This window comes from Homalodisca vitripennis, chromosome 3 (assembly GCF_021130785.1).
Source record: "Homalodisca vitripennis isolate AUS2020 chromosome 3, UT_GWSS_2.1, whole genome shotgun sequence".
Classification (NCBI taxonomy): Eukaryota; Metazoa; Arthropoda; class Insecta; order Hemiptera; family Cicadellidae; genus Homalodisca; species Homalodisca vitripennis.
Window position 1 is genome coordinate 42,046,399 of NC_060209.1, and position 72,089 is coordinate 42,118,487.

The following is a 72,089-nucleotide window of genomic DNA, read 5'->3' on the forward strand; positions in this document are numbered from 1 at the left end:
CTACTTATAGTCTAAGTTATTTTCAGTGATATATTTAGTTTAGCATTTTTCCTTCAATATTTACAAGCATGGGCTTTGTTTAAATGTATGTACTTCTGCTACTGCAATATGCATACAGTTTAAAGTATTTCCCGTACCATAATCGAGTTAGTGATTTCTTTATCAAAACAATATTTATGAACGTGGGATGAAGAAGGCCACTTAGCTTAAAACCCGTCTACTTTAGGCCTTTGGAGATACTGGCTGTATAATGGGAGTAGTAAGAATATATTACTTCCCTACTTACTTACTACTTCATATACAAACTGATTATTATAATTGCCGCGCGAGTAAAGTTACAAATCTAAGAGTGACCATATTTCTAGCCTATTAAGCAGATCCAAGGCAAAGTATAATATAGATACATTAAGTGAACTGGTCAACGTCCACAAGCTACTACAGGAAAAGCACCATTCAATGTTTGTTCAGATGGTGTTATTTGAAACAGACGAAGGTTGCCGTTAGCCCGATATTGTGTTTACACAGAGGCGACGATCCGTGGATCATTGGATCTCATTCTGTCTAAAAATATGATATCGGGGAACAAAGGAATAATACCTTCGATTGAGGTTAGAATATCTTCCTTTCTTTGTACTCAATCACGTTCTAGTTATGTTTATTCCAAACGTGGAGTTCTTTGTGGAACTGGGACTGATTTAGATTCTGAATATAGTTCTGAGAAATTGATTAGTAAATTATATTTTATGAAAATAAACACCATGCTTTTCCTATTATGTGTATTGTATTTCCAGCAGTACAAATATAATTTAATGTTATTTGTTATAACACGGGCATACTTTTTATGTTTTTTATATTATTACGTACATCACGTTTTTACCCCTCCATGCTTCATCCTTACTTAAACTATAATACTTGTTCTAATCTAAGAGCCGAGTGCCAAATTTCACTGTATATGCTCATAACCTAGTTTCTTTCAAATACAAAGAGGATTTTTTTCTGAGAAGAAAATTCACCCTCATATTAACTAGTAATGGTATATGCCAAAGTTTCAGTGTTATTAAAAGATTTAATAATATGAAGCATTAAGGGTTTCTCAAATTTTATTTTCCTCACTTCATATACTTCAAACAGACCAGCATACATATTATTAACAGTTATATAACCAAAAAACAACTTAAATAGATTAAAAGTAACTACTTAAAGCTCTTTATACGGTTAGCACACACTGAATAAACGTCTATAACGTCTCTGACAGATTTATTTATGTGCGTCAAGCTAGGGAAATATTTATTAAAAAAACACACACTGAAGTGTTGTATTGAAATGTTTTTCGTTTGCACATTTCAGTTAATTTTATACATTTTTATGCACACACATTATTCACTATATTATGGCGAGGTTACAAAAATTTAACATTCTTAAACATAGTGTGTGAACGTAATATCAATACCACAAAACAATAATCGATTTTAGGAACGGATCGTTTGAATACCAACCTCACCCTAGCTCCTTTGCTGACTATATTCCTAATTTACTATTATACATTTGTCTAAACGTGTATATTAAATGGGTTGAACAGTTTCTGATTCTAGTACAATAAACGCAGTTCCCCTGTTGAAATTGGCCCTTGTTTTTAAAGAATTGATCAAAGACCACACGGGTAAATAATACCAAATATTTTTCACAAGAATTTGTTTAACGGTAATAGTAAAATAGATATAAGTAGAGTAGTATGCGTCTACCCTAATCAAGAAATTTTGATGGGTACAGATGGACCGCCCGCTGTACAATACAGTTATTTCCACTTGTTCCGCTCCCTAAATGCGTTTTTTGGCGGGAAGAGCTTCGACACATATGGTGAAGTGAAAGAAGCAATTATAGACTGGCTATCTTCGCAGGCGGCCGATTTCTAAAACATAGGCATTCAAAAGTTTCCGTGAAATGTTAAAAAAATATTGAAATAATGTAAAAAAATAGATAAAGATGTAATGAATGTAAATAAAAAATTTTTTTAAGAATTTGGATTTTTTTCTTAACCAAGCTTTACTTTTGGAATAACCCTCGTATTTCACTAATTTGCTTGTCTGGATGATTATTATGGTTTTAGCATTCTTCTTATCCTTATCCCGTCATTAATTGCCATGAATATATAAAATTTAATTTTCATACTTTTTTAGAGTGTATTAAACACTAAACTTAATGTGTTTTCACATCGATTATATTTATTTTTTCGTATATTCATAACATTGTGGTCACAGTCGCCGAATACAAGACACCACTAATTATGCATAAAACATTAAAAGCGAACACTATCATAGTTACGCACCGCAGCCTATAAAACCATTGGTGATAAAACCTAAACACGGCTCAACCATTAGTTTTTGTAAAAGATGTGCTGTAAAAGCTTCTGACAGAATGGAAGTAAACATTGGACTACGTATGGAATGTTAAAAGTCGACGATAACACAGCTAATGTTTGGTTGAGTGACTACCAATGTACGGGCTGCAATATTGTAAAGCAACAGGTATGTCTTCTCTCTTTGACAACCATTGTGTATGTATTTCTTCTCGTGTGTGCCTGTATGCGAGCGTAGGAATAGTAAGTATTTTTATTCTGCAATAAAGATTCTGTTAGATATTGGATTACGTTAACTTATTTAACTTAGTTTATATTATAATAATGTATTGATATAAATAGTTGGGTTTACTTCCTTAGATAATTAAAATGCCCCTGCTTTCTTAAGATTTTATATGCCATTTCAACAATTACATGCCTATAAAACTACAAGACTTAACAGTTGTAATATAGTTAAATATTAAAACATATGGCCTACATTTTCCTTACATTTCTTATTTATTCAGATTGTTTAAAGTGAAAAATTAAGAAATTAAACTAATAAATTCTTGGTTGTATTTATTTATTTATAGGCTTATCGCGGTGCATTTACAAGAAAATCTATAATTATAGTATAATTGACGTATTTATAAACTATAAATATGACTGTTATATTCTACGCACCATTACACGAAACAAATATAAATTTAAATAGAAAATCATTACGTATATTTTTAATATTTAGTGAAAACTAATACAAAATAATACAGTATAATCAACATACAACTACACTTTAAAACATATTTCAGAATTTGACAATATTGTCTTATTGAAATCCAATGGAACTAACTATGGTAAAATTGCAAACGAATGGAATTAACTAAGTAATAATCTTATCATTGTTTTGTTTATCCCTATTTAAATACTATGATAAGTATTTAATTGACATACATTGTATTACAAATAATATACTCGTATTTATTTGACTGAAAATACTAATCTTATTTACTTTGTTTTACCAACCACAAAAATTCACCCTACAAACCTATAACACAGGTCATAGAATCAGATCACGCTAAACATGGCGGAAGTTGTATTATTTTTAACCAGTAATATTCTAAACTTACTTTGTGAAATGTCTTCATTGACAGTAGAATATAAAAAGTGAGATGAATATACAAACTCTTAAGTTATTGAAATTTCTGCTGAAATGCTCTCACAACAAAACATATAATCACGTGAAGAGAGATATTTCACTAATGATTTGTTGAACTTGCAGTTATTATCTTTTTGTACTCTTGCCCCTGCACTCTTCTTATTGCCACATTACTGAATAACTGAATTGCTTCCTCATTAGGGTAGTAACCATTCTGTCCGCTGCGTTCATAAGCACAGTACGCACGACAGAAGTATCGTTTTTCTTAAAGTATACAGCGCCCTTTTCTTTGTCCATTTTATTACAGAATCATTTGTATTGGTGTCTTTCCAGATTGAATACGAGTAATTAGTTCAAAATGATTTCCTATTCATAATAATACATGAAAACCAAAAGTAGTGCAATTTCAAAAATAAAAAAGTATACATAGTTGTGATATTAATATTAGTCACAGAAACAGCAGTACGAAATGATAGAATTATAATGCTAAAGTAAAACATCCATCTTATAATATACAATGATATAATATTTATTAATGAAGAACAAAATTATCACCATTAACGTTCGAATTAAACGTTTTTGACTTATCTTCCCAAATATAATATATTAAGTTAATAGATTGAAACTAAACTGCATATGGTCTTACTCTTTTTAAACCCCCTCCGATAATTGGAATGAATAAGTAGGTATTATTTTGTTAAAATAATACTGTACAGATGTATTGTTGTAATATAAGGAACGAATTCGTTTTTAGGAAAATTCAGTGAATGATATAACGGACGAACATACGGGCGGACAACGATAAGATTTAAAGTCGAGACCTTATTATATTAATAAATGAAGAGGGTGGATGTATAGTACATACTAGTTGTGTCATAATAGCTATAAAAGGTTCTTCCATCTAGATATTTGATAAATCGCGAGTTACGGAGTACTTTCATCTGTTTTAATGCTCCATGTTTAAATTATTCATTTTTTATATATAAGGTATCCATAATACACACTTTCTAACATCTTTTCAAATTCTGACACTCTGTTGGCCAGTAGATTCCATAATTAAATCCCAAAGTTCCAAGTGCATCTGTCATTCGGCTGTGTAACTGACTCTCCCCCCTCATCATTCTCATCACAGTCAACCCTATGTGACCTACAGTCTGTTTATATAAACATAGCTCCTTCTGTGTAACTTACTCGAGGACCATTTATTCTCATCTGTTCCGTACAAAATTAACGAGCGTCTATGCTGATACGTTAACAGCATCATTTTTTGCGATTAATAATTTTCAGTTCAACAATTTTATTTATTGAAAGTGTATGATATGTCAGTTCATTTGGGAAAAAAATACAGTCATGTGTTTTTAAACATCTAATACTATTGGATAGCTCACAATGTGTAGATTTAATAAGCAATAAATAAATATTTAAAAGCAGCTTCTTATTAAGACATTATCGTATTAGATATCATATCAGAGAAGAACGGTAATCTCAGATGCGCAGTTTTTCAATGAATTCGAAGAAAGATCTATATAAAACCTTCTTCAGTGTTAGAGAATATTTTGTATTTGAAATTTCGTTACATTAACAAGTAAAGTTGGAGAACATAAACAATTGTGGCAGAGATTTATGTGTTATATTTTATTTATAAAATGTATGTACAGTTTCATGGTAATCTTGAACAAATTATATAACTTACATAATCTAAAACAAATGATGTAAGGTTTGATTAAACATAAAAAATGGAAAATATCAAAATCCATATACAATTAGGAACTAATTAAAATATCTACATATATGTGAAATCAATACCCGAGTTAAGGACATGATTCAGTTAATCTGGCATTTTAGTTAAAGCCATGTTAAACACATAGACACGCTCTGTAATATACTTATAGGATTAAAGTGGAGTCAGTCATAACCCCAGTTCACAGAAGTAAAAGTTGAACAAAATGATAAATTTGGTCTCTAAAGGCTATATATTTTCAGTGTTATCAGGTAAACAAAAGTAGCACTGTAAACTAAGTTTTAATACTAAACTTATTTTTACAAAGGTTAAGTGTGTTCGTTTAGAATATTTGTTTACTCTAAATACTAGATTCAGGTAACTAGATTCAGGTAACATTACATAAAATATTTATATTACAAACATTCATTATCATTAAAAGCTCTATTGTCTTCTAAACGTTTCTTTCCGCCTCTTTATCTGCTGTGGCATAGAGAGTTTACCTCTGTCTAGGACAAGCCTAGTATTCTGAATAGCCCGCAAAAAGTAATAGCAAAATATATCGCAATTTGGCTTTGACTATTTAATGTTTAAGATTACCTGACAAAACTCTTATTTCGGCTTCAAGAAACTAAACAGAAATTATTCTTTGTTTAAGAAATATTTGTTTAGCATTCGATGCTATCGGAAAAGTGAAACTTAGGTTCTGGTGGAATATTTTCGGTGCTACAAGACAATTTAATTTCAGTGTACCTTTATTAAAATTACTTTCAGAACTGGTGGAGCAGAAGTCGATCCATTACTATACTATTTTAGGTGCAAGAGTTATTAATAAATTCATGAAGAGTAGGACCTTCGATGTTTAATCACATGTGGGATTACATAATAAAATAATGAATTGAGTACTTTTTTATCGAATGCAATAGGTCACTTAATTGTGTTACATATATTATACGAAAATTACAATGTTGAAGTGTAACTAAAAGATCCGTAACTATTTGCATAATATGTAAAGTGAATATACAATGTATCGGTTCAAATAGTTTTATTTAACTTAATAGGATTCATGTAAATATATATCCACAATTAATCAGGAATTCGAAAGGATATAATTTTTTTTTAATCATACGGTGGTTAATGTATTGCCTTAAAACAATCTTTTAACATATATCCTTGAAAATATAATATAATTTACCAATAATATTTTAATTACTTGTAAAACGTACAATTTGATATTCGTCATAAAATGATATTGTTAACAAGCACATATCACGCATGTTATGGCGATGTTAAGCCGACCATTACAGTATCTGACCGGGTAATCTGGGAGTAGTGGCCGGTAATGTAGGCTGATACTGACACTAGAGATACGGCCTCACACAAGGACCAATGTAATCACGTTCTTATTCTAGCCACATATCGGAAATGCGTCTGGCGATGTTATAAATCGTGTATTTACTTTTATTTCGTTTGACTCGTAAAAAATAAAAGGAATCTATAAAATCATTATATTATTGAAATAATAAATTTTTTACACAATCAGAGATTGTTCTTTAATTTAGAAGGATAAAGACGGTTCGTGAGGAGACTACGCGTCTGTAAAAAGATTAAAACTATAAGCAATATATGAGAATGATTTTTTATTTATTGTATTTGCATTTTATATTTTTTGTAATGTATTTTTCTTAACCATCGGCGTAACTATTAAATGTGTAAGTATATAGTAATATTATTTCAACTTGCCAGCTTCTACAATCAAAATATCGAAATTAAAACACGCAAGGAAATTTATTTCGAATGATTGTGTGGGGCTACGTTGGCACAAATTGGTCCTCTATTAAATTCCAGGGATTAAATGCCGTTGGCATTGCGATCGTTCCTTTTATGACTGTATTCCTTATTTGTATTTTACCGTGTTATTTAAATGAAATTTTTTGTTCATTTAATGTAATTTTTCCTTTAGAAATCATTATGGGTTTACGTTGTGTCTAATTACATTCCAGGGCACCAAGTTCTTCTTAAAATGAGTTTATTTATAAATGCTGTTTTGCTTCGAATATTGAGTTAATAATATTCTGCTTAGCACAGCGTCTGGGATAGACACTGGCACATATCTACATTTGGAAATAGCTGTAGTTTAAAACTACCTACGCCGAATTTTAATTTCTTCCCATTCTATACTCAGTGCATAAGAGCTTTTCTGGAGAAAAAAAATGTTTTGACTTCCTAAACATATATCCATATTGTAAAATTAAGTATATTAAAGAATAAAGGAAATAAAGTATATTTCATTTAAAGGACTCATCAGGGTTTATCTAAAACGGTCAAATATTAACTCTAAATATACCATTAAAACTAATTCTAAATATTCAAAAATTCACAAAGGAGAATTTCCCGATTTATTTAGGAACACGCCCTTCGCAAGAAACTTGTATCTGGCCAATGGCATAGTGTAGCAGTTACAGTGGTTATCGTAAAGTAACCGGACCAAGCAACGTCAAGCTTAGCTACATGCTTGGATACATGACCGTTGAGCGATCCTGTCCTTGCATGCAGCTGATCCCTGCCATTGGTGGTGGTTCAGAAGTCACCTTTAAGCCGTTGGTTCCCAGGTTAAGTGTTAGAGAGGGCTTCTTAGCCCTAACATCGCCTGGTAAAATCGATATATTTACTTTACTTATTTATATCTGTCACCATGGTAATCTGCTTAGGTAATTTCAAAGATGCCCAATAAGAAATTTTGTTATGTCTACTTCCAACCATTGCAATCCACTTCTGATCTATATTTTCAGTGAAATATTTGAATTCGCCTTTTTTGACTCAAAACAATATTTTTATGCGTGGGCCTAAGAAAACTACTTTCCTTAAAACGCGTCTACTTCGAGTCTTTATAATCTACTAGCTGCATAAAGGGAGGAATATAAATACCTTACTTCCCTACTTACTTACTACTTGATATACTAACTTTGATGCTAAATCTCTCCGCTTTACGTTAAATAGTTCTCAAGATAATGTAACAAAACATTTTGTGCGAATTCAAAAAGTCATGATGTAGAACGTTGTACTATGTAGTCTATATTGTATTTCTTCTGCAATAGTAAGTGATTGGAGAAGACTCATTGTATTGGGTTATTTTGTAACGTATTTAGTTTTACTGCATCCATCTAGGTTGAAACTGTTATTCCAGAATTTCAAAAGGAAATCAAACTTTCTAAATTGAAAGTAGCTTCCATGATTTTATGAAGTTTGGCATACTACTTTGGAGTGCAAACATTTAATACTGCACTTGAAAAATAGTCATACAATGTTAGCAAATTACCGTTAATTGTGCCGACGACCAGCATTGGCCTTAATTTATACATGTTTATACTCTTGGAATCGTACTTATTATATATTTAAAAGGCTAATTTTGATCGAAAAGGTATGTAACTTATGAGCTAATTAATTTAAAATTGCATCATTTAATTCTAAACAGGCATAAAAACCCAAAAATTTGTATATAGTAAATGAATACTGTTAATAAGGGCAAACACCAATAATAGAAGCAGACCCTTTTTTATAAGAGACGTATTGCATTCAATCTGTTGAACAGGAATTAAAATATATAGCCTTTATCCCAATTACAAACAATAAGACAATATCTAATATTAAGATTTGTTAAATATTGGTGTGAATATTTACCCAACCCACACAGTGACTAATATATCTCATGTTTCTGTGTTCCAGCATTGTCATTTAATGAGAGAGTACAGGAGTGATGATTGAGTTTTTATGCACAGATTTGAGTAAATAATTAATTTATACCCACATAAAATACTACTCCACTTCATCAGACGAGTTCTCATCGAGTCTTAAAATTACAATAACAGTCTGTCTCTTTTATGAAATCATTTAAAGGAAAATTACAATATCACTTAAGTTAATTCATTATTTCCATAATACTGGAAACATGTGAAAAGCCGGTTTTTTTCTTCCAAAAAAGTTCTTTAGTCGCACACTAGTAACAAACATTGTTTCACCAAAACACAATCCTGGGCTAAACATGAGGAAGTAGAAATAAATTCAATCCGTATCTTAGAGTATCACTACCAGATTAAGACAAAGCCAAATCTCTATATCCACCTTATTCACTCCCAACGAGGCATTCAGAGAACTACCTTGCTGTAAACATTCCCTTTTAAGTCTGTTCATAAAATTCAAGGTTAAGGCTTTATTCAGAGATGTGGGAGAAGCGCCCTTTTCTAAAAGTATGTCTCACGTTTAGTTCAAACCAGTAGGTATAGAATGGGGGTTTTCAATGAATCCCCTTATGAAAGAAAAGAGAAGAGCATTTAGAGTCGGATTGGAGTTATAGGTTAAACATTTTTCTAAATGGTTTTCACTATCTGACAGTTAGTTACGCGCCTCACGAATGTTTAGAGATATTTTAACAACAAACAAGCAATTCTACATTGGGGAACCCCATCTCTTAGAGAACTTAGGTCCAGCTATATGGGAGTGGATCATGATCATGCTAGTACGAGGATTTTACTTAACTACAGCAGCTGAATTTCTTCTAGAGGGTTTAAGACTATAGTTTTGAACAAATCAAATGAGGGATGGTGATTGAGATTTTCCCAAGAAACATTTCAATGACCTCAGAGAGACTTAGAAGTATCTAACCGTCCAGGAAAACATTGCCTATTTGAAACATTGACCCTGTAGGTTGATATGAACAAAATACGGAAAACATCCAGTGTTTTAAACACACTACAGGATTGGATGAAACAGGTCCAGCTTAGCTTGATCGCTTATTACGCTAACTACATTTTCTATCCCTGAATACATTTTTACGCCACTTCAACAAATTAAACATAACTAAACAAACAAAAATACAGTATTTTGAATGAAGATATTTAGAAATATTTATAGTTTCCGAACTGGCTAAAACTACTACTATTTAGCTTCGAGGGCAGTAGCACTAAATCAAACGTGCGATTGCGACAAAAACACCGTACCTTATTAACTATTACCTAACGGATATACATTTTTTTCTGATCACAAATGCCTAAGAAATGTTAACAAATAGCGTAAACTCGCCCTAACCTTATTATAAAAATTTAGCTGGGATAGTAGGAAGTTAATATTGGAGGAAAATATATAAATTGAATCACTATGATAAAGAATTATCAATAATCGACATTTGTATCTATGGTATTTAATATAACACGTTTGGGGAACCTGAATATAAAGTTTTCTTTATCTTCTCCGCCTAACTGGTAATGGTGTAGAATGTAATGTTAATTTAGCATTGAGTTAACCATCCGTCTTACGTAATACTTATAATATAGCAATAGTTATTTTTAAACTTATTTGTCAATTTCTATTAATTTTTTTTTTAATTCATCACAAAGCTGTTCAAGTAGTCATAACAAAACAGCTCTGTTATAATATATTTAGCCTGTTTATTACACTAATCGATTTCTTGTTAAATTTTCTATTATTTTAGCGTATTCTGTTAAAGATCTCTCTGTTCACATTTATTTTTTACGAAAAATTTACATCTTTAAATGGTTTAAGCATTTCCCTGTGGATAACAGTATATTTAAACATAAAATTATATGTATGGTTATAATTACGCTATGAAAATCTATAAGTTTTATTTCCGGTTGGGACTTCAGATACTTAAAATAAACCACATTTATAAACTTTTAGCTCTACCTGTAGCCTTAAAACTTATACAATTGTACACAGTGATTTATTTCGCTGTCAAATACTACCCTAAGATATTAATTCAAATTACATCGCTTATGGTTTAATTTTAACAAAATTGAGTTCTTGGTATTACATTTATGTGAACTGAATCAAAAGAACATCGGCTATCGAGGGACCGTTCATGGAGAATTCGAATCTCGTTCACCTTTTAAAGCAGTAAAAGCAGAAATCAAGTCAATTTGCTATTCGTGTATTCACTTGCAGAGTTTATGAATGCAGATGTAAGTAAAAGTTCTCTTGAAATGTATTTCCAAAATCAACTCTCGTAGTTTTTAGCAATCACAGGTAGAGAGAGAAAAGGAATTCTTTTCTTCATTAATGTGAAATATACCCAAGTGCTTTCTTTGTTTGACGCTGAATATATTTCTCGAGATTTTATAAAACCATCATGAGAAAAGAGAAAATTTTATATTTTACTCACGGTGAAGCATGCAAAGAAATAAATGATTATAGCTTTAGCAAATAAAGTAAATAGGTTTTTATTTGTCCTTAAAAATTAGGAATAATTCATTTTAAAATACAAAGAATCGAGCGTTTAACTTAGTATAGCAATGATGTATAAAAATTTTGCAATTGTACGTGTTATTCTGTTGAGGCAAAATGTTTTGAATACGCTTGTTACAGTTCTTGGTGCCTCGCTATAGAATTCAAGTGTTTGTAATGAACCATACAAACGCCAAACTTTGAATCAAGTTTCACAACTTCAACATTGTTTGTTAGTCGCTCTCAAACCATAACTTGCGCAAGCAAAATCAGTCTGCATTCAATAACTTGAGAGTTGTGCGATATGTATGGACGTAGTGAACCTTGATTGTGTACGGAATTTATATGAAAGCTATTGCCGTTGCCGTTAGTCTGATATTGTGTATCAAGAGGCGCCTACCTGTGGATCATTGAATCTACTTCTACCTAAAAATAAAGCATCTGGGCACAAAGGAATAATACTTGAGATTGATGTTGAGAATATCTTCTTTTCCTCGTACACAAACAAGTGACGTGGGTTCCAACCGCGGAGTACTTTATCGAATTGGGACTGACTTAGATCCTGACTATAGTTCTTCGAAGCGTATTAGTGTACTGTATAAAAGAAAAATAACCACCACGCTTTTATCTCGTTCATTTACCTATTATTTATATTTTGTTTCAGTAGTAATAAAAAACTTACATAATTTTTATATTGCTATTGATATAAGCTAAAATACTTGTACTATCTTGAAGCCAAAAAGTCTATTTAGACTAAATAAGCTCACAACCTTAGTTTTTTTAATATGTAGAGAAAGCCTTTCTAAAACGGAAGTCGATCGTCAACAATAAACTACTAGTTTTGGTTGAGGTCAACATAAGAGAGTATTGAAAGGGTCAAAAATATGAAACGATAATATTTCCTTTAATTATATTTCCTGATTTGATATACTTCAAAGAGACCGTATAAATACTAATAATATTATAAATACCTTTAAACCTTTGTTTGTTTGTTTTGCTTTCACGCTTAAACTATTCAACCGATTGTACCCAAAAGCTGCTGGCAGTCTAGTCCAGGTGTTGCCACAGCAGACAACGCGTCTGAGTTGCATGAGTTAACAATAGCGTCTTGTGTCCACTATGCATTGAGATCATGTTTGTTTAAGTTAAGTAACCGCTAAGACAAGTTTGAGTTTAGTCTAGAAAGGAACTCTAAGAAATTGTAAAGCTACATTAGTGCTATGCGGCAAGGCTAGTGGTAAGAAGCCAACCATTATCCGCCGCTCCACACAATCCCGCGAGAGCGGTACAAAAACCGTCGCGCTGCACCGCTTTCTTGTTCTTCCGTCCCCGGCACAAGGGTTCCTTTCATCCCTTTGTGCATCATTAGGAGGAAATAAATATTTTAGCTGTAAGCGAAAATAATCACTATGGATAACAAGTTTTAAATTTGTATGAATGCAATTCTTGGTTTTTTATAAATGTGTTCAAAGTGAAAGAAAACACAAAGTGGAGATAAAAAATGCATTTGTTGTTGTATACAATTTTATAAAAAATAAAATATTATGACGTACAATTTGTTTTATAACAGCTATAGGAATTTTTAATTATTCAATACGCATTTGAAATAATATGGAAATGTATAGTTTTAGTAGTAAGAATACATCGAACAAATGATGAGAATTTGTTTAAATCTACATGCTACTCGCCTTGGTTGCGCCCGATTTCCACAACTGAATTGAACCAATCACGAGCAGCTGACAAACAATGGAATCCAGTAAATTAAACGCTTCTGCAAATGTGAAACTTTCCAATGTTACTTCACCATTCATTCAATGTTATAGAAATCAATTCTGGTTTGTTTTGTTCGTCGGGTGTGTCGACCCGCAACACTGGAATCACAGGCTGATATTAGAAAGTCAATTTTATCATTTACTCCCTCTCATTTAAAATTTTGAAATCAAGCTCTCTTTGATCTTTGATCTACAGTCTTAAGGTTTCGAAAGGTTTTTGTCACTTAGTCCTTTTCAAATTTCAATAATGAAATCGAGCCGTCTTTGATCTGCCGTCTGTTTTTAGAAAAGTATTATTGAAGACGGAAGAAATGTCAATGAAATACTTGAAAATCCTGAATCTTTGTAACGTAATATCTGCAAAGAAGACGTAACAATAGACTTGTTTAATAAAAACAGCTTAAATTTTCTCTTCTTACCTCTCAAACGATCCGGCGCCTGTTTCTAAAAGAACGAAATATTCAAGAGATTATTCTGATAATATTTGTACCAATAATGTATTGATACTCTGGTATGATCCTCGTTTACTCCTCGCAAAAACATTTGACTAATTGTCTGGTTAAGCAAAGATGTGAAATACCACTGTCGGTTAATATTTATTTCATAATTTCTGTTTGCAAAATATTAAATGAAAAATTTATTTTTTAAATAGCTTGTGGAAATATCGACTCTGTGAAAACAAATGTAAATTTGAGTAGAAGGACAATTTGTACTTAAATCAGCACCTGCTCATTTCATTTAAAGAACTTATGCACGTGTTCAGAAAAATATAAAACAGTAAGTATGAAATACATTCTACATAGAAACTAGGGTGATGCTCATATTAAATTGATCTGACGATTTAACTGAATAAGTGTTTTTATGACAATAATACGAATTTTATGTACTATGTTTTAAAGTTTAAAATTTGGGAAGTACTTAGGGAAATAATATAATATATACATATATATATATATATATATATATATATATATATATATATATATATATATATATATATATATATATATATATATATATATATATATAATGTATTTATATGTGCACTCAACCGACATTTCAATAACTTACTAGGGCGTATTGTATTGAATTTAAAGGCAATATTTCAAAAATTTTAGATTTTATAACTAGTTGATTTAATTTCTTGATTTTGTTATATCATCATACTTATATAGTTTACGTACTATAATTAATACATTTATGTTCCTTTTAAGGACATTTAACTTTTCAAGGAGGTTATTAGAAACGCCGTAATTCATTTTGAACAACACCGTTACAATCTAGTGATATACTTAATTATTGGCACAAAACTGAGAGAGACTACAAACAGAATTATATTTGGCGAGTTTACTCCTCGATACACTATATTTAGTAGTAATAATATTAATACCTTTGATCTCAGTAACGCATTCAAGGATAGGGATGCCACTATTAAATCTATGATGAAAAGTAATACATTTCCGTGTTGAGGGGTCATTATTGTCTTTACCAAGAACCTATTAATAAGAATATATATAAAATCATTTGAACTCAAATATGTTAACTTAAATCTGTTGTGAAATCCTTCGCTTCATTTGTTTAGGCCTAAAATGAATATCGGAAGAAGAACTGAGGTGTTTCTTTCGGAAAGAACCACAGGTATGGAAGTTTTTTTTCTATGATATTATAAAAAGCAAATACATTCCGGGAAGCCTATGAAAACATATAAATAGAACAGAGTTACGGTAATCATTCGCAAGTACGTGTTGGAGAGTACAGTCCAGAAGCCCACAATCTATTTGTACTGTATACGCACAAAATATAGTTTTCATGAAGTCGAGGAAGTCCTTCTTATGTATGAAAGAAATAAATAGAATGTCAGATACACTAGTTAAAAATAAAGATTAATTTTATAGCAGTCTTTAAATTTATAATAAAATTTAGTTATTAACTTTGTCTTTTACATCTATTACTTCATACTTGGTTAAAGAATATTTGTATTATTACCTTTAACTTTATTATCTGAATATTATCTTACTCTGTGATCAGCAGCGGTTCAAGAAAAGATTAATATAAGAGGTGTTGTTGTTACCATCTAGCTTGCTCTATGCTCCCTCACTATAAATGTAAACAAATTGAAAATAGTTGTTAAATTCTTAAACTAATGGTTGTGCTGTCATAAAGGAAGTTTTACACAGAACATTTGGTACAATTTAAAAAGCTCTTTCAATTAATATTTCGCAACGTTGGAGACCATTTTTGAAAACAGAATAGGCGTAAATATTCATACCAAGTACCCTAAGAATGGATTTCCAAGAGTTTACTATGTCCTTTGTGTGAAAGACAGGGAAAAAGAATTCTGCAATTCATCGATGTGAAAGTTGGTCAAGCGCTAAGTTAGCCAAGGGCTTGACCAATATCGTGTGTCTGTTTGAAGTATGTCAAATCAGGAAAAACATAATCTAAGATTACATTTTTGTTTCATATTTTAACCCTTTCCATAATATTCAATGTGACCTTTACCTAAACGAGTTTGGGTGACGATCAATTTTCTTCTTAGGAAAAGTGTCTTAATACATTTAAACAAAAACTAGGTCCTGTTCTTATTCAGTGCACATTGGCTCTCGGCTCCCAGCACAAGTATTATAGCTAATTAGACGTGAAGCCGGAGTGAGCAATCAGTGTGATATATAAATATTATACAAGTGTTTTTATTTACAGCTGGAAATAAAATATAAATAATAGGTTAAGGAAGGACAGAAAAGCGTGGTGGTTATTTCCCTCTAATACAGTACACTAATCCGCTTCGCAGAACTGCAGTCAGGATCTAAGTCAGTCCCAATTCGATAAAGTACTCCGCGGTTAGGCAACCTACGTCACGTTATTGTGTACGGAGAAAAGAAGATATACACAACCTCTATCAAAGTTTTTATTTCTTTATGCCCAGATGTTCTATTTTTAGGTAGAATCAGATTTAATGATCCTCAGGTAGTCGCCTCTTTTATACATACAGGCTAACGGCAATCCTTCTCAGCTTTAAATAGCTAATTCTGTACAAAACATGAACTTACATGGAATAAGGGTTTTCTATAACAGCTTGTGAACTTTGAACGGTTCACTTGATGTATCTTAGTTATAATTCTTTTTAGATTTGCATAATAGGCTTGAAATATGGTCACTCTTAGATTTGCAATTCATTCCCACGACAATGTAAAAATAAGGCTACAGAATGGTTAATAACATGATATTTACCTATAAAGACACTTATAATTTTAAATTGTGCTATAATAGCTTTAATATAAATTCCGTTCCAATCAAGGCTCACTACCTCCATGTATCTCGCACAGCTCTCAAGTTATTGAATGCAGACTGATTGTGAATGCCCGAGTTAAAGGCTTTGAGAGCGACTAGAAAACATTGTTGAAGTTGTCGAACTAGGTTATAAATTTGGCGTTTGTATGGTTGGTTGGAAATACTTAAATTCTATAGCGGGGCATCAACAACATAAGAAGCGTATTGAAATCATTTAACCTCTACAGAATTACACCTAAAATTTCAAAACTGTCATACATGATTGGCATACTTATTTAAATGCTTAAATAATTGGATTATGAAATTAATTATTTCTTAAAAAAATTCAGAATACATTTTTTTCGTGTGAAATTTTTAACATTTATTTTACACGATGCAATGCACTATAGATAGAAATCAAAGTCTAACTTCACTCATGAATGGTTTTAATAATGTATCGAGAAATGTACTCAACGTCAAACACGGCGAGCGCCTGGCTAACTTTCACATCGATGAAGAGAAGAATCCTTTTTCTCTCTCTTTCACTGTTTGCTACAAAGGAGTTAGTAAACTCTGAAAATACATTTCAAGAGTACTTTTATGTACATCTGCTTTTATAAACTCTGCTAATGAATACACGAATAGCAAATTGACTTGATCTCCGTTTTTCCTGCTTTAAACTCTAAACGATCTGAGAGTTCCCATTAAAGATCCTTGGATATCACATGTTCTTTGGACTCAGTGTTATAACTATTAATGTCAAGAACTTTCTGAAATAAATTATATGTAGCGTAATATTAATTATACGCTTAGGGTTTTATTTTACAATTAGAAAAAGCACTGTAAAATTGTATCAGTTTTAATGTTAAAGCTAAAAGTTTACAAGTGTGGTTGTACGAAACCATGTCCCTAGCCATGAATAGAATTGAATAAATCTCCTCAGCGTACATATATCCAAATATAATCAATTTTATTATGTAATATATTGTTATATCCAAGGAAATATGAATCGCATTTATGGTTTTACATGTTACGTACAAAATAAATGTAAACAGTGATCTTCTACAGAATATACAGAAATTATATATTACTAGATCGTAGCCGATTACTTTATTAACGTAGATTAACTTTGTTATAAGAGAGCTGTGTTAATGGAAATTGGATAACTGTGTATTGTAGATTTATATAATATAAATAAAACTCAAAAAAATGAAAACATAACTATATCTTTGTTATAAATATAAAAATTTGTCGGATAGTAAAGTCAATGCTAAATGAAATTACCATTTAATTTTAACCCTTATTTACTACTTTATACAGTGGATCGGTATACGATGGTATAATCTGTTAACTCCACTTAGATGGAAGAGCCCAAAGTAAACTAATTATTTTGGTTTTCCCCGCGACGTGTTACATTAAATACCTCACATTCACATGACAATTATTAAAATATGGATACCATAATTATTGTACTCCGTTATTTGCCCCCACTATTAACTCCCTAGACTTACAGTTCACTTTTTATTTTATAGTTAGGAAGAATTATACTAATTGTTACCTTTCTTAGGAATTTGTGATCAGAAACTTTACATTTTTGATCCGCTGCATAATAGTTATTCAGGTAAGTTTTTATTTCTAAGTCGGTTTTTAGTTATTTTCATGGAATAATTTAGCTGTCCGCCTTTTTTAAACGGGTAAAAGGATTATGATAATATTTTATTTTCAAAAGTGTCTACCAAAGGTTAATACAATTCGCAAGGTTTGTTCAAAACATATCACTTTTTTGATAAAAAAAATACATACAGATGTACGGAAGGTTATACGACATATCTCCATATTAACTGTTTGCTCACTTTTATGAGTAGAAAAAAAAATCTAAAGAATTGGAACACTTTTACTGAACACCCTGTATGAATTAAGAGCCGAAATATCCGCATATTTGTTGTCACTGTTTACAACTAAATTACTCCCTTGACGGAAGTTCCACGAATATATGGGACACAATTAAATCCTTAGAATTTAATTGAACTTAAAACTTTTCATGTATATCATGGATAGTCAGCAATATATTCATGTTCATCGTGAAAATCAATACTGGGTCATTTGGAAAACTCTCTACTCAAATGACAAAATAAAAAATTATTTTGTAAAATTATGTAATAAGTTTGGTCTACAAGGGATTAAAACCGTATATTATCATAATATACAATCATCACATACTAAAATAAAGTATTCATGAACGTATTAAAGCTACACACGAGAGAACTTCATATTATATAACACAGATTATATACATGTAAGCAATTAATTAAAAGCGCATTTTAAAAGCTAAAATTTTTATTCATTTGAATGGTACCAAACGGTAAAAGCTCTGTGAGATGGGATTAATGTTCCTTTATCAAATTAGCATTAACGTTACAAAGACCCTGGTTAAGGGATTGCCGAGCCAGTTTCTTATTAAGTTGCTTGAATTTTATTTCAAGATTATCGTCTTTGATTATTCAGTTAGTTAGCTAAAGGAAATAAAGAACAGATATTGTTTTACTGAAATTGAGTTTTAATTTCATCTGAATTATATCTTAAAAATAAATCTATAATGCTAACTACCTTCATTTTCTTGTTTTTAATAATTAATTCAAGAGAAAACAATCAAAGAGCTCCTACATCAAGAAACACAATGTATCTACATACGATATCCATCGTCCTGTCGCTGCTGCACATTTAAAAATTAGAATAACAACTACAACAATTTGGTTAGAATAAACTTTTATAGATCTCTATCAAAATACTTACATGATATGTTATGGACTGTCACTTAGTTTGAAAAATTCCCTAGTGAATATTAACTTGAACCTGATGAGATACGTGAATTTGTCGTAATAATAATCGAAAACAATTGGAGAGTCAATATGTAGTTTTTAAACGTTTCCTTAGATTCAAATTAATAACCATTAATAAAAATTACATCAAATATATCATTAACACGTTATTTAATCTTAAAATTTAGCTACTATGATGCGTTCATTTGAAAAACGTAAAATAATTAATATAAATTAAAATTTATTTAATTATTGTTTCGTAGCGTTTACTCAAACGAGATCAATTATACAATACAATTCTATGTCATGATACTGAAAATAGTACAACTGAATATATTTTGTAGACATCAGATGTTCCTGCATTACTTGAAGAACCAATAAAAACATGGTAACTCAAAATCCGCTGAGACGTTCTCTACCAAATTTATTCACAGCAGTGTGTAATGTCTAAGCCAACAATAGACAGTCGGGTGCTCAGTAAGTCAAAGTGTTAATTAGAAGTAAAATTGAAATTAGGTTATTTTTTTCTTTATTTAAAACTAAACATTTTATAAAATCAATATATGTATATAAATATAGGTATTCGTGAGTATATACTTCCTTCTTAATATGTGTTTGGGAATAATATTTTAAATAGTTAAAACCCAGTATACTCAATGTTCAATACTTTCGTGCTTCTCCATTGTCATGAGAGCATTGTAAATGCAAATCGTTTTTAACTTCAATGTTAAATTTGTTGGTAAGATGTATGACTTTATGTATTCGTTTAAACTGTTTTCACCGTTAGGCCAAAGCACCCATGTACGTTGCAACTCATACTATCATATTGTGCTATCTTACTACTGAGGGAGAACATAAGGACATGTTCCAAACTGATGACGATGTCGTGAGGACGACAAGACAGTGGCTAAATACAGGATTCTGCCATTATGAGACCTCCCTTGATATTCTAATTCTATTCCGATGTAAACGTAAATAACATAATAGTCAGATTATATTTTATATCGATTGGATTTGCCGATGTCCGTTACGAACTAATAACGAAAGTGTATAGGATACAGTGTTGTCGTACTAAAAAGAATGGAAGTGGTCTGGTGTATAACAGTTTGTGGCAGCCAATACGTCATTTGCCAGCATTACTTATTGCAGTGATGTCGAGTGAGGTTAATTATTGATTGCACATATATGTTGTTCTCCCTGACTCGTTATGGTTATACATATGATGGGACCTCGGACTCGGAAAAATGTTTCCCTTCTCGAATTGCTAATTTCCTACCGTATATTCTACTCTAGCAGTTTATTTCACACCGTCAATTATTATTTTGTTCGAACGAGTTTTTCTTATCTCTATTCTTGTGGATGTAAATATAGGTTTATTACTTGTACTAAAAATATTTGTATAATTGTATAAACTCAAAGTAACAAAATTATTACTCTGTCATAAACTAAAAATTAGATAAAACTACTAGTAATATTACCACAAACGCTGAAAAACATTTATTTAAATAAATATTAATAAGGAGAAATATAGAAAATAGAACAGTTCCCACCTGTTGCAAAAAAGGAAATCTAGTTGAATAAAATATGTACTACTTGTTTTTTGGAAATTACATTTTTTAAACTATTATTTGTGGATTCACCTAAAGATTAAATCGTTGATTTTGAAAGGCCTCGAAAAAACAAATCAATATTGGAAAACTGTGTGATTATTACTCCAGAGGTGGGTTCATATTTTTAGGTAGATTCTGTTGATTTCTGTTGTTTTAATGTAAATAGTTTACTCATAATATCAGGGCTTCTGGTATTTCTAGGATATGTTATTTACTATATAAGCTTAACACCCATAATCGCAGCTACACTATGTTTTCAAGGATCATAAAAGTTATCATAAATGTCTGAGTTTTCCTATAAAGATATTATTATATAACACTGCAAGGAGAGAAGAATGTCTTTTCCAGTTTAGAAAATTACATAGTTCAATGGTTTAGTTCCTTCTTCTTAGTAAAGCTAATGAGTATAATTCTTAAGGTTTCTTATTATTATTCACAAGGTTATTTCCACATGCTTCTTTTTCAGCTTACCCAATTCTTTGCTCCAATTTGTAAATACTATTAAGGTTAAAACATTAATTACTTTCAATGTAATTCATAAGTAATAATTTCACGAACGTATCATAAGGTATATTATGTGCAATTTGGAGCGGTTACCTGACAAGTTAGGTCTTAGCTGGGATTAATATGCATGCTACAAACAGTTTATACTTATGATTAGTCACTTCTCTAAATATCCTACATTAATGGAAGCGAATATACGTGTTCCGTCACTCGGTAGATAGTATCGAAGTAGGGCTCATCATCTCCTCAGTGGTTTCAAATATGTATTTTTGATCTCTTTGTACACTAGTTTACTTTTTCACATTAATCATAAAGTCCGTAAATTTACAATTAATCCTTATACATAATTTTAAATTTAAATAAATACCAATTATTTGTACACAAAAAATAGCACTATTTGATATATCGATTAAGACAAATACAAACTAGAAAAATAACCTAATAACTTCGCTTAAAATAACATATTTTATCAGAAAAATTTGGATTACAACAGAAGCATCCTCCATCTGCATTATTTTATTAAGTATATTACATAAAAAAGTATTAGCTATATTTAATAAATAAACTAACAAATATTTTATTTTAAAGATATTTTTATTTACTATGATTAATTACAAAAAACTGCGAAAACATGTAAATTTCAGTTTTAACCATTAAGAGTTATCTTTGAAATATTACTCTTTATCTTAACTTGTAGTTACACCATAAAGCAAGGTTAAGATTGCAATGTCAAGCTTGTAATAAAACAAAGAATTGTTATTATTTTATACCAAATTTAAGTAAAATATGTTTTAGTACTGGAAAAATACCAAACGAAATGATAACGAAAATTTGTCTTTAGTTAACGTTTTTACCAATATACAAATATATAAACGATTTAATTCTATTGAGGAGATCAAATATTGAATTTGCAGAATAGCATTTGTGTCTACGTCTAATGAGAAAATTTAATTCAATTTCTTATTTGACAAACTAACTAAACAGTTTTCACAAATCTTAAAAACAATAAAAATATAGTACCTGAGATCCTATATTTGAAGATTTACTTAATTTCACTTGGTACAAGAAAAATGTTTTTAAACGTTGTCTCTAGCAAAAACAAATATAAACAAACGAAGACTTTAATATTTTGCTTTTCAATTTTGAACTTTGGTACACAGCATAAAATAAACGATCCTCTACATAAAATTACAAGACAAATGAAAAATACAATTTCAAAAGATTTATGATATTTAATTTCTGTAACAAGTGTGTTAATTGGTTAAATTTTAATTGTATTTAATGGTGTGCGATTACTAATATAACTTTCCAGTTCATTATCCCCATCCAGAACAACCGCGCGTATGGCGTTGGTTGTTCGTTTGTGTGATACAACCAATGTGTGATTTTCTTTTAGTAACCCTTTCAGACGAGTTTTTTATTCAACACACATTTTAAGGTTTTAGATATCCATGGATCCGGAGATACAATTTAAAGCCGACCGAAGAAAGATATACACTTATGTATATCCTTCTTCCTTCTATGAGGTTTGGAAGATGAGTAAACCTAATTACAAGAAAGAGAATATAAAGAAATTATTTGCCAACGCTAGCATTTAAACCGCAAGTCCGAAAAACTTAGTTCCTAACTGATAAGTAAACAGAAACTTGTTCTTAATATTCCATAATTGACCTTTGTATAATTACAAGACACCGCTGCAAGATGAGAAGTAAAATGTCCCCTATTCTCTATAATACACCGAAGTAGACTTTACGATAACTTAACAATACTTAGATATATTGTCTTCAATGGTTATAACTTGTCCTAAAAAAATCAAGCCGACACAATTTTCAACTTATAACATAACAAAATTATTATTTATATGTATTTAATGCTAAACATTAAAATCATATAAATAATAATTTCATCCCACATATGTAAACTTCAAGTTTCGTAAGATGACTCATTTAAAAATATTATTGATTTAAAGCATCAGTTTGTTTTCTAAAATGTATGTGGATTAATTAAGGAACCCCTTATACTATTAGGATGTTCAATTAATTGAAACCATACTTTCAGTAAAAAATGCAATTCCATGTTTATACGTCGAACTAAACAAAGAAAAAACATGTCCAACACTGTTCTTACGAAGAAAACTTCAGGTTCTTTATATCGAAAATAATTGTATGTATTTTCCTCAAACATAATATAAATCCAATAATAATTCAACCACATCGTTGTATTGTATCCTGTATCATGTCACATAGTATGTGAGGCGTAAGTGCTATGATACTGCTAACCTTATAAGCCTCTCTCACACCATAAAGTAATACTGCCATAACTATAAACAGCGTGCCTTATCTGTCAGCACAGACACTATAACTGTCATCTCCTGTGCAATAAATAAACACATATTGTGCCCTGCACCGTGAACTGTGTGAATAGTTTATCTTCCCTTCCCTTCCTATTATACTTCCTTGAAAAATTTGTCATTTTACAAATGAAAACTAGAATAGTCAAAACAATAATCAGAATATGAAAGTAATACAATCCATTGCATCTTTTAAAAATATATTCCTAATAATCTATGGACTAAGGTCCTTTCATAAATATTTTAACGTATACAATATTCATTTTATAATGACATATAATAGACTAAGACGGTATATAATAATAGACTAAATAATTAGTTTTACTATAGTAGATATTACAATCCAAAATAAATGCATTAAATATTAATCACTACAACATTCTTTTGTTAAAATTACAAGTTTTATCTACTCATATATCAATTTTAAATTTTAATGAAAACATTATAGAGGAAAATACCTTCAGGGTCCAACTGATTTCCTTTATAATCCATTTAAAAAGTTGATTTTAATTATTTTAACTATTGAAGATCATCAAGATTTTCAAGATGAAACCGCACTAAAATATTATTATCACAATTAAAATCTTGAAAAAAAACTCGGCTTCGGTATGAAGCACTATGGTGCTCAAAACTGGCAGGACCTAATGCACTTCCACAGGTGTGTGAGGGGAAGCTGTATCGTAATTGAATGAAGCTTAAACAATCATCAGTCTGGCCAATCAGCATTCAATATTCTTGTACAGGCTACCTATATTTTAATAAAGTGATGACATAATCTTTCTTGAAGCTATCTGTTTCATTAATTATTTATAAGTTTCCTCATACTACTTTAGGTTTTCATTTAATACTAAAAATGAATCACTATCTTGAAATAGAGAAATTCGTAAGATTACACATAAGTTATATACAGTTTGGTGATTCTGGGACTGATGAAGTTTATATTTACAAATCTTAAACATTCTAGTGGTTAAGTTGTCAAGTTAACACGCCTTCTTGGAAAGGTGTTGGCTAAACCTTTATTTTTAAGTGTAAGTAGCACTTACACGCAGTTTATTTATTTCTTCCAACGGTACATAACCATTTAGCCTATGACTAAAAAAAAGAAAAAATGACGTAAATCTAGGTATAAGAACAACTTAAAACTATGTTTACATACAACATGCAATCAAAATCTTCCAGTTTACCAAGACAATCTTAACAAAACTACATTGCAATTGTAACAATGCAAATGGTGTTAACAGAAACAATCGAATATCAAAATGCATAAAATCAACAAAACAGTGAGATAACAATACAATAACAACATAACAAAGACTATTAACAAAATAAATACATCACAGTTACATCACAACAAAGCTACTGAGTAGTAGGACCTATAATTAGTTAAAAATTTGCTTGATTTTTTTTAAATGCGAACCCCAGTAAGAAATCCACCTGCCCGGACCACACACCATCATGCCTCAAAATCCTTCCAACGCCACTGTTGCATGCGTAGTTCGTGGGCAGGAATTTGCGGCAGAAGACAGTCTGTGATCTCGTTCCGCTAAGGACGCTCAAGTCAACCATTTCCAGGAGGCAGGGCAGTCCGTTGATCAGCTTGAACAGGAAGAGAAGATCGAAGATGATGCGCCGATGGTACAGTGACTGCAGATGAAAACCTACCGTTTCACACGCAAATCCGTGGTTTTATTTTTGAAATCACTTAAGATGTAATAAATGTGATTGTGTCCTATGATGTTTTCAGTAAGCATAAATCCTATGATATATGATACGGAAGTAGGCATATATCAGGTACAAATTTTTAGTTAAATCCAATTCAATTAAAAAAACCTAAATTATAACAAACTAAGTATACACGCAATTCAAGATTATTTATTATTCTGATATCTATTACCAAATTAACTACCTGATGGACATTAGGTTATTTACATTTAAGTTATAAAACCTTTATTTTTTAATATTTTCGATTGATGGCAATATTTGTTTCTTTTATTGTATAAGTCCTTATGTAGTTATGGTTAATTACCTACTTCATGCAGAATTCACGAAAACGCTTCTGCGTTAAAATTAGGCTACTTGCTTCAGCCTACAGTTTAGAATGATCACATACACATGTGGCGTTTGCCACTTTATTTTGTTGGCTGTTGGACGGGCCGGGAGCTGTTTCCCTACAGCTGGTCGAGTCGTCTGTTTTTTCCAGATGGTTTATCTCTATTTCTAGATGTTTCTGTGGAATTCTGCCAGTTTGCTTGGTTCTAGTTTTTCAGGTTTCTAGATATCTGGAATTAGGTTTCTTGCTCTCTTCTCTTCTGGCTTCCGTAGGGCGAGGACATCTTAGAGTTTCTGTGGTCGGAGTTTTATGATCAAAGCTGGCTGCCCGCTCCCTCGACGAACCGGCACGGTGTTTTGGTGTTAAAATCGTGGGCCCTACCTTCCAATCAACGTTTCACGACCTCCTTTAATATTTAGGACCCAGTCGTTCCAAATTCAGTGTACAATTTCGTCGCAAATTGGTAGCAGAGCGTGGTTCATGCCATCTGTGACAGCTCTCTGGAGAGAGTTGTAAGGCAAGTAGTTTATTGAGTTTGTTGGTGACACCTTGATATTAGTGGCATTGGTTTTCAGAGATTTAGCTCGATGGAAGCTCCCACTACCACGTCTCACTGAGGACCAAACACTCCCAAACAAAGAGTGATTTCGTCTGTGCATGGGTTCTGGGTTGTCATCAATGAGCTCTTCCAAGTTGCCTGAAATCGCTCGTTTCAGTTCTGGGCCTGCATCGTGCAATGTCCGTAAACCAGCCTGTAAAGTAACTGTATTGTGTGACTCCTTGTCTCCATCTTTAAGTTCCTGTTCTTTTCTTTTCTTAAATCGCCTGAAATAATCTTGAATAAGGAATGTGGCATAAAACTTTCCAACAGTAACTTCATCGTCAACGCCAGGAGGAGGGACTACTTGATCCAGGAGCTTAGGACTGGTTCTTTTCCAAATCTTCTTTATCACTGCACGAAGTTCCTCATTCGCATCATCAATGTTGCCTTCTGTTTTATATGGAGAGATGTGCGTACCACAGCAAAGAGAGTAGCATTGAACAGCACTGTGCAATCGCTGTTTAGAGGCATATTCGTTGACACTAACCGCTTGCAAGCCACTCGATGAGGGCAAAGTTTTCTAAAACCAAGAGGTGGTGAAATCTTCCGCAACAGTGTAACAACATCTAGATGTTTGATTCTGCCTTTGGCATCTGGGTCATATTCACTCCACAACCGAATAAATTCATCCAAATGATGAGGACCCAAGACTGGCCAATCACGTGTTAAATAGTCAAAGTTGTCCATAATAACAGCAACAAACAAATTAATTATCAAAAAAGAACAGAGTACATAAAATGAAATGAAGTAAGGAAAGGCTATATCAGATCCACATCCTTCCTTGTTATCCCCTTCCCCTGTCTCCTCATCGCACAACACAATGTTGGGGCGGTGGGAGCAGTCCAGCATAATTTCTTGCCAAGCTTCACCTGTAGCTGACCGGAACAAGACCAAAACGGCTTGAGGGAATGTATAGAAGTGATTGTTCCTGTGGATGTGCGATTCCTCTGCTGAAGAACCTAGTCTAATCCTCCCAAAAACCTGCATTCCAATGACAGCATAGATGAAGAAACGCATGATGATAAGCAGAGCTACATAAGGCAGAGTTTGAAAACTCTTTTTGAATGTCCACAGCAACGTTTGGATACCCTCTCCTCGACTGAGAAGCTTCACCAGACGTATCACACGAAACAGCCGAAAGAAGTTTACTGATATTAGACTGGAACCTGGGTTTAGTCTGTCGTATACTATGTCAATGAAACTGCCCAGCACTATGATGAAATCAAACACATTCCAAGGATCACCAAAATAGTTCCTAAATCTAAATGCAGCTACTTTGAACATGAACTCTGCAGCAAAAACAACACTGAAGACAATGTTGAGTATGTCAAGAGTTTTGGTATAGAATTCTGGTTGTTCATTGAATTTCATGGCAAGAGTGATTGTATTGATCATGATCAAGACGAAGATTGTGTACTCAAATGGCTGTGATGTCACAAACCACCACACTTTGTACTGGAACCAGTGTTTAGGAATATATCTTCGCACAGGCTTTGCTTTGAGGGCGAACTCAATACAGTTCCTCTGATTCTTATCAAGTTCACAGTTTTTGTACTCCTGGTCACCTGCACTTTGAAATGTAACAATAACGAAACCAACGAAAATATTGACCATGAAGAAAGCAATTATAATGATGTAGATAATGTAGTAAGCTGCTACAATCTGTCGAAAGTTGTGAATGGGTCCTCTGTTCTCTGCATTTGAATCGATAGAAACATAAAAAAGCCCAGGCCAGCCTTCAAATGTAGAAACTGTGAATAAATTGAGCATTGCTTCCGCCACATCATCAAAGTGAAATCTGTTTCGTTCCCATTCTCTTTTTTCTATTGATGGTTTATTCATGTCTCCACCGGCAAAAGTGAGAAAATGGCCTCGGCATTCTTCTTTGGACATCTTTGATCCATCATTACATTTATAGAACTTCCCCTTCAATCCTTTTGCTCTATTTATGGCTCTCAGAGGCCTAAGAACTCTCAAAACCCTGAGAATCTTGACAACTGAGATAGCTCCTGACTTCCAATATATAGAGACCAAAGAGACGCACACAACTAGGAGATCGAGCAGGTTAAATGCAGATCGACAAAATGCTCCATCGTGAATCACGAAACCATAGGAGATCATTTTAAAAAATATTTCAATGGTAAAAACTGAAGTGAAGGAATAATCACAATAGTTCAGTATCTGATTGCGCTGAGAATCTTGATGTATTGGATCTTCTGCTGCTAGAAGGGCTGAGGAGACCATAATACAAACTAGGATTACATTTCCAAAGTGGCTGTGATTGCAAAACCAGTGGCAGAAAACTCTGAACCTGTTTGTATGGCTAAATACAAAAAAGGAGCTTGCTTCAGGGAGGGGTTTTTTCTCAGTTTTCTGGCTGGTGTCCGAAACACGCCTTGGCAAAGCAGACCTTTTCCTCTGGTTGTCCTCTCCATTTTTTGACTCACCGGGTTCGCGTGTTACCACTTGATTATCATTTTGTTCCTCGTAATAGTCCTCACTATCTCCCACCTCCAAACAGACTTTAGTGTGACTTCTTGTGTCTTCATCCTTGACAGACATTTCTTCATTTTCCTCATCAATATTCCCGTCATAATCTCTTTGATCATCATCCATGTGCTCTTCACCTTCTAGTTGAGAAGTATTTTCTCCACATTCTCCCATTTGATCCATTTCTGCTTGCTTTTCTGCCTCTTCATCAGCTTCTTTTTCGATTGCAGTAAGGGACTCTGCATCAGCCAAGTTGTCTACAGCAATGGCCAAGAAGACATTTAGCAGGATATAGTTACCACAGATGAAAAGGATGAAGAAATAATTGCAAGCTAGAATCCCAAAACCTCCCACTCTATGGTACACTTGAATCCCATCATACATCACTGCATTCCAGTCTTCACATGTAAGTATCAGGAACACTGTGAGCAGACTCTGCCAGAAGCTATCAAAGTTTTGCCGAGGTTTGTCTTCCACTGCTTTCTCAAAGTTGAACTTCCCACCAAATACTTGCATTCCAAGTAAAGCAAAGATGACAATAAACAGAAAGAGCAAGAGCAGCAGGGATGCAATAGATTGTATTGAGTTCAGCAATGATGCGACCAAGTTTGATAAAGATCGCCAGTATTTGGTAACTTTAAAAACCCTGAGCAATCTGACACAACGCAAAACAGAAACACCTAATGGTGGCATCCAGTGTGTTCTTGTTAAAATCATTTCTGATATGCTTCCAATAACAACAAAACAATCAAAACTATAATGAATAATGAAACAAAATATCCCTGAAAACCTAAACTGTACATTTTTAAAAGCATCTCAAGAGTGAAGAGAGCTATGAAGAACATATTTGTGGCATCTTGAAAATAATCTAACCAATTTGGTTGTCCGTAATGTTCAGTTGCAAGTACTCCTGTGTTGAGAAAAACTAAAATGATGATGAGCCAGTAAAATGCCTGAGATTTGACTACCTTTCTGCAAGCACGCCGCATCCTCCTGTTGACCCTATCAAAATCTTTTTTCTTTCTTCTGAACCACGATTCCTGGATTTCTCCCTCGTCTCCTTCTAACCTATCAGCAGATTCCGTTTCACGGTCGTTTTTGTTTTTTCCATTCTGATTGTTGCCTTGGTCCTCTCCCTCTGGTTCTATGTCTTCCGCTTGTGTTATCCAGTCTAGATACCCCCTCAGATCCTCTTCTATTTGTTGCTTTTCTCTTAACTTATGAAAATCACCTCTCGCTTTAGCTTTTTCTCTTTCTTTGGAAAACTCTCCACTGAGGACACCAAGAATTATTTTCATCACAAAAAAAACCAAGTATGACCATAGAAATGAAATAAATCCATTGCCATGTATTTCCAAGTGCATCCTCTATACTGTATAAAACATCAGTCCATCCTTCTAGAGTGATACATTGGAAAACAGTTAACATGGCGAGACCAAAGTTATCAAAATTTGTTATGCCATGGTTTGGTCCTTCCCAGCCTTCACGACAGATCATATCACTGCCGTAGACAGAGCACTGGAAGCCTGCAGATCCAGGATCTGCACAGGGATGTGGCTTGTCCATCAGCTGGCCTGTAGTCTTATTGTAGCATGATTTGTGCAGAGTAAGACACATCTCCGAGAACATCTCCAAACCAATAATCGCGTAAATAATAATGACAAAGATAACTAGAAGAGCAATATGTAACAAAGGCACCATGGCACGAAGGATAGAGTTTAGCACAATTTGCAAACTTGGGACCCCAGAAACGAGCCGTAGAGGTCGCAATACCCTTAAGGCTCTCAACGCCTTCACATCGAATCCCTCCTTCAAAAAATGTAGTAATGTGCTTAACATACCTATTACTACTATTGTAAAATCTAGTATGTTCCAGCCGTTTCGCAAATATGCACCAGAATTAGCAATAAATCCATATGCGATTATCTTCATTACGCATTCTACTGTAAATATCACAAAAAAAAATTATTCAATCTTTTCCAAATAAGCGTTTGTGATGTGTGGAATCACTGTTGGGGTAAGGGGTGAAAACTGCGAGTGCCACGCAATTAGCGAAAATTGTGAATAGAATTAACCATTCGAAGGGTTTCCATTCGACGACATCTATGCACAACGTCCGCAAAGGATTTTTTAATGTGAAGAAAAATAGCGCCCGTTGCGGACGTTCTGGTGCTGGTTTCACCCCTCTCCGCACCGGCCGCTTGGGCGTCTGCTTGTTGGCATTGTTGTTATTGTTGTTGTTATTGTTGGTGGCACTCATGGCTGTGGCGCTTAGAGCAGTTTGCCAAGCGCTGGACAGGGGCTTACCGGTCTGAGGCAACTCATAGTGTATTCCTGAAGTAGCAACTGGGGAGCGGGGGGCGGCGTCCATAGCGTCGGGGACCTAGAGGACCACTGCAGTGGAGAGCTTGCCATGAAGAAGTAGACACACCCACTTACACCGGCAACGACCGGCTACACGCCGACATGTGCGGCACGACAGTTCATGGCTCACTCACTTCTATGTTCCGGCGCCCGTCTGGCATGTCTATGATTTGATACGGGTGATAAGTCATGTCAGCATCTCCATTGGAAACTGTTAGATGCCGTAATGGAATCATAGACTCATCTTCTGCTGTTTGGCCGATGTCCGGCATTGACTTTTCACCAGGGACAGCAGGTTTGACCACGCTAGCCACGTACAGTGTAGAGGGCCCTATAGACCTCGCAGCCTCCCTGACTAGACGTATTGGATGTTAATAACCAACTTTAGGATGTGTACTAATATTTCAAGTCGATACACTCATATTTTGCAATTTGAGTAATTAAAATGTCTTTAGGTAAATAATAGTCGATTACTAAATCCAAGTAGTCTTCACTTGGCCAGTGTCTGTCGATTTACAAAAAGAGGGTTAAATCAAATCAAATCAAACAGTTTTATTGTCGTATGGCAGTTACATGCAGTGAAAAAGTTAAATGCCTTGTCAAAGAACTATTAATAAGTATCAATAACATATATTAAAATAAGTTTAAGATGAGGCAATTATTACATAACATAGCAGATATGAGATCCTTGTGGTTTTGTAGACTAGCTTGGTTAAAACATTAACTTTAAAACTTACATAAATATACCTAATATTATAAAATAATCAATATAAAAATAATTAATATAAAACAGTATCAAGAGCAATATTAATGACAGTATTTCCCAATCAAATAAATGTTAAACAAAATATAAATAACAGCAATAAAAATAATTTATAACGAATAAATTAATATTAAAAGAGGCTAATGAATAAATATGGCTCATAGATAACAATGCTGGCTGGCATGAACCTAGCAAAGTAACAAGAAGATAAATTTTAGTGAAATAACAAAACAATAACAAACTATTAAAATTAAAGGGATATATATTGACATGTCAGGAAGTCAGTCAAAGAATAAAATAGGTTCCTTAAGATCCAGGCAATTAAATTATTTTTAAATGTCTGCATGTTATACTTATTAATTAGTTTACTAAACTCATTTTAAACTCTCTTTGACATCACCTTATTACTCATCAAAGTTTTGCTCAACCTACAATGACTGAAAGACAGATTATTTTTACCTGTTAGAATGTTATAATTATAAACATCTTCATTAAACATCAGAACAGGGGGTTTCTTAAGAGCATAAATAACAAGATCAAGAATGTAGAGATTAACAACAGTATTGATTTTAAGTTCTATGAAAATAGGTTTGCAGTGGTCAAGGGATTCAGCATTAGCAAGTATTCTGACGGCTTTATTTTTTAAAATTAACATTTCGTTCAAGCGGCTCGAGTTTCCCGAAAATAACAGACCATATTTCATAATTGATTGGAAGAGGGTAAAGTAAACCATTCTGAGATAATTGATAGTGACAAGGGACGTTAGTCGCCTCAAGAGGTAAATCACTCTGGACAACCTAGGCAAAATTTTGTCTACATGACTAGACCATGTAAGCTGATTATCTATGTATACACCTAAGAACGTAACACTAGTTATATTAACAAAGTTGGATTGAGGCATATTAAAGGCCTTAGAGTCAATACAATATTCTGTATTTAGCGTGATTTAAGTAAAAAACCATTTGTTTGAAACCATACAGATGCATCAGCTATAACAGACTTGACAGTATCACTGAGATCGTAAATGCATACATCAAAATGTTTGACATAACATTTAGAGGAAGATCATTAATGCTAATTAGGAATAGAAGAGGGCTAAAGACTGAACCTTGGGGAACACCAAACTTAAGCTCAATATCCTATGACCACTCTCCATCAATACAGGCTCTGTGCTTACGGTTAGCAAGATAGGACATAAATAAGCTAAGAACAGCCCCACGTATGCCATAGTGCTCGAACAAGTCCGCATGACACGCAGTATCAAAGGGCCTGCTGAGATCACATAAGGTAGCCTGAGCAAAGAGTCTATTCTCAAAGACATACAAAACTTTGGGAAAAAGCTGGTCCACAGCATCCATGGCTCTACCTTTCCGAAAGCCAAACTGAAAATTGGACAAAATACAATTATTTTCAAGAAAAGCACTAAATTTCGAATACTTGAAATTTTGAAATAACAGGAACTATCGAAACAGGGCGGAAACCGTCTGGTTAAATAAAATAATATCATATGAACTGCACGAATAACATATTTTTTTAAACTTAATTTGGAACATAAAGTGCTTTTTCGTTAATTTATAAAATAGTTTTGATAATCTGATCAGCTATCCCACAATTCTGGTTTTTCGCTCTACTCAAAATTTGCTATTTTTTCAATAGAGGTGATTTCATAATAATAGCTATTTTGTATATTCAAAACTTAGTAGTGTTAAGACGTTGAGTTGTTATGTATTAACAATAAAATAAAACCTTTTATTTTTATTTCATTTCTTTGTATGATAAAGCCGTTATTCATTACACGGAGCAAAAGTTTTATTAGTGGCTTAATCTTATTAGCTTATGTTATTTTGTTAACATAAGTTGAAATAATATTGCACTTTAATTTCTTAAAATTAAATTTATATCATATATTTTAATATTTTAAATATATTTCATACAAATTTGCCTATAACAATTGCCTCAAAACGTAATGTGAGTATAACAATGAATGTACAATAAATGAATCTGTTTGAAGAGTTTTTTTTAATTTACAGTAATCTGTTACAATGTTTTATCACGGATTTTTCAAGTTTCGTACAGGAGTATTTCTGAAAAGTAAAGAAAAACTAGATCATCGACAGAGAAACTCGCTGAAATGAATACTATGATCCTTAAGTGCAATATCTTAAAGAGGAGTTAACAATACCTCTACCAACACAATAGATTTCTTTCCTCCTTACATCTCCTCCTTTCCCTTCTCCGATGACTCTTTTCAAGAATTAGAACTCTTCTAAAAAGATGACAACCGTTGCCTGGAGACGGTTTTGAATTTCTGTCATTCCTGCCAAACAAACGCTTAACATTCTTTTATTGAAGTAAAAAACCTAATTCGCAATTACTGTCAAGTGTATTGACTTAAACAGAAACAAGGAAACTTAGAAGAAACTACTTTTAATGTAAATCCCTCTCTTCAAGCCCACATTCAAATACGACTTCCCATAAAATTATCTTATATTTTATTATATTATTTTATTTATATTCTATTTTATGTTAAAGAGTATAAAACAGTGTTTGGGAGAGCAAAATAGTTTTTATACGTACCGGTAAAATAACTCAAATTTTTCTCTAATATTCCATGATATTTGATTGTTTTTGATATCGAGAAATATAACTGTTTATGTCGTAACTTAGATAAATCACATTATTTCTACTGCAATATTATATTGTTTTTGTAATGTAAATGGTTTTTATATTGTATAAACATTTCTTACCAGCAGATTATTTCGAAAACGAGTTGATATACTTACTTGAAATTTGCAGTGATACTTATTTTCTACATCGCCAAGATTGAGATGGTGCATGTCCCTCCAGGGGATGACACTCATTTTACCCTTAGCAGAGTCTGTAATGAGACACGCTGTTTAGCGTGCTCCTTCCTTGTTAATTATTCGTTAATAGTGTTACGCGGTTTTTAGTTGTTTTATATTAGTTACATTGGTGGTATAGGTTGGTTTTTTTTTAACAATGCGAATATAGTTTTACTTTCAGGTCATCTAATGTAATTACTAAATTGATATAAAGTATGGGCAAAATTTACTGATCTGACTAGATATTATTTATTTATTACCTGATGATTTGACACATTTTGTCATATTAACGATTACTAACAGAAATTGTTAGCGTTAAACTTTAATGGAATTGTATTGCATAATTTTATGGGATATTGTCCATTTATTTATAATTCATCCAAGCCCATTTCCGTATAAGTTTGATTTTAAATTTCTACTCTTATACTAATATACTCGTATTTATAACCCCTTATATCTTAAACATTAATTAAAGTCGTAGATCTACGGCTATCCTAGTATTTTACCAAACGGTGTGAAGAGATGCATCTATTAGTTCTGAAGGAAGTTTTAGTAAGGTATGGCAGAAAATGGAAGGAACCATCTGATAGAACCCAAAACATTCTCCATCTGAGAAAACCCTTTTCCGTAAGTTTTGAATTACGAGGAAATAGTAAAAAACATTAATATTAAAACGTTTTTACACCGAAGTAAGAAATTTCTGAGGGATCTAATTAGAAATATTTGTTAGTTTGGATCGAATTTGCCAACATAGAATTATATCCTATTATAAAACTGAAAACAAATAGGAAATATCCTGCCAGTTCCGGAATTGAAACATTCCATACATAGTTTACTATTAATAAAACAAACTTTTAACAACGAATTCACAAAAGTTTGCAAATCGGGATTGAATTACTTCATCCATGATCAAATTTTGAATCTATCCGAGAAAGTAGAATACTGGACTAGTCCGAGACAAAGGGGTAGGATCTCAACCGATGAAGTAGGAGGAGAGGTATTTGATATAATATAAGCATTTAGAATAAAACAATTACCTACAGTTAAATTGTTGAATTAACCATTTAAGTGATAAATTTACTAAATCTTACTGAATAACTTTCGTTTTATAGTTCACACAGTACTGTTGTTGATTGTCTAATAATACCAAAGATAAAGTCTTGCAATGGCTGAATTTATCCTTTAGTCCAACTTTCACTCTTGTGAACTCCAGAGCTTAGGATTGATTCCACTTTAATCCCTTAAGTATATTACAGGCTGTGCCCCTCTGTTTAACTAGTCCCAGCTTAACATAAATGCCAGATTAGCAGAATAGTGTTCTTAAGTCGTTAAGAGATACTGAATAAAATTTGTTTTATATTGTATTTTGCAGTTAATCCTATTTTACTTGTCTCTTTTAACCTCCCTACTACTATACATAAATTATGTATTAAGCTGTTTGCATTACACGGAGTATAAATTAAGTATGTATTTATTTACATTTGTAGAAAGATTTTGTAAGTACGAATTGGCTGACTCTAATTAGTTTGCAAAACAATATAATGTGATAATTTGCATTTATATTTTCTCTATCTATTGATGCAGAATAATTCTAAGCAGGTAAATACTTTGACAATGGTAGCAACCTTTATCAAGATGTAAAGTGACCTTGAATTTTAACGCGTAAGAATAATGTTAAATATGATGTGTCACCTAAGAGCTCTTTTAATGTTTGAGTAAAATGTAAAAGGACTGCCCGTCCTTCTTCCTAAATGCTTCCGCGTTAACTCTTTCCTTACGTTATTTCGGGTTGATAGATAGCCTGTTATATTGATTTATTGTTATTGTAGAATTATTATTATGTCATGTCATATTTAATAAAGGCTTCGGTATAAAGTTTATTCATATCCAAAAAATGGAGTAAAACATTTTTGAGATTTTTTCTGAATAATCGATGCAATAATATAAAAAGCTTTTAGATGCTTATTCTTAATCTTTTTTAAATGAGACATCTATGAACCTGCGACGAAAAACAAGGGTAATAAAGTTTTCTTTGTTTAACAATTTTCTTAAGAGGAGAAAATAAAGATTGACACCAGTATTTCCGTCTCTTAATGCCCTTTTATTGCTGTACATATATTTATTACGTGACTGTCCATTGGGAGAAACAGCCACGCACCAGTTCGATTTCTCAAAACTGAATGCACCCAAATTACTGCCCGGGACAAAGGTTTGTTGTGACAAGAGGGAATAAATTGTCCTAGTGTCAGTTACACAGAGAGTCATGTTGATGTAAACAGACTGTACGTCACAGAGGGTTGAATGTGGTGAGAAGGATGGGGACGTGGAGTTTGTCAACTCTCGATTTACTTTTATTGACAATGATATATACAGCTGGAACTTTCGTTTCCATTTATGGTAAATATAAAGGTTTTATTTTTATATACTAGCTGTTACCCACGGCTTCGCACGCAATTTCGTAGGTTTTGCACCTGTATCAGCACTTCTAATTTCCGAAGCCAATGTTGGTTTTGTCTTCTACCCGAGATCAAGAAAATATTTTAAAAAGTGTTAATTTATGGTCATATTAAATTACTTCCATTTTAGTATTTTTTGTTCCTTAGCTGATTTCGCTCTTTCATGATCAACAATAAATACATAGAAAAACACAGCTCTGAAAAGCCCACTTTTGAGAAATGACAACTAATTTAGGTTTGGTAACAGGCGTTAAATGTAAAGTAAAGGTTAGATTACACTGTCTCTTATATCTGTACTGCCAATAGTTACCCGCTCTTTAAGTAGGCGTTATACATGTATGACCACTGCTGGTTTGAATGAATTATATTTTCGGCGCCAATATTGAGTTTGATAAAATACGTAAACAATTTTATATTTAAAGCCATTCTAATTTAGTTTGTTCTTAGTATGTTTTGTTTTGTATATGATTTTACCTTGTTTCCTTATCAAGAATATGTATGGTATATCACAGATAAGAGAAGCCTACTTCTGCTAACATTTATTAAGATGGGTTTTATGACAGTCTTTAAATTAATAGTTAGATAGCAACATTGTGTTTTAAACCTAATACTTAATATTTGATTCAATTGTACATTAACAATGATATTAAGCGTTTGTTTCTTTATAAACTGAGGAAAAATGTTTTATACTTTAGAACATATAGACCTGGATTTAGTACATTAGTTCAAAATTACAGTCCAGCGAACTTTCATTTAGCATAAATCTTGCTGATTGCTTCAAAGGGAGTCTTTGGCGTCAAACTTTGACCATTTTATGTTTTGGGGCATTTTGTAACATAGATGAGTACTTAAAATATAAAACAGCGTTACAACTATTATATAAAAATCAATCAAATAGAAAATAATGAACAATATTTATACTGAACAGTTGATTATTTTAAAAATTATCTTTCAGTTAATATTTTTCAACTTTCGAGACCAAGGTGGGGTTTCCTTTTAGTTAATTAAAGAACAATTGAGGCGTAGCCCGGAGGCATTTTCGAAATAATAATAGGCCTATATTTATCCCCGGTACCCTAAGTAAGTCCATGTCAAATTCCAGCGTAAATGGTTGCATAGTTTATGCAAGAATAGAAAACAAAACAAAAAAATTCACTTTCGCATTCAGAATATTATTATGGTTAGTATTTAGAATATTGTTTGATTGTAGTAGTATACAAAAAAATGTAAATATTTTATAGTAGTAATAGTAGACCTACAATCAAACAAAAGCACTTTCGCATTTATAATATTATTAAGATTAGTATTTAGGGTATTGTTTTAATTCAGTACCATACCAACAAATTTAATTTTCTATGTAGTAATTAGTTTGATTTGACAAAAACCAAACCATCCTCCCGTTTAACTTTCACACAAATTGTCTTTGAAGATTTATATCTACAGTTGGTGAGTTTTGTCTTATAATGATGCACAAAGGGATGAAAGGACTCTTGTGCCGGGGATAGAAAAACATGAAAGCGGTGTAGTGCGACGGTTTTTGTACCTCTCTCGCGGGATTGTGTGAAGCGGCGGATAATGGTTGGCTTCTTACCGCGCCTTCCCATATAACACTAATGCAGCTTAGAGTTGATTTCTTCCCTAAATTCATACTTGTAAGTAGATTTTGATCATAATATAAATCTCTAGCAATTTTCCTCATAGTAGTACTTAATCATACAATTGGCCGCTTGTAAAAACGATAACTGCCTTAAAAACATGAAAAAACTGTAACTTCTTAAAATGTATCTAATAAATATCTAGGCCACGTTCTCTGGCCAGCTTGATAAGTAATTTCATTCCAGTATGCTGGTCAACTAATTTTTTTTCCGAATTAAATTTTCAGGACTTGGAGATAAATCGAAAAGTGTTCAAGGATACTAGTAAAATGTCCCAAATCTTTAATAATAAGTGTGTGATATAATTGTAAATAATTAAGTGTTTTTTTATCTGAACTTTTTGGAGATATCGATTATAAGTAAATCCAATTAGGAATAAATAATTAATATTTCTTTTGTTAAAAATCTACCTGTTTCATCCGGCTGAGTTCTAAAGACTACTTTACAATCAAGATCAATATATTGTTAGACAAAGTGCAATATATTGTCAAATCTCACGGCTGTGAGTATATTTGTAGCTATTTTGGAAGTTATTTATGAACGTTTCATAGGGTAAAAATATTTTAGGTAACTTCATTCTATAAATTTGACTCAATAATCTTTAATTCTTGCTGTGACCTAATAGAAGGACAAATTCCTTAAAAAATTTTCTCAGCAATGTGTTCAAGCAAGATGTTAATGGTAGACTAGTTCACCAAAATTTAAATAGTATTTTAACCACGAATACGATGTTGGCATTAGTCCACATATATTTGAACAATGAAATTCCACTTTTTACTTAATATATATCATTATGACCAGTGTACAAAAAATGGAAGTTTATTTATGTTTAACTTGGTTAAATTATGTAGTTTAATTCTTTATTTTCGTGTTTTATTTAATTTGGGTCAATACATGTATGATTCAATAGTTCGTGATTTTATATCTCATTTTATTTTATTAATTGTACAGTATTACTGAGATTTCTATTCTTTAAGAATATTACTGTATATCTTAAATATCTATGCCACGGCGTACTGTGATCAAGAAAATCTATTTGGAACATAACAGGCTACAAGTGTAACTTCTACTACTTGTGATTGCCGACTAAATTGCCTTGTTGAGAAGATAATGGGGCAGATGTACTGCAGCATATGCAATCGTGGTTGAATATCGTGTACCACTGCAGGGTGATACGTAACCCCCACCCCTCACTTAGATCCTACTTAACCTAAGAGTATTACTACCTATTCACCTATTCAAAAATATCCTCTTCGGTACAGACATAAGAATCCATCTTCGGTCAGCTTGCATGTGTGGCGTAACATCAACTTGAAGATTCTTTATTAGTTTTTAAGGTAGAAAGATGTCCTATTGGCAAGTACATGACGTGTTTATACAGTATTTTAGGACACAATAATCTCAATATAAAAAATATATAGGAAAAATAACTAAAAGTAAGTTAAGTAAGCTATAAGTAAGTGGTAGTATATTTTTTACAAATTTAGCTGCTTAAGACACTTTTCTTTATAGATTTGTATATATAATGAAAGATCCACTGATAAATATACTGAATGAGGGTAGAGTTTTAGATTATTAAATTGAACACTACTTAAAGTAAACAGCTTAGAAGAAACATTTAACAAATATTGTTGATATAATCCATTGATGATAAAAAGATTTATTAATAAGCAAAATTCCAATACTAAGAGATTATTATTCTCAGAATGTCAGTTGGCTTGTAGGTACTTGCAAAAGCTCATGCCTAATATAATAAAGAACACATCAATGATATTTTCAAAGTTCCAACCAGTACAGATGACAACCTTGGATCACATTCCAGTTTGTGTCTAACCCTGTTGACCCCATTTCTCTCTTATTTTTCGCTTTACTAAATAAAAGCTTTTTCAGTTTAATACCGACAATAATTCAATCGTAATTTGTCCTCTGCAAAAACTAGAACAGGAGTTTAAAAAATACAGTGAAGCGTTTCAAGAATCTTTTACAACCTGCATATACAGTGTTAGGCGTAGAATTATGTTAATGCAACAAAACGTTGAGTGCTACATGTTTTCATCCGTAAAATATACATAAGAAATTAGATGAGCTACGTCTGATGGCGATTACTATAGTTACGATGTGGTAAACTAATTAGACTGATTTCATAATCGTTTGAAAAATAAGTGTAATTGAAAAAGAAGTATTTTGTACTTATTTGATTTTCCCCGTTTACTTATGTAAACCTCAATGGAAGGAAACCATTTTCAGCAGGTTCAGCAAGAAGAATTCCGTTTCTTACCAGTATATATATATCATAACTGGTAAGAAATATGATTTGTATGATATATATATGATTTAAAACGGTACGTTTATAACACAGTTTACAACTAGAATAAAAAGTTTAACCAGACCTACATCACTCCAGCTCTTCCAAAAAATTCAGTATTACCAACAACGTTCCAGGGAATATTCAATTAGCTCTACAAACTCCGTAGTTTTGATTTTGGTTAGTTAGGATTTTATAAAAACCAAAGTTTTGCAAAAACTACTCTTTTTAGCAAGCGTATTTACATTTACAGTTAATGCTACGCCAGGGTTTTCTTATTAACTGGAAAGTATCAAACTGTGTTATTTCAACACTTTCAGTTATCTTTATATTTCTTTCGATATTTCATCTTATTATTTCATGGAAATTTTACGAATTATGATCGCTTAACGTTTACGAATTTTTTGTAATAGACTTACATTTTTCAAAACCAATTTTGATTCTAGAACAGTAATTCATATATACAGTAAATTGACAGGATGAGTGCATATACTAATATTGTATAAGACGTAGTTCACACATATAGTCTCATCATGTCATACATTATCTAAGGAAGCAGTTCAGAAATATGCATATGTATACTTCTGGAGTGCTTCCTTTAATACAGTCTGGCACGACAACTTTACACATAAAATAAAATTGGATGATCTATTTAGAGCTAGAAAAGACGAAGTAAATTAAAGTCAGTAGAGTAGGAATACCACAGAGCTAAGTGTATCTCGAATGTTTTCTCTTGAATCTAATCCAATCTCTACGTAAATGTCACAGACTTCATACACGTAACGATTGTTCATAGCCAAAGGCCCACTGGGTCATCACAAATCAAGATTGTACACGTGTGTATGTTGCAGGCTTAACAGGATGTCACAGGACTTCTTAAAATGGACTGTCATCCACACCATTATTGAGTACAATCAAGAATATATTATGGGACAGCTAATATCAATCTTAAATATTACTCCCGTTATACTTCTAATTGTAAATTCGTTTTGTTGTATGACATAAAGTTTGAAGAGTTTCGAATAAAGAATAGAAGTAAGCGAATATAAACGCTAAATTGACTTCAAGAAGTAGGCACTAATTTAAATTATAATAATACATTTATTGTTCGTGTATAAGGCGTCAATTTAATAAATATATTGTGTGAATAGTTTTATAAATAATAATTATAAACTTTTAATAAATGAAAGATAACAGTACCCTAGTAAAACGTTAAAGCACCAACTACGATAATGTATGTCAAAGCGTTTTAATCTCTTTGTAACATTAGAATGAAACGTTTTTTTTTAACAACAGCAACAATGGATTGTTTAGTATTATAGTTGCATGGAAACCACAGAACCATTGTTCATTTATCAACAAAAAGTATCGATTCTGTTGTCTATAAAACCTTTCAGCGTAATGGAACACTAAATGCTTGATAACAAATGTAACGACTGTACGAGTTAATGTACTCTTAAGTAGAGTTCATACAGTACTCACAACTCACGGCCTTAACTTCAGCTCCATGCATACTATAAATATAGTTGTACAGTATTATGTCCACAAAATAGTATATCATTGTGAATAAAGTCACAATTTTCAGTCAATATGCTGTAGTCATTTTTAATTTTGGTTTGTAGTTGTCCAAGGATTTCAATTTACTGTTCTCATTGCTTGAAAATATTTACTTTGATTTCGTTATCAAAGATAATAGGAATTTATGACAAATAGAAAAAAAACATTCTCTACACGATATCAATGGATCTATTTGTTTCATAGCAGCCTTAAGGTCCGAATGTTTAATAAAAACTAAAACTAATAATATTAAAAGATTAAACTAAATAGCGTGCTGGTTGTAATTTTCTTATACTCTTACTAAGTCCTTGCTCGTAGAGTACTAAGAGGTTCCAGTGGTGCATCTTATTATTGAAAGACATAATCCAGAGTAGAGATATATTTACGGGGAAAAAACCTGAAATGTATGTTAGATGCTGAAATGCTGTATTTGTGCCATTAAATATTATGATGTTAGACGCTGTATCCAATTAGCTGAAAGAACAGGAAGGAGAAGTTTCTAAAGCATATCCATTGTAAAAAAGCAACAATTGTTTCAGTCATCTCTGCTAGCATTTCAAATAACTGAGGCATACCCGAAGTGGCTCTGGTCGACATACCTCATAAGACATAAGGCATGAGATCAAGAATGTTTATTGTTAAAATCCTCATGATCCACATAAGAATAATTAATTTATCATAACTTTATAATCAATACTATGTACTTGTTCAGATTAAATCAATCAGTTTGGGTAGATAAAGCATCTACAGAATGATTTTACTCTAGACTATAATATAATAAAAAAAACAATTGATTGTTTCATGGTAAGCAACACCGTGGCTCAGAGACGTATGACTACGTGATTTATTGTCCCCATCATACAGAAGAGTCAAATGTCTATTATGTAGCTTGACAATCTCTACCTTCAATACTGGTAGGTACGTTCTTCATCATCATAAAACCTATAGGCCCCATTAAGATAAATATACCATTTTAAATATTTCAAAAGAATTTCGTTCCAAATTTTTGTTTGGGAGGCACACTTTAATGGGTTCTTAAATATTTAGAGTATTCCCCACTAATCTGACCAATTTTAATTCGAAACCAGATTTAATCGAGGTCATAAAAGCTGGTCTTTCTCTCTAATACAATCCAACAAATTAAGAATAAACAGCCAGTGAATAATAAATAACATTTGAATAACTTCTCATTTTTAAAACATGATTATAGTAAGCGAATGGTATCTTTGTAATGAAAGGATTTACTTTGTTTATTTCAATATATTGAATATTTAATTGTTCTTTCCTTCGTTATCTATATATTGTTATTGACGCACCTACCATTGCTGATTTCAGGTGTAAATGTTTACGTATAGTAATGTAGAAGATGCAGTAATCAAGTAATTAAATTATCCACATAAATTCCACCAATGCAGAAAACCCGTCATGGTCAGGTGAACCTTGGAACATTTCAATTTATGGAGGAACATGTGTCCAAAACAATCTTTAATTTACTTTATTTTAACTAAATGAACCCTTGCCCAAATTCTAACAAAATCTATAAATTACTTAACTTTCAGAGGGTATAACGCAGAAAACAATATGTTTTTTGGGCACAAGCATTTTCAGGAAGATGGGCTGAAAACAAGAGCACACCATCATCATAAAACCAATACTCTTATCATAAAGTCTCATGATGCTCTGGCACTCGGATAAAGCACAACCAATCCTCTGCTTGAGACGATCTCCTTAATATTGTGTATATTTTCATCACTGTTGTCTTGCTATAGAATACACAAGTTTTAATCGGTACATTGAGAGGTTTTTAAATTAATATGTACATAGAACTTAGGGACAGAGAAGCAGGGAGATATGTTAACAAGCATTGTGGTTACATTGTTATTCGTCATAGAAAATCTGAAAGATAACACAACGTTTTTAATTTTTCATCAACGCCTTTGTTTTGCTAGGCTTTATAAATACATTTTAATACCGGACAATGTTCATGTTTTTTAAACCTTATAAAGACTCCAATAATTTGGTATTACGTATTAATACTGGTAAACTTTAGGTTATAAGTATCGAAAATGGAACGGTGCAGGGAAGGGCTGACGCTCGTGGCACCACCCAACCGCATAACAGACTAGGGCTTGTGTCAACACTGATGCCGCGCGAGTAAAGAGGTGATGAGCCCTGGCATGTATACACTGATACAGAGCAGAGTCATCGTGCACGCTAGCGTTAGCCGGTTCCGATTAGTGGCTTAACACACAATAAGCCACATAGCCATTACTACTTCCTACATATAACGAAGTGTCATATTCTTCATATGATGTAAAAGGATCTGTTGGATATTCCTTTCTTTCAATTTCGAACAATTAATTTCACTTTTTGGTAGACGTAATGAAAATAGTTGTACCAAGAAAGATTTTAAAAAATTACTTAATAATGGTTTCAATCCTTGTGACATTACTTTCAGACAATTTTTGCATAAACAGACCTAAAATTTTTCCCCGGTCGTGACTCCAAGATCCCAAAACCAATTGTACGCAAATATGTATACATGTTAAAAAATTACAATAATATATGAACAGAAGACTAACTATTTGTATAATAACAAAATATAATGTTAAATTCAATAGTATTGTCACCTTTATGAAACTGTCAAATTTACTCCTTTAACATGTATCTAAAAATAATGTAGAAAACTCTTTAACCATTTTAATACGCTCTTTAGATACCAAACTGTATTAAAATTCTCTTATACTTAATAATAAGTAATTTTATATGTCAATGATCAAAAAATTTTGGAATAAATTCAATAAATTAAGTTAAATTAAAACTATAAAATTGTATTAATAATTTTCAGTTATGTAATCATTTTTTATTGTGACTCAGTATAGTTTGGTAGAAAACAAGAATAAGCTGAAAAATTTATCTCTTTGTGAGCCATCATTATTAAAACTATAATGAAGGTTATTGCTTTTTCTATCATGTAACTTGACAAAGAATTGTGCTTTGGTCAGAGTTAATTAAAGTCCTTTGAAGGATAGTATATATATCTTCAAATACTCGAATAATTTAGTTCGTCCCTCGCTGTAAATTAAGTCGAAATAAAGTTTTTCTCATAAAGTCTAATTAGCTACTCTAGTAGCTAACAAACACATTCATGTAGTTGTAACAAAGAGATTTCTTTTCCGTGTTCTCAAGTATTTTATTTCATTATAGCAAAACATGGAAAGTATTTTTACAACATTTTGATATTGAGCTATATTTATAAGTTATAGATAATATGTATTTTCTATCATAGATTTATAAAATATTCTATAATTATAGATTATGTAAATGAAATAAATATTGGCAAATTTCCTTTCTTTTTAGCATGATATTTTAATACAAACATTTAGTTAAGATTACAATATTGAAAAATGGATGAAATGAAATAGTAATTTTGTTTTATATAGATGCACTATTTTATGAATATTTACAATAATTGGAATAGGTATTGTGTATTCAATGTTTGTAGTCATGGTGATTACAATAATATACAATCAGATATGGGTTATGTCATATCGGTACTTTTAAACGTTGTCATAGACCGGATAGTATACCCCTCTCCCCAGTTTAAAATTTGTTTACAGACAGTGATAAAGGTAATTGTTTCCACCACAAAAATCGCGTGGGAAAGGAAAGTTCAAACATATTACATCCCCCCTCGTACCTCCAGAAGTTTTTTGTTTCCTTAAGACAAGAAGCTTAAACAATGTCACCTACTTCTATAAGGACCTTTCCACTGATTCCGGACTGACAGGGCATTTTGAATAGGTATGTTTGGGAGTTGGGGCCGTCTCCTGTCGAAATCCAGGAGGAAAGTTTTAAGCCACTTATCTAAAGTTATGACCTCTCGGAAGGAAGAGAAGACAGCTCTGAACCAGCCTCCAGTCAAAGCATGAAGGGGGTGGTATTCTGTTATGCATAGGCTGGCCAGAACTTTTGACTCTTAGGAAACAAACCCCACCAACTTTAACAGTCACCTTCCGCAGTAGACTAGAACAATCGAATTACCCTTTCACCCCAGAACTCGATATTTGCGGTTAGGATATCCATAAATTTGCCCAGATTTAAGTAAAACATCGGTTTTTGCTGTACCCATCGGGCTCCACTGGAAGGTATAAACCAGCCAGAAGTGAACCCTCCTGTGGCCCATCTCCAGAAGTTAGTTAATAGGTTCCTCACATACAAGAGGAAATATCAAACAATATCATCAAGAAGAGATTATGTTAGCTCTAGATAAACCCTGAGCGTTTATGAAATCGTGGGTGACTAAAGTATGATTGAGTATTGTTAGCTCGTTATGGGCATTAGTTCTTCAGGATTGACCTGGTGCGACTTACTGTGTACACGTGATCTGTTGTCTCCAAAGTAGACAATCCAGGCTAGTGAGCTGGGCAACGGGACAATGATGAGGTTAATTTTCAACTCACAAAGTTTTACCAATCCCATTTTGTAAAAGGGTTCCGTATTTCTAATAATATTATATATCATGTTGAGCTTCTATACATAAAGACGTGTACTTAGTCATTTGATTTACTTTAAATATTTGAATAAAGAAGGGTTTATTTTTGGTTTTGAGAAACTAATTCGTTCTTTGTGTACGCATTTTTATATTCTCTTTGTACTTCAAAATCAACATAAATAAAATAAATACAATACCACAGATTCCAAAGCACTCATATCATTATTATAAAATGCATGCTGTTAGAATTACAGATGAACTACAACGACAACTGTTTTATTATTAAAGACCCCTCAGAGAGACTTGCGCAAAGGGCGCTATATGAATGGGACATACAGTTCTTTTAAGCTCGACTCGGCTGCTTGTCTCATTCATGCCTTAAATATTCCACTTAATATCTAAGTTTGAATAATCAATACTTTTACCTGTTATTACATACATATTTTATTTGACACTGCTTGTTTTGAAGTAAAATCTGAAGTTATAGAACGTTTGACGTTTATACTACATAGCTTATAATAAATAACAGTAAACATAAAACAGAATCATTCTTATTTACACAAAAATGGTTGTTATTATAAAGGCATATGCCGATACAGTGTGTTTGTGTTCATTTTTTGGTAATTTCTTATCAATTATATCGTTGTATGCTTTTCATATATATTACTAAATAGTACTCTTTTTAAAAAATAAATTAAAACGATTTAAATATTTCAGAAATAAAAGTTAGAATAGAAAAATTAAGACGCATTATAAAGTTTAGCGCAGACTCGAGTCATTATTATTTTTAATATTTTGTAAATATCCTTTGCCTTAACTAATTATCTTTTATTTAATAGAGTATATTTACACAACTTGACTGAGTGCTGCTAATTTTATTGTAACTCACATCATTAAAAGGCCTGAAATATATGAGTATACGTTGGGTGAAACATTAATTAATGAAGACAAATAGAACCAAGTTGAAGTTACTTTGAGAGTTTACTGACTGATATTTAAATTGAAGTGTCTTCTACTGAAAGTCTAATGTGCAGCAGGAATAGTAGTCGAAGTGTTAACATTTAGTTGTATGTTGAACACTTGTTCGACATTATAAATAAAAAGTAGAGAAATAATTTATAAACAATTACTAAAAATAAAAGCCTTAAATATTATTATTTACATTATGTTTCGTATCAATACAGAATTAATTACTTTTACTATCAAAATTATAGCCTACTATGATTTGACAAAATTCCTTTTTCTATTGAAGTAAAATATCGAATTGTACGTTTATCACAATTTTATACAGAATAAATATAATTAGGAAAGATACTAAAACGAAACTGAAAACGTAAAGGTAGGTTTGTTGGCCACATTAATGAAATGGCAAGTATATGAAGTTGGAGGAATAAGATGCAACCTCCGTGCTCGTGGGAGTTGACCGTCTAGAAACGAGTGGAGGTACATTGTCGAACTAGACGGACCTTGATTGAACGCTGCGCGTCATATTACAACGCTATCCAATCGTTTATACACACCAATATTCATAGTATCTGCTTACATTTCCTATAACAGTTTTTATTGGAGAATTTATCTTGTCCTTAACACACTTATTAAAATAGAAATAAGTTTTTGAGATGAGGTGCGAGATTTTGCTTGGTAATATATTAGAATATTTACAGTAACTTAAAGTATACCTTACGCGTTACATGGTATACTACTATGTATTATACGAGTATTTGAAATATTTTATGTAAAATGAGCAAGGATTCCTCAAAGTTAGGCCCTATAAATGTATTATTTCTGGAAAGGTAAAAGAAGCAGGTATCTTATAAAATTTTAACTACTTTATATAGGAGTAGTGTATAAATTAGAGTTTCTTAAATTCAAATAGTTAAAAAAATATTTTCATAATTTTTATTGCTCTTATCAACAAAATGTAAACACAAACCCTTTTTGTGTCACTCGTTTCAAAGTTTTGGACATGTTATTAAAATACGAGAATCCCATTTTAAATAACAGTCGTGTCAGTTATTGTTATTTGTTGTTTTGGAAATTAAGTTGATGTATAATATTAATTAGACGTTTGTGCATTCCGAGACGCATCGAAGCATTGCATATAATTGCTATGTCAACACTTCAACATAAAACAGTATTGTTTTTTGATGTTTTACTATATCTTAAGCATTAAATAATTGCATTAAACTAGTTAATAAACCACATTATAAAACTGTATAAAGATATATTAATTTGTCTGATTGTAATTAAATTAAGTATGTATCCCTGTTAATGCAATTTAATTTGTATATATCGAAACACATTATCATGTTGTTAAATTAATGTAAATCAAATCAATGTTTCTTAATGTAAAATACATTTAAATACAATAAATATTGGATTTGTCTTAAAATGTTTTTAAACCCCATTAAACTCATTAAACAGTTAAATAAAAAATTTGCTACATCATCATAAATTTTAAGTGTTTTTTTGAATATTCAACTATGATGTACCTCATAACTGTAACTTAATGAACACAAAATTCTATCCTAAACAAATATTTTCAAATCTGTATGATATTTTGGATTTAACGGAACATTATTCTCTCAATATATCTGGAATAAAGTTTTAGTGTATACATTGTTAATATCCATTTGTTGTGGTAGCTTTCTATGTGACTCGTCTATGGACCATTTGCACTGTGACTTTCAGAGGACTTCTATGACCACTTTTATATAAGGAAAATCATAACTCTCATTCATGTTGGCAGATCTACAAAAATGATACAGTTAATGATGTCCTTATTATGGAGTTAATAATTTTCATAAACAAAAGTAACGGCATAATAGTAGGATGACAGCAAAACGTAAATTAATCATCAAGAGTTCCACATCATCATGCAACACATTGACATTGTGGATGATGATACAGAGATGAAGCGAACTGACGTTGACATTGTGCTTCTCTGACATGTGAGTAATCAATCAACAAACCAGACACTGACTTCTTGTGAGTATTGCATCAAGTGATTAGACATGGTTACGTTGATTATACAAATACATTGTAATACCTTAAGTTCTACAGAATATATAGTATTGCACTTTAAGTGTTTTAAATACATTATAAAAACAAAAAATATATGTATATACATAAATTGTAAATTTGTATAAACTGGAATAGCCTATTCAATTTCAATAAACATTACATTACAAAAAGTACTTGCTCCGACCGGAGTCTTTATTGAAATAAATATATTAATATAATAAGTTCTCGGCAGTCAGAGGGTAATTGCCCTAATGGAATGAAAAAAAAGTTGTATGTTGCATTTACTCCAACCAATAACATAAAATACAGAGTGGCACATAGGTCAGTTTCCCCATAAGTTGGGATATTTAGTTTCGACAGGTTGGTAACAATGTTACGTTCAATTAATTTTATATATTTAAGCACGCTAATTATATTATATTATTGCGTTTTAAATTTTACATTCTATATAGTCCATACAATATAGTCTGGACTAAGCACCAAGTGGTTTCTACTTGATCCACTACCTAAAGACCGCGGGAAGCGCTTGAGAGAGAGAGAGAGAGAGAGAGAGAGAGAGAGAGAGAGAGAGAGAGAGAGAGAGAGAGAGAGAGAGAGAGAGAGAGAGAGAGAGAGAGAGAGAGATGTGTTTTGACAACGATTATGTTTCTTTTTTTATTATATTCATAACACTGTGGTCACATATACCGAATTCAATATGCCACTAACTATGCATAAAACATTAAAGGCAAACACTATCATAGTTAGGTAACACAGTCTATAAACCCATTGGTGATGAAAATTTAACACTGCGTTTGTGAATTATGTGCTTTAAAAGCTCATGACAGAATGGAAGTATACATTGGAATACATATATTTGGTATACATATAGAATGTTAAAAGCTAACGATAACAGCGCTAATGTTTCGTTGAGTGACTAGCTATGTGTTGCCTGTAATATTGTAGCCCTTAATATTGTAGCGTCTTAGACAACTATTATGTATGTATGTGTTCTCGTGTGTTCTGTATGTGGCCATATCACTAGAAGTGATTTTCTTCTCCAATTAAGATTCTGTTAGATAGTGGTCGAATATAACTGTACAGTATAGTAGGGACAAGGTTGGGACTTCAGTGCTGCTATCTAGCAGAAAACGATATAGCTTCTTAGACAAAGTTTCGCGGCGAGATCGTTACAGGGTGATTGTGGTAACCTTTTTCCCCGAGATTAACATTTGTCATAGCATTCCAATAGGTTAATAATCATACAAAAATACACACACTCGTACAGCAAAATAATTCGTAAAAATTATCATTGAATAGGGGAAGAAGAAGAAAAGTAATTGTAGACTAAGTACAGCTATCATTATCCTATCAGAAAATTCTAGATCGTAAACGAGGAAAATTAGGAAAGGGGATAACAGGATTATAGCTTGTGCCAAAATCTTTAGAACTTAGACATTAATTTCCGTGTTTTATACAGGATTTCAAATGCAATTATATATAATTGAATAGTTACCGGTATATGAGTAGTTATAACTACTCATTTAAAGTTTTATTTTTTATACAGAATACTACATAACTTTAATTAGGCACATCAATATCATTACAGTATTCTTATAATGAAGTATTTATGCTGTAAACTTTGGAATATTTTAGGAAAAGAATGCGTCATATGAATAAAGTCTACATTTACGCACTAAATTAAGAATCATTATTAATTTAATTTAAAAAACAAATTAAATACTAGTATTGCAACGTCAATAGCTATATACTATAATATCTAGCACTATTAATCAATAAAACTAAAAATATTTGGATAGATTTTATTGTTTAGTGTACACTGCGCTATAGAATAAGCCCTTGAATTTTAATACAATTGCAATAGTATTATCCCTACCATTCTGTATTTAAGGTAGACGGGAGTGTGTAAACATTTCTGTACAAGCAAGAACAACCCATGCATTGTTATATGACACAAGCTATTGGTTTTATGCTGATCATATGGCCTCGTTATCCGCCAGACTCCTTAACTGCCGCCGCCATAATAGAATATCTTGTGTGAACCATGCACGAACACTACAGTTGTTTAACCTACATATAAAGAGTCTTCACTACGGACAAAAATATGGTATTTTTAAGACTAAACTTGTTATCTAAGTAAATATTATTTGCATTTGCAAAGTTGACATTAATTTATAGATCCTTACAATTCCTGAATTACCAGCATTAGGGTTTAATAAACTATTAAAAAATAGTTCACTGTGTTTTAATAGGAATTTTTTGTAGATTAAACTTCGTTTATGAATTCCATAAATAACAACTAAGATTTATTGTAACTTCATGGATAAGAGAATAGTCTTTGAAAATATTTTAAAATTACGGTACTGATATGTACATTCAATATTTTACAATCGCTTTAACTGAAATAAGCTGTGTTACGTACTTCAGTTAACAATAAACTTAATGCTTCTCGTTTATGATTGGACAAATTATATAAGCATATTGGCTTATAATCTTTAAACGACTGTGATAACTTAAGAAATCGTTTTTAAAGTTCCATGTGACTAACGTTTTATGTTGAACAAAACTAAAACACGGCAGATATAAAAATGACTTTTTTGGGAGTATATTGTACAATAAACATTGATGTATGTTTAAGGAAGTGAGACAGAACAGATATAGGGATGCTTAGTTTCCCCAGATTATTTCAGCAAATGGATTACATTGTTGTCTTGATTCAGACTGTTTTTGTAATTTTAATTCCATCTGCAGTTGCTAGACACGTACTGTACAGTCCTTTAGCCTGTATTTAAATCAATCCTCAAAGAAGAGCGCCAACAAATGTTCATCTAGAGTTATTCATGGTTTTCAGTAAGTGAAATTACAGTTCAACAGGATTTATGAAAATTGAAAATAATTGCATTGGAATCTGTAAGACCAAATTAGGTGGGAATGACAAATAAAAGGTATTAACATAAGTTATTGTGACAGCTATAGATACCTCATACGTGGTTAGCCTAATTCTAATTATTGCAATGTTAATCCGTTTTTTAAATTAAAATTAATAGATCTGCAGTAGATAATAATAAGATTGTCCAGATAGCATCACAAAACGAGGTTAGAGCAGCAACATTTTGACATTACTAGTAGAACAGATAGTATCATACCATTAAAGTTGGAATAGAACAGTTAGTCTACCCTTTAATGGACTTTCAACATAAAGAGCGCACACAGTAGTTAAGTTCAAACTTAGTTTCTCTGTCGACTGTTGGACCAGATGTTGCTCCATGATTATTCACAACTCATTCCCTTACATCTCACACAAGTCACATAAGGTAACAACTCAAACTAAGCTAACTGTAGGTTGAAGCAGGACATCATTATTGTTTAAGTTACTATGTCATAAATTATTACCTTAATCTGTATATATTTGGAGATTCTAAAAACTATATAATAGTTATTTTTAAATTAAAGCGATCCCGTAAGTAACGCCCCAATGATCCAAGTGCCAATTAATCAGTCAGAAGAGAAAAGCACGTTTTATTACCCCAAAAGTTATTATTTCAAAACAATAATGAAGCATTGGAGCCTTAATTCTTAAAGTATGAAGTTATAAAAAGTTACAAGAACGCTATGATTGAACCCAGGAATTTTTAAGTGGAAAAATTTTACAAACCACTATTGCTTTTACGATTTTACCAACTTTAAAAGAGCGAACTTTGAATCCATTCATACTCTAGGTCAATGTATGATTATATTCACCCAATTTAATTACATAGGTGGATACAGGTTGGATTAAATAAATTAAAATTTTAAACGAAAAGCAATAAAACGCTATAAATTCCACACTGAAATTGACAGTATAAGTAAAAAATTGTTTAGAATTTTACTCCAATTATCTTACTTGCAAGAAGATTTCGTTTCCCTGACCTAAATATTTTCTTCTCGAAAGTATAATTTTCATCTTTATTCTTTGTAGAAAAATATTTATTGTTTATTTTGTTATTACGGTTAGATTTAACCGATCTATTTTATATGTGGACAGGCCACACGCACCCTGTCCACATATAAACCTCGTGGACCATCCCAGGGCAAGACTAATCCAAAAGTGTACAACACAGAAATACCTCACACTAGTTCTAAATGGCATATATAAAGTTTGTGTAAAAAATACTATACTGAAACGGTCACAACTACCTAGACCTTTACTAATATGATTATTAAAATTAAATTATCTAAAATATTGTAAACCAGTAAGTAAATTACTATTTTATAGACTTAAAACCGGATCAGATTTATGAAAACCACAGAAAGTAGCCTAGAAATTTGATTTGATGATAATATTTTGACAGGCTATTGTGAGAAATATGGTTTACGATTGTTAGAAGAAATATCTCATATTGTATACTATGCCTTGTCTTTCAACTTTTGGACTACACATGATAGTGGCCATGTATGTCTTTGTCAAAAAAGTTAAACATACTAACTCAAAATACGCTCTAAACCATTCTTGGACGATTAACAATGAATTTTATTGAATACCGTAACATTGAGCTATGTATAAAACAATAGAAAATAATAATTAATGTTTTGGTTATCAGATAAAATTTAATTTAATTAAACGGGCAAGTATGTAATTCTTGTTTAGGGAAATATCTCATCAAGACTCTAAATTTGAGGTACATTGTAGCAGTTAATGCAGTTGAGATTTTTAATTTACCATATAATACCATTTTGAGAAGATCTAGGAGTGGATTAGTTCTTAAACCTTGTCAAAGACACAATTAAACAATGGTTTGAACAATTTCTAAAAATATTTGATAATATCCACGAAAATTGGAATTTCTTCAAGATTTAAGAAAGATTAGAAATGTACCTGTCAACTTTATTGAAAATTCAAAACAAGTAAATTTAGAAGAGATTTATTCTTGCACATCATTTTCTATATATCTTGAATTTGCAGTGCATAAAATATATGTTTATGCTAATATAGAGATATAATTTGAATTCATTTTTATCGTTATATAGAGTACTGAGGTACATACTCCAGTAACTTTCGAAATTCGTCAACGTTAAAAATAAAATTATATAAGTGTCGAAGGAGAGAATTATTTGGAACAAGTGCTAGGTTTGTATAAATATACAAAAGAGTACATGAAGCTGTGTCACAATAGTTATTAAGGATGGTTCAGTAGCTCGCAAACTGTGTCACGTAATGAACTTTTATTCAGTGCTAAAATAGTAAAGTTCGTTTCGTACACTCGCATGTTTCACCAGATGGTATTGCTGAACCATATGTTTGAAACTGCCATGCTATTATACAATCATGTAAATAGTTACAATATTGTTTGATAACTTTGGAACAACACCAGCTGGCAGTGAGACCAGTGCTCTAACAGTTCGATCATTTAATAACAGAATATGTTAGTTGTCTACTGTAACTGCATTGATACTAACATATACAATATTATACAATTTTTCAAAATTTGTTTTTATGGCCTTCAAGAGTTGTTTGTTATAGATTTATTGTGGGTAAAAACTAGAAGTAAAGTACACATAACTTTGATTAGTGGTTTGTAGACCCAGATTAACCAAGATGACAGCAAAAATAGCTTAAAAATCTAATATCAACCATTAACTTATATAACTGATAAGAAATTTGTTCTTATATCCAATACTTAAGTTCTAGGTTTAAATGATACCAATTATGAGTTCAATGAATTTAAATTAAGTAATATTTTATAATTTATTTGACTTACAAATTAACTTCATTTCTTTTAATTTAGTTTTTGATAGTCAGCAAGTATAAATCCCTAGGTTGAAATCATTGAAAATAATATTTTGTCAGGAAAAATATTATTCAATATATTATAAACTCTTTAGAAAATATACATTCAGAATCGTTAAAAAATTATTTTTTATTTAATAATTCGGTTCATTATGTTTAGTAAGAAAAAGAACTAAACCTTTCTACTTTACAAGACCTTTTTTTACATTCTTCCATCTTTACAGTATCACGTAATCATATCTTTATAAAAACATATTAGGAACAGAATGTAACGGTATTTCTGGATATTAGGCTTATTAATGAATTATAATACTAAAAATAACGATATAATGATTCAGAATTCATATGTTTTCAGTATATTTTATACATTTTGTTAAAGTGAGGTGTTCTCAAACGGCTAACCCGTAAATACACAGAGTACCCATATGGACACAGTATTGTGCACATGCTGTAATTTACAGTGGATCTTTGCAGTAGACTGATAAGTTAGATTGATAAGGGTTAATAAGGGATTCGCTATTATATCAACTGCTACAAGTAACGGCCCAGTGTAGCCATATGGTCACATTAATATGTACAGTGTTTACACCTATGCGTGGTAATATCACTATTGAATCTGGGATATTAGGGAATAATGATGTGTAATTTTTTAATTCTTTAATTATAACATTCCGAGTTGAAGGAAGTTTATTTAGATGTAAGAAGAATTTAGAGCCAGTTTATGCTGTCCACCTAATATTTATATGCCGTTAGTATTATTGTAACATACTAAACTATCATAATTCTTTCCCCAATGAAGTATAAAATATAAGTCGAACCTGTTGACTAAGTTATCCACAGTGTCTTTACAAACAATTAATTTTCCACAAATCAACAGAACCATTGATTACAATAAATACTAGCAGGAGTTTTAATCAATGTTTGGTTTGATTAATTGATTAAGTTAGATAATCTACAATTATAACATTAAAAAACCATGACAACTTAAAACTATTATTAAAATAATTAGTAGTTCATTCACTAAACGAAGTGATCTAATACCCAAATCGAATAGTAATAGATATGTTTGTTATTTTAATTTTGTTATTGTACACGTATCCATGGATATTAACAGAAAAAATACTTATAAAGGTATTTTTCCTCACTCACAGATCATATTGCCTTTGTGGGGAATTTTAATTTTACATATATATTTTTTGTTGTTGACAGATTGTAACATATAAATATGTAAATAACTTCAATTCAATCTCTTGTATTTGTCGTTCTTTTAGAAAAGAGGCGCCTGAATCGTTTAGAAGATAAGACGAAAAGATTCAAGCTGTTATTATTAACCAAGTCCATTGTTACAACCTCTTTGGAAATATTGTGTTACAAAGGTTCATGATATTGAAGTGTTGAATTGCGAACTTTTCCGGCTTGAATAATACTTTTATACGATTTGATATCAAAGAGGAGATCTAAATTAAATTCCGTTTAATTAAATACTGATGCTTTACTTAAATGCACATAATCACTCATTTTCTCCATATGTCGAGACACTCATATTACTAATAAGTGAATAAGCATTATTAATATTTAATATAAATAATTTTATATTTATTCTGAGTTAAAAAATTAAATATCAAATTATTTCATTTATAAATTGATTAATTAGTGTGAAATAATGTATTTGCAGTTATATAATGTACAAGAAACATCATCACTTAAAATAATTATTATGTGAATTTTTATTTTACAGGCTCTGGCATCATTCAGAAGGTGAGAGGGGAAGATTCAAGCTGTTATTATTAACAAAGTCTATTGTCGCCTCTTCTTTGGAAATATTGCGTTGCGCAGGTTCATGATATTGCGAATTCTTCCGACTTGAATAATACTTTTCTAAGACTGGAGTTCAAAGACGGCTCGATTTCATTATTGAAATTAAAGAAAAGACTAAATGGCAAAAGACCTTTCGAATATCAGTGTGTGATTCGAATTTGCAATCAACATATATACGTTGATTGACACGCCCAATCAACAAAGCAGAATTGTTTTCTATAAAACAGATTGAATGGTAAAGTAAGATTGGAAAGTTTCATATTTGAGAAGCGTTTAATTTTCTGGATTCAATTGACTGTCAGCTGCTCGTGATGGGTTCAATTAAGTTGTGGGAATCGGACAAAACCAATGAGAGTAGATGATTTAAATTTAATATTTAACTTATTCTAACTATTAAAACAATACATTTGAACATTATATAAAATGTGTATTAAATATTAAAGAATCCCTATAGCTGATTGATAATCAATTCTACGAATTTCGTTTTACCTACATTTTAAACATTTATAAAAAACAAATGCAATATTTTAATTTCGTTTCTGCGTTTTCTTACATTTTGAATACATTCAACTCATTTCAACACAAACCAAACGTTTGCTTTCATACAAATTCAAACTTTGAGACTTTTAGAGATTCTTTCCGCTTACAGTTAAAATATTTCTTGTCTCCTTAATGATGAAAGGGATGAAAGGAACGCTTGTGCTGCGTATAGAAGAACATTAAAACGTTGTAGCGTCGCGGTTTTGTACCACTCTCGGATTGTGTGAAGAAGCGGATAATGGTTGGCTTCTTACGGTGAGTCTTCTCACATAGCAATAACATTTAACATTTGTAACTAGAGTCCTTAGAGTAACTATATTTCTAGCGCATTTCACATATCACAAGACTGTACGTTAATTGTTCCACGAGGTACAAAAAAACCATTATTCAATGAGAGTTGATCATAAGATTGACCATATCGATGATAGTAGTACATAAAGTGCTATTTAATTCTGACAAATGTTGCACGATATTGTGTATAAAAGAGCAACGACCAGAACATTCGTTCTTAATCAGAACATTGAATATGATTCTACCTAAAAATAGAATATCAGGGTACAAAGGAATAATACCTTCGATTGAGTTTGGGAATATCTTCTTTTCTTCCTACACAACTACGTGGCATGGGTTCCGCATATCTTCATCTAAGAAGTTCTGTGGAATTAGGACTGATATAGATTCTGATTATAGTTCTGCGAAACGGATTAATGAACTACATTCGGTGGAACTAACCACCCTGCGTTTTCTTTTATATATTTTTCCTGCTTTCATATACTTCAACAAACTGGCAGACATATAAATAGTATTTATACCATTGCCATACAACTAGAAAAAGAGACTTTTAATGATATAAAAACGGTTATAACAGTTGTGGCTCTATAAACAGTTAACACAAAATGCAATAACTTTTACTGATATGTCTGACGCATTGTTTGAAGTGTGTCTGGACGTGAAATTAAGAAGAGAAAATTTATTATTTTTTGTATTTTTATAACTATATTATTAAAAAAATATAAACTAGTGTGGCTAACGATTGATTTAATTCTCAGCAAAAGTTTATTCATTAAAAGGATTTCCTTGACTTTGTTGTGCTTATACAATGCAAATAGAAATCCTAAGTTTAATAAAATAATGATTTTACGTCAAATTTCATCTAGCATAATTTAGCTCAAATAATTTTTTATATTGTAAATAATAAGTGTTTTAGTTCCCTCGACACAATAATGTAGTAATTTTCACAATCGACTTAAGAGGGCGTCCTTCAATTTCATACCTCACTGAGAAGGCCTAATAAGATTATAAGGAATATGATATACTGTGAATCTAGGAATAATCCAACCAAATATACTATTAGAGTAGATCCACTTCTAAATTTTGTCACAATATTTAGATGCAACATAGTTTGTGACAATAGCATTATTTGAAATTTAATTCTGTGTTTTGAAAAACCTACTTGAATCTTATGAACAGAAATTTATTAAATGTACCACGTAAACATTATAGTTGTAATAACATAACATAGTTGAACAATTTATTGAATTAGTTAAAAAAAACTAACATTTTGGCACTGTGGCGTTAACATATACAAAACACACTCTAGGAGGATATTCAAATTTCAGTCAACTGCATAAATCAATTAATTTTATATACGTGTGCTCACATTATTTATTATATTTATTGCGTATATCCGAAATTTAACATTGTCAATCAGACTAAATGCAATTAATAACAATAATATACAATAAACTAATCGATTATATGAACTGAGCATTTGACATGAGCATTGCCCTCCCATACATAATGTATTTCCATTGGTGTTACTAATTTTATATTCAAGAGTTTACTTATAATTCTTGTATTCACAATTAATATAAGTTATTTTTTTATATTTTTAATATAGCTTACATTACTATTAACAATTAATATGTCTGAACAATGTTTTTATTTATATTTGGTATACTAAAAAGGTTTTTGTCACAGTTACTATTAATACAAGATACGGCGAACTACGGAAAACACATAAAAATAATTTAAAAGAACAAACTATGATAGTTACGCACTGCAGGCTACAAAACAAATGGCGATGAAACCAAAACACCGCTCACCATTAGTTGTTGTAAACTGTGCGCTGTAAGAGGTTTTGACAGAATGGAAGTAATCATTAGAGTACATATGGAGTGGTAAAAGCCGACGACAACAGCGCTAATGTTTTGGTTGAGTGACTGACAATGTGTGGACTGCATATTGTAGCCTGAGTAAGTAAGTTATGGTGATCCTATATGCATAAACTATTGTGTATGTACTCCCATGCGTTTTTCGCGCGATCCTAATATCAACCATTATTTAATTTATTTTAGTTAGTTGGAAGATGCTGACATTTAGTTGGTAAAATATTAAATCTAAAACATTACGAAAAACTTCAACAAAAAACTCGTTTTGCTTCGTGTCGAAATTTGTATTTATAATGCTGTGGTAAGGCCCAATACTTAGTGCATTAGTTAAATATCTATTATTTCAATAAATTACCAAATATATTTTCATTGTATATAACCTAATATGGGAATAATATATGTTATATACAAGTTTTTATTAAAATAAAATACACTGTTTTAATATGGACTTTTATTTTAAATGGAATTCATAATCATCAGCAGCTGTTTATTACAAGCAAGTGGATTATTTTTTAACTCAGTAAAAGTGATTTGCTGACAGAAGATGTCATTAGAAGAAAGGTATATGATATAAAGAAATAATGATTTATTCATTCATTACAAAATTTCAGATCGCATGAGAACCTTGAGACTAACTAACCAAGCTACCAGTAACGTGGTATGTTTTATGTACATTACTTTAACTTTAGAACTGCAGTATACCAATAATTACAGTAATTTACAAAATTACAGATTTTATGAGTTCAGTTCATAGTATGTCATAAGACTTAATAAAAACAGCAAAATGTCACTCTCTGGGAGATTGGCATAATTAAAATGTAACTAAAGCTTGCAATAACAATAATCATCATAATACAGAATGATAGTAAGAAAACAAAATCTATAAATTAAAACAATCAACGAAAAAATAACAAAAATACAATCAAGGAAATAGCACAAGACCATTACGATATAAATTACACTTTTTTACTAAAGGAGTTGTATAAGATAGAATCATTAGTTTAGTTCATTATTAAAAATACCGACAATACTTTTTTTCAGTATATTATGAAAAATATCAGAGTTTAAACTTAAATTAATTTGAGTTCCTAAACAGGCATAAGCGCAATATGAAGAGGATTGTACGGGACCTGACCACCCCCCTCTCAAACAGCATTGTACTTCAAAATAATGACTGGAACTTTGAAATAAATCACAATCAAATATAAAAATTTTAATATTTTAATTATTTTGATTTAGGAAATACACAAAATATAATAATTATATTTTTTTAACCCTAAAGTATTTGATTTTCACCGTCATGCAGCAGCCACGAAATTAAGGTTAGTTCTAACTATTTCTACTTGCTTCTAACTATAACTGGTACTTCATTATCTGACTAAAAAGGTACTCATACAATCATGATCTAGGTTCATACATTACAGAGTGCCCCTAGAATGTTACAGGTACAAGTTCCAGTTACTGCCACTGATAAACTAATCTGAGTATTTTGTACCAGGAACGGCAGTAAGCGTGTAAAAGATCTGTACCGGGTACTTTTAAGTTTACGGTAACGCGTACTCTCTGTACGAGTAACCGGTACAACATGTATCTTTTGCAGTAGACCCGACGTGATCAGTTGTCACAATAGTGAGTGAGTTGCCGAGCTCTGATCGGTTCTTTACTGTGTTCAGCCCACCACCTTACACCGAACGTCCATCCATCCACTGGACAGATTTTGTGTCTTGGACATCCACGAGTTACTAGCTCACACCGCAAACGTCCATCTAGATGATGGACGGACGAACTTGTTTGTATATTGTCTTTCAGTTGAATTGTGACTTCTTAAGATTGAAATAATGGTATTTAGTGTACGTCAGTGTAACAGTAACTTTGTGAGAAGTTTACCAAGGATAGCTGCTGACAGTTCCAGGAGTGATGACGAAAATAATTGGGTGTACCCTTAATAAAAAAAGAAAAGTCTTTAAGAAATTAATACTATATTTAGATTCCACCATTTAAGATCAATAAAGAATATTTTACACAGCGAAGAGAGATTCAGACGCTGTTTTAGACTAATTCGACTAAGTAAAAAACATTTCGAAGAGGTTTTGACATTTATAGAGAATGATATAAAGCGGGAATACACGAATTACAGGAAATCAATCACAAACAGAGAACAGCTGGCTCTGTGCTTGAGGTAAGCTTTATACGTTATTAAGATTATCAGCAAAATATCAAAGGTATTTTTAGTTAATACAGGTAAAAAGTACTTGTATACATTCATTAAAACTAAAAATGCACACACTAAAAGAAAAGAAGTGTATAATTGTATATTATTTATTTCATATATATTTTTCACCATGTAAAGAAAATAAAACATTGAAAAAACTTTCAAAACATTGTTAAAAATATCAAGAAGAGTATATACCCAGAAAAGAGTCGACAATCCAAAAAGGTTTTCTATATCACCGACACCCCTCAGAGAAGATTTCTGGGTAAGCCAATTAAAAAGGAGCTATATATTAAGCAAATATCTTTAACAAATTAAGCAGAAAAAGAGACATGTCCGCTGTATGCTGTAGTTGTTTCAATAATTAGTGTTGTGTTTACTTTTTTTTATTAAGTGCATGTTTTAGAGATAGTCAAGTTGACACACAACATGGTGGTTGTAAAACATGACTTAGGCATGTCACAACGCTCTGGTATGATTTGTTTATTTAACCTAGTTTGTAATTATGTGTTAGGTTGGATGTTTACTTGAAGAAGAGATCAGATTGCAGATCTCGAAAGGCAGTGTTTAATGATTTTTTCTATCACTGAATGATGGCTAATGTCTGAAAAATTCCTGTTTCCTTCAGATATTTCCAGTTGAACGTGTTTTTCAAATGTTTTGTAGTAGATATCACTTCCAATTCTGTTGTAACCACAAGGAACGAATATCGATAATACCGAGATACATGTGGTCTACCACTACCCACAGCTGCAGTTTGACCTTGACCGCGATAACCAGCTGATGCAAGCAAATATTTGTGTCAATTTCGACTGTTTTTCGCCTCAGTAATAACAGTACCGTTATCTGACATAACCTAGTCTACACGATTTTTCTACCCCTTTCTGCTATGTAATTTATAATTATATTAATTTTGAGATTTTGAAGATGATCAATTGTTGAGCTGAATCTTCTTTACAGTAATATTTTTTGTGTGAAGTATTGTATTTTTACTGTCACTTTCAATGGCTAAATCACTACAAAATTGTAGAATCTTGGAGCATTGGAAAAACGAGTAATTGTAGTATCACTAGATAAAGGAATACAACATTTTCCAATATATAATTTTTTATTTTGTGCAAGGCCTACTAACAATTTGTGAAGTGCCTGATGATGGAATCTTTGATTCAGAAAGGCCTTGCACAAAATGAAAAATTATATATTGGAAAATGTTGTATTCCTTTATCTAGTGATACTACAATCACTACAAAATTATACTAGCTAATAATGCACTATATTAAGGTCTCTTCCTAGAACTTCTGTGTAATTTCTTCCTTGTTTCTTTTTTAATTATCAACTGAACCTAACCTTATAATCCACGGGCTGGTAAGTTTTGCCTTGCTCAATTTACCACCGCTGTTAATGCATGTACTACTGGTATTTACAACATTACATAAACTATATATAATATTATCACATAGCTTGATAACAATCATTCCAGTTTTATTTATTAGCTTCTGTTTAACTATATTATAATATACATTATTCTTAAGCTGTAGTAATTATGTTCTCACATGCACTTCATTCATTGTTCATGTCTTTACTAACATATACCCAATATACAACGATCGGTTAAGCCAATATCAAACACATCACTCATAAATATCTCTCTTTCTAGTTTTAATAAAAATATTGTCCTTAATAATGTATTTAAGAATTTGAAATAGGCTATATTATTGTATGTGTTAACCACTGAAAAACGCATAACTGTCCATTAGGGTCAACTAACTCCAGTATATTTATACTAGATATATAAATTGTATCGTTATTCATTAGAAGAAAAATATTCTTTTGATTTGCTTTAAATTCACTTTCAGAATACTCGTGCAGTCTGCAAAGATTGACTAATCTAAAAAATTACACACAGTTGACACAAAGACAAAAAGTTGGCAGTAACCATTCATTTCAACTTTATCAACTTGAATATAGTTTTCTCATAGCACACAACACCACCAGATGTATATGACTCGTTGCATGAAGCAAACAACTGATAACCCGGAAAATTACAGAGGTGAAGCTCATTATCTCCAATACATACTGTACTAAAAAATAAATTTTAAAATGTTTTGAATTTTGTTAATTATTGTAAGTAGAGTATTCAATTAATTTCTAAGGCTTCTTATACTCTTATGAGTAAATTATATTGAGGCATGTATCTCTTTTGACACCAAAGTAATCCTTAAGAAATAAATTATAATCTTGTTTATTTGTGTCTGCCATTCTAAACATATTGTACTGTTCAAGGCAATCAATCATTAATAAAACTAATTCAGTTTATTTATCATAAAGCGTGCAATAAGCCCAAAATAATTTACAGGTTCAAACTTACTTACTACATAACGGACAACAAGACATCGAAGCCTACTTAAGGTTTTCGATGCCATTATAAGTTAAAATCTTCTGGCTCTTCTCTCCTTCTTTTTCATAACACAAATTTACCATCACTGGTCCAGGCGATATTATAGCTTACAGCCTTATATTCGATCCTTAGTTTCGACAGAAACCTTTTGTTTTCTGTTGACAAATGATCATTGATAATAACCTCACGTCATATATTTTTAATCGGTTCACTACAAACGCCATAGATAAATTATATTTGTATTTATTTATCGTACACACACACTTTTACGGGTATATACAATGTTTTAATCCAACGCAAGGTATTGCTGGCAAATGTATCAATGATGTGTACATAGCGACGCCACGCAGCTGTTGGTTGCGCGGCTGCCTCAACTGAATTGTATTTATACGTAGAAATTGAAATATTAAATCGAATTATACATAATTTTATCCTTCTTATATTGACTAATTAGAAGATTATTTCACTAAATTCTGCGATGATAGGAAACACATAAATATAATTAGATAACACGATGTATTTGTCTGCTCAAGAATAAAATCTATGAAACAATATCGTGTATATTTATATCAGATTTGCGTTCAAGTGTGATTATTTTGGTGATAATATAATTCAGTAATTGAAAAATTTACTTAAGCCCTTGTTATATACCAGCGCTGAAAAAGAAATTGAATTTTATAATTGCCGATTAATTATTTTAATAATAATGCTATATCGAGGGATTTTATATCTTCAATGTTGAAAAATTCTGCAATTAATTACTAAATACTCATTATGTATAACATAAAACCGCGAACACATCTATGTCAATTATGAAAGATTAGACATCGTGTATATTGAAGATGATATATACATAATTACCAAGATATCCACATGTTTCCTGTAAATTCAATTACTTCATTGCAGAAAGTACCACAATGATAAGCGAGACATTCAAATCCTAACATTTTAATAACTCATGTACGAAAGTCGTGTGATAGGTCTACACATAAAAAAGACTACTTATTGTTTTCAATACACTATTTAATTTTTATAGTCGCCTTAGAGCTTGTAAACTTTGTCCAACGCTTTTATAGCATGTCGATCCCCTCCAAATAATAGGATTTTTCCAAATCTGCAAAATAGCCATTTGTTTCTGCTATCATATCCTTTTTTGAATAAATTTCCGCCAGCCTTTTCTTCATATTAGAGTACAAATAATAGTCCGACGGATGCAGGTCAGGTGAATAAGGGGAATGTGGAACTATTTGGAACCCTAATTCCAATAGTTTTGCGGTCGCAACTGCTGAGGCATGAAAGAACTGGTGCATTGCCATTATAGAAAAAAACCTTCATTGTGGAACAGTCGGGGATGTTTTCTCTGTATATCTGTTTCCAAACAATTTTCTTATTATTTCTGGAGCTGTGACCTCAAAAGTTCAGCGTCTTTTGTAATCATATGGCCATCCCAAAATGTTACAACCACTTATGAACTGTTCTTACTGAGGGTGAACAGTCACTATAATGTTTATAGAGCTTCTGTTTAGTCTCCTGAGACGTTTTGCTTTTCATAAGTTTAGGGTTTATCAACACACGAAATGTTTCCTTAAAAAATAAAAAATCACTTGACTTCCTCGATTCTAACGAATGATAGCAAAACTGAAAATAACCTCAATACGCACCAGTTTTGTTACCTCTTGGACTTTGCCACGGACTTACTAAACGTACTCTCCCATTTACATCGTGATTACTCAAAAATACACACACGTATCGTAAAAATTAAGTAATTGAGTGTTAAATCGAGTGAAACCAAACAGTAACATTTCTGTGAGACGGTATGCAGGTTCAAAAGAACCTAATTATAAAAATAAAATTAGGATTAACATTACAAAGGCCCTGGTTAAGGATTTGCTGAGTCTCATCAAGTTTCTTGAATTTGATTTAAAGATTTTTGTCTTTGATTATTCAGTTACTTGGCTAAAGGTTTTTAAGAACCAATGCAGATATTGTTTTACTCAACATTAGTTTGATTTAATCTGAAATAAAACTTACCTGATATCGAAGTGTTAAAATATTAAAAAACTTAAAGATATGATTATACCAAACGAGTAGTTGTATACTTAGTTTCAACCTAAAAATAAACATGATCATAGAAGGAAAACAGAAAAGGTCATAGACTATGTGCATTGTCATTTCATAAAAATGTAGTACTTACTTAAGGTGATCTTCTGCCTTTTTTCAATAATATTGTATTTAATGTTTAAATTTATCAAATTGTCATGAAACATATTTGACAATGTTATGCACCAGGGATGTACTTAATAATAAACCGAAGCTAATCTCCTTAGTTTTACTGTCCGTACTAATGAATTCAAGAGAAAACGATCAAAGGTTTTTTTGCAACTATGATAGGCATTGGTATCTTTAGAGGAAAACATATCGATATAGAACGAATAAAGATATTTGCAGCCAAGGTGGTTATATACAAATGTACTCAAAGATATTATAAGGAATGAGATTTAACGTGTTCAATATTTATTAGTATATAACTAATATTTTTTCCCTCCTAGTCTCTCGCTTTTCTCTCAGCTATGTTATGAAAAACAATCATAATTTGAAGACTACCTATCAGAAGTATCCGATACATCCGCCGAATATTTCTTCTTTAAAATAATGTTTTAATATTATCAGCAACATAAATTGAAAATAAAGAGAAAGGAGAGGCTATAAATATAGAAGGGCAAGGTTTGTACTTTGTGTGCTTGTATCCACAACACTGCCCTCTGTTTAATTCACCTGTGAACGTGGGGTAGGTAAACGAGTTAATTGCTAATAAAATCCTCAATTTCTAATATTATGCATTAAATAACGCTAGTCATTATTGCCCTAAGCGGTGACGATAGCATTCTTCATTAAATGGTGGTAGGTTATCTTTGATGAAAATGAAATATAACTAACTCAACGTGGAATTCGGATCCAAGGACTATTTTTATTGCCGAAAATTTGCTCATGTACACTAAAAAATACAGCCCGCACCATCGTGTCACATACAGCAGCTCTTGATTTTTACGATCACCATAAGTTATGTAACTGTAGTCAATGAGGCCAAATGTAATATAGCAATAATACTGCATTATTAGTTGTGTGACTTAAAGAACAAGACAACTAAAACAAACGTTCTGATGGCCAGAATAATAACTAGGTGTGCCACAATAGCTCTGTTTCAAATTCTAAAACTACAATACAACATTAGTCGATATCTATCAGTGATATAAAATAAAAAAGTACGATATTGTAATACATTTAAACTACACCCGTTACAATGTATTTGTCTATGGATGGTAAACCTTTATGCGAAGAAATTACAATGTAAATGTGTTGGAAGTGTTTCTTAAAAATAAACATAAACACATTAAAAACGTTTCTCAGCCATATCAGCTTTATTAAAATATTAATGGGTAAATTCCCAGGAACATTTTAGTCCATTTTATAGCGACGAGGTAATCAGTAGAGAGGCTAGACCGCATGATCTGCATGAAACCGATACCGCACCGCACCGCAACAACAACCACGAGTAATTATCTAAACATAACCACGCAGTTTACGATGACACCGCATATTGCCCATTCGGATTGAGATTGATTTTGCATTACAATTTCCAGCTATAATAATCCTTCCCTGTGTATTAATGGAGAGAACTAGTTCGTGTGTTTGTGGATATGTTGGAAACAAATAGTACGTCTATATACTATATAAATAGTATACGTACACAACTGACTTAACTACCCTAGTTTAAACCTCTTAAATAAGAGTATTATAATAAATGATTTCATTGTTATCTCAACATTTAAACAAGTGTAAGTAACTTTGTGTTGTTTTGCATTTTAGAAAAACTCGTTGAAAACCTACTGAAAATACAAAAAAAAAGGAAAAAGTTATTATTTTCAAAATATAACATAATATAATTTTGTTATTGATAAATATTTAATGATTAGTTAGCCGTACTCTTACAATTTGAAGTATGTATAGTTTTACAAGAGTCTGACAAGAGAGATACCCAAAAACTGCCCAGAATATGCTGAACGGCGTTTTTGTGGTATGTATTTCTCCCAGTCAGGCAAGCAGTCCGCAACTTCTTGTAAATTATGTTCAGTCAGATATTTCATCTTAGAAAGCTGTATTCGGTCTCTGTGGATCTATTTCAGTGAGCAAAAATCCTCTCTACAATTTATGTCTTAAGTGAGTTATCTCTGATCTCCTGATTCGGTAAATCAGAATAAAGATCTATTTGCGGTTATGTCAGCCTTTTGTGTGTCGGATTTATCGAAGAAAATTAGAAGAGTAGGTAGAAAGTACAAAATTAAAACTGCATTTAAAACACATAATACCCGTAATAACATTTTTGTAAAAATTAAACCAAACTCTTGCACACGGGGTTCAATAAACAGTGTTTACAATATAAGCTATAGTTGCATATGATAGACAAAAATATTATTAAACGTGAGGATAAAAGAACAGAACATGTGATTGGTGTTAACAGAGTAGTAACAAATTAAAAATAATAGTTGGTTCGAAGACCATCGTATGATTTAAAGCTATAAGGTTAAACACTTTTAACATAGTCAAATATAAAAAAATATGACTTAAAGTTTCGTTTTCAGACCTTAATAATTGTAAGTCATAATGTACGTGGTATTATGTATTTAATATGTAACTATAACCATTAATACGGTGCATTTACAAAAGAATAAAACCATACTTAGCAATCATATTATATGGAACATCTCAAACTACAAACATAAATTTATAGATAAAATAAATATTTATATTTTATGTGAATTAATAATACCTAAAAACTAAACACTTTAATACATATTACAAACTTTAGCAAGCCTGCCTTTTTCAAGTTATCAATTAGAAACCAATATAAATAACTAAGTAATAATCATTCATTTTTTCTCCGTATTTAAAATGGTGTGAGTATTCAATTGACACACATCTTATGGTAATTAACATACTTGTGTTAATTGACTGAAAAACAAATCTTATTTACTTTTTTCTACCAACCGCTAAAATTCACTACCACGAATCTATAAAAACGTTTCTTAGAATTAGATCACGCTACACATGACCCAAGCTGTATTATTTGTAACCAATAATATTCCAAACGTAATTTGTGTAATGCCTTGATTGAGAGAGCAGTATACAAAGTCAGATGAATATACAAACTTTGAATTGTTGGAATTCTTTTGAAATAGTCTCACAGCAAAACACATAATCAAGTGAAAAGCAAAGAGAGATATCCCACTAATGATTTGTTGAACTTGCAGTTATTATTTTTTTATACTCTTTCCCCTGCACTCTTTTTATTACAGTATTACTGAAAACTGAATTGCTCCCTCATTAGGGTGGGTAACCATTGTGTCCGCTGCGTTTCTATGCACAGTGCACACGACAAAAGTATTGTTTTTCTTAAACTATACAGCGCCCTTTTCTCTGTCCGTTTTATTACAGAACCATTTATATTGGCGTCTTTCATCCTTGAATAGCCTACGAGTAATTAGTATAAGATGCTTCCTTATTTATAATTATATATCAAATCCAGATTTAGTAACATTTTAAATATAATGAAAACAAGTATAGATAGTTTTAATATTACTATTAGTCACATAAGCGGAAGTGCAAAATAAAGAAATTGTAATGCTCAAATTGTCCATCTCACAAAAATACAACGAAATAATATTTATAAATCAAGAAAAAAAATACTATCATTAACATTTAAAATAAATTGGTTTTGGATTTTCTTTCCAAAATAATTAAGCTAATAGATTGAAATTACAAATAAAAATAAATACAAAATCATGTTATTTCCAAATATATTAAGTATTGAAATAGTGTCAGATAATTTAAACAAAAACTAAATTTTTCAATTAGCAGTTCATCGTCTTTATTCATGGAATTCATCTACTGAGTAGACTGGGTTACTGATTAACCAGTTAGTAAGGGTATCTTCAATCTTCCTCCAGAGAGACGTCTTAATTCTTCTGGTAGTAGGTTATGCAGCTTCATGCCAATGTAAGTGGGTGTCTTTTCATATTGGGTGAGATGGTGAGCTGGAAGCTAGGAGGTGGTATTTTGTGCTATATAGGTTGTATAGATCTCTTACCTTGTGTCAAAGATTGTCCAACAGTACACATAAGAATTTCTTTTATATAGAGGTTTATATTACAGTCATAATATTCAGACTTATAAATGCTTATCTACAACTTTCCCTGCCTAGTTCCTGATCTTATAGCCCTCTTTTGCAACACCAATATTCTCCGGAGATTACTTGCTGAGGTTCTTTCACACATCACTAGTCCATATCTAAGAAGTGTTTCAAACATAGAGTGATAAGCTACTTTTGAATAGTGTTATTGGTTATTGATTTAGGTGGCTTTGTCACAGAAAGTGATGAGTTAAATTAAGGGAGGAGATTGGCAATATGCTGTGTGCTTGTCATTTAATTGGCAATATTGATAGGTCATGTGTAACATTTAATATCAAGATTATCTGTTTTCTTTCCACTGAAGATTAAAGTGTCATCAGCATAAGTCGAAGTTGTGCAAAAATTTTCAAGATATTCAGGTAAGTTATTTGTAAACATTAATAAATAATACTGGTCCCGATAATGAGCTCTGAGACAGTCCTCTGTTAACGGATAGAGATCTTTATCTGGTAATTCCAGTAGCCTCACCTCTTGTTTGTTTTTCTCTACGATTTGCCTCCGGTTTTCTAGTTAGCGTTTGAACCGCATTTTAGCTCTTTCTTTAATTTCCATCCTTTCTA

General features: G+C 31.6%; 1 protein-coding gene across 1 annotated transcript; it reads right to left on the reverse strand.

Moving 5' to 3' along the window:
- Window positions 1–26,307: 26,307 nt before the first annotated feature.
- LOC124356847 (muscle calcium channel subunit alpha-1-like) lies at window positions 26,308–31,401 on the reverse strand. The gene is given in 4 exon segments (XM_046808095.1): window positions 26,308–29,673; window positions 29,676–30,222; window positions 30,224–30,915; window positions 30,917–31,401. Coding segments are annotated over 4 exon segments (4,509 nt in total). The 5' UTR covers window positions 31,286–31,401; the 3' UTR covers window positions 26,308–26,772.
- Window positions 31,402–72,089: the final 40,688 nt, after the last annotated feature.